The 72,089-nt window shown below is 45.8% G+C and overlaps 1 protein-coding gene across 1 annotated transcript; it reads right to left on the bottom strand.

Moving 5' to 3' along the window:
* Positions 1-640: 640 nt before the first annotated feature.
* On the bottom strand, positions 641-38,688 carry LOC143940506 (calcium release-activated calcium channel protein 1-like). The gene is made up of 2 exons (XM_077461974.1): positions 38,340-38,688; positions 641-6,061 (listed from the first exon to the last, which is right to left on the bottom strand). Exons 1-2 carry the CDS (start codon positions 38,565-38,567, stop codon positions 5,510-5,512), a joined length of 780 nt encoding a protein of 259 aa, XP_077318100.1. The 5' UTR covers positions 38,568-38,688; the 3' UTR covers positions 641-5,509.
* Between the last annotated feature and the right edge of the window lie 33,401 nt (positions 38,689-72,089).

Genomic DNA, 72,089 nt, shown 5'->3' on the forward strand with positions numbered 1-72,089 from the left:
TATTTCAAATGCAGAGGCTGGGCGTGACGTCCTAACATCGCGCCCTGCCTCCGAACGATCATAGAGACTCCAGGGACCATCTGATCCACCAGAAATCTCTATCGCCAGCATCCAGCGGTTCCCTTCTCCGATTCACCGATGGAAGGGGTGAGTCGGTAGAGGCATCGGAGGGGGTCCCCTCTCGCCACCTGCAAGAATGATCAAGTGGCTGAACAACCACTATGATCGTTCTTCTGGTGTAGGGAATTGCCGGCGCTTAAAGACTATATCTGCATGATCTCTAGCTGCAGGCATCAAATATCACCGCTCAAACCCAACGACGTCATATAACGTGCGGCAGGCAGGAAGAGGTTAAAGTTTGAGATATAGAAGATTGCTGTTAGAGACCACAATGGCCCATTCCCCAATTTTGAGGGAAAGAGTTTGTGTATTAATTCACTGAGAAATGGAGGTTATTTGACCACAGAGCCAGTTATTTCTATGTATACAATGATCAACAATTTTAAATCAGGGAAAAATGTACTTGCCACGGTACCACTGGAACACACTAAAGCTTGGCCATTTTAGGCATCTGATGAGTTGTTCAGCGCTGGTTTACCCTCTCTTGTGCCAAAGCAAATAAAAACACAAAAGACAGACATACCATTTTCATACTTTTCAGCTAACCTCCCTTTATTTAAAAAAAAAGTTCCACAGTCTGAATAACCCTTAAGTGCTAGAAATACATTCTGCAAAAGTTTTTTTTTTTTTTCCTTTATTTCTTACAGTGCTTCAACTCAAGTTTACAGGAAATAACCTTTGCATCATCATCATCATCATCATCATCATCATGTGCACTTTGTAAATACTGTATCCTGTTCCAGGTTAAAATTAAAGAAAAATATAGAAGTTGTCCATTAAAACATGATAAACCTGCGTGCGGAAGGTACAAATGTGTATCACTGTTCCCTTTTTCTGAGCATTTGTTTCACAATTACAGCGGGAAACAAAAAACATCCTGAATACAGCGTATACAAAACTAGCATATTATTGCTTGGAGTTTTGCAGTATTTAATGCACATATCACAGTTCACACCTTTAAGGATTTATTTTTACAAACTTTAACAATCATACATAAAATATATATATATATATATAATATAGCTGACCTTCGCATGTTTTAACAAGACCATTATACAAGGTATATTAAAAGGGCAAAACCATCTCTCAACATGAAGAACCATTTCCTTATGTTTTCTTTAAAAGGTCAGTCCATCCAAAAATGATGTTCTAAGAATGAGAAATGAGCAATCACCAATTGGCTTGTGACATGATTATGGATTACTGGACAATCTGGTTCTGCCAAACCGAATGAGGATATCGCAGTTCTCCTGCTGCAATCTCTAACAAAACAGGGGGAACAGTACATTTTTGACTAGACTGACCCTTTTTAGGAGCAGTCCAGGATCTTTTTATCATAACTTTTTTTTGTTTAAAAAGGAAAAATACAACCAAAGCTTGTTTGGCTGTACTTCTCCTGTGATCCGTTTTCAGCAGAGAGCAGGCTAAAGCCCGCTAACAGCTGATGTCACAGAGCGGGTCCAGGCTCAGGAAAGATTGTGACCATATGTTCAGGATCTGCCCACATGCCTGGACCGGGACCCGGCTCAGCCTCTCAGCACCCTCCAGTGACTGACAGTCACTAGTTCTCTGCTCACAGAGCTGTGAGAACCGAGCGAGCGGTGGTGTTTGATCGCTCAGTTCTCAGTGGTAGAGCTGGCAGGGGGACAGATGCAGCATCGGACAAATACTGCATCCAGCTAGGCAAGTATGTTTATAAAAAAACAAAACACCACATTTCCAAACTTTGCTAAAAAGGTGACCTTGCATCTGCCCTTCTCATAATCCACAATACCCAATTCTCGCCGTTTATATTTTTAGGACAGAATTCAGCTCCCAATTACACAATTGCTTAGAGAAGGACCTGGCAGGTATATTCTGAAATCAGAAATCCCAGTCTTAAAAAAAAAAAAAAAAAAATGCTGCTGTGTTATTATTGAATACGTTCATGCTCATAATTAGAGCCCATAACATAATTATAGATTATTATATTATAATCTATAATGTTGGCATCAGTGATTTGCCATATCTATTGCTGGTTCAATTACTTTCCTAGACAGCCTCTTTGAAGAGACATTTACTTTTTGCATTGCACCATTAGGATCATATTTTGCGGTGCAAAATGAAAGTTCTTCTGTTAGAACATGTTATTTCTCAGTCATTAAGGCTCGGTTCACACAGGGGCGACTTGTCCAGGCGACTTAGCCGCCTGACAAGTCGCGCTCCGTTCTGTACTATGGAACCGTTCTAATAGGAGCGACTCAAGTCGCTCCGACTTAGAAAAAAGGTTCCTGTACTACTTTTGGGGCGACTTCAGGCGACTTGCATTGACTTCTATACAGAAGTCGTTTTGCAAGTCGCCACTGAAGTCGTTTGCAGGTCGCATCTGTGAGTCGCGCTGCAAGTCGTGCCGCCCCTGTGTGAACCGAGCCTTAAGGGGTTTGTTTACATGAAATTCTTCTGAAAATTGTTTAAAAACAGACACAGGAGGAAACCATGGGGTTTATTTCTTAACATAAAAAAAATGAATAGCTGCATGCCATAAATCAATTGTAGCGCTAGTAGTTACATTACACCAAGTGCCACAATTACTTTATAAAACAAGACCTTGGTATACGTTTTTAAAAACGGCTTTAAACTTTTTTTGTAATACAAAAAAATATTTAAAAAAAAAAAAGGCTTTGTTTCACAGAATATCTTATTAAAGATCAGTAAAAGCACAGGCACGGAGGACAGGACACAAACAGTGAGGTCTGCATTTGTGCTATACTTTCCCTTCGTATGTGAAAACACACACAGCCAGTAGTGATGAACAGAACACACAGTGGCAATGTTTAACATTTTTATCATTTTAAGCTAGATTTCAGAAATATCTAAAAAACCCAGAGACTTTATATTTGTCCCCATTTACAGATTGATTCTTCACAAAGAAGAAGAGTAGCCTTTCTAGATAAAGGGACTCATTTCAAAAAGATTTCCTTCAAAAATTAAAAATACCAAATCTGACCAATCTCCGCCAGTGTAATATGGAGGGATCCCCACCACCTATACAGCAGCAGCACCCATTCCTACTGCTGCTCCTTTTACACAATATTTTGGAGGCCATGAGGAGTGTAAAGTTCTAATGTTCTAATACAGAACCACCATATTTAATGATCATGGTGCTATACCAGATTCTACAAGGTACACACACACACACACACACACACACACACACACACACAGGGTTCTGGTTGCCACAAGAAACCTGCTGTTTCAGATCTTTTAGATTCATAGAGCCAGGACAAGTTGGTAGAATGGGAGCTCTAGTTTTACTGGCAGATTGTTTCTTCTAGGTCTGGGACTCAATGGGGTTAATTTACTAAAACTGGAGGGTGCAAAATCTGGTGCAGCTCTGCAAAGGAAGCAAACAAAAAGATCAAGCGCACAGGCTCATAGTGCAGTTACCTTTACACTATGAGCCCGTGCTCTGTTTTTTTTTTTAATCTCCAGTACCCGCTGGTGTAGTGGGAGCAGCTAGGTTCTTGTAGGATTCAGTTACCCACGCTTTCTTTATTATATTATCCAATTGACTGTGGAATTGTACATGCAGGGTACTTTTGGCATTGGCGCAATCGCTAGCTGGTGGTGGTTGGCGCAATATGCTTCCAGGTTTCTTTGTCAAAGCTTAACCACTTGCCGACCAGCTACAATACATATACTGCAGCAGGTCGGCACCTGCAGGCAAAAATCACATACAAACATGTCATTTTGCCACAGCGGATTGGAGATCCAGTGATCATGTGATTGCTATGCGATCATGTCAACACAGCTATTATGAATTCTTTCATAACAGCTGTGTTGCCGATGCTGTGATTGATCCAGGTCTATGGGACAATCATAGTACCATGTGATTAGCTGTAGCCAATCACAGATTACTAGTGATCACAGCTGTCAAGAATGGTTAACCCATTCATAACAGTCAAAGACTTTGCTGTTGTAACAAAACACCCCCCCCCCCCCCCCCCAAGAGTAGTACAGAGTCATTATAGGGAAACAGAACTACTCTGATGAAATTATGAAAAATAGCATGAAATGCAAAAAATTTAATAAAATTGATGTTAAAAAATGTTTAGCCTTTTTTCATTTATAAAAACGCAAAAAAATAAAATAAAACCCAGTGATGATCAAATACCACCAAAAGAAAGCTCTATTTGTGTGCAAAAAAGAATACAGATGCAATTTGCGTAAAATATTGCATTACCGCGCAACTGCTAGTTAAAGTAGCACAGTGTTGAATAACAAAAAATGCCCTGGTCAAGAAAGAGGGTTAAAATCTTCCAGAGCTAAGGTGGTAATTGAACAGGCTGAAGTTAGAAGCCAATAGGACCAGATTTTGCACTTTCCAGATTTAGTAAATCAACCCCAAAGTGTTGAAAACTATGATGAGCCAGACATTTTGAGAAGCCTCTGCATTCCTCTCAGTACAGTTTCCTGTGGGGAAATACCTTTATTACTACACATTGGAATTTCCTATTTTTAAGAAAACCCCTTTGAAAAGTGACATCTCCACACAGGAGGTCTAGCAGTCCATTGCTTGTTCTGGCAATGGAAAGGTTAAAGGGATGTCCGTTCATATTCAGTACAGAATACAATATTTAGCAGATCAGAGATACATACAATGCATCCCTGAAGATACATTGGAGGCACTTAAAGCGGTATAAGTAAAAGACTAACTTTGAAATGCGTGATTTGCACATGTAAAAAATGTTGATCAAGGTCAACTATAAAGAGTCTTTGCATATATACATCCTCTGTTAAGCATTCAAAGCATTCCAGTGGCTCACACATAGGTAATTGTGGCATGCATTACAATACATTTCTGTCAGCTCCCTACATGCAACACATCTGTGACAAGCAAAGCAATCCAACACCCACTCCATACCCTGGGTAAGGCTGCAGTGTTCTTTGTGACAATCAAACAGCAAAGGACAAGCATGCTGCAGGATAAACCATGACGAGTGCACCCAACCAACCTGCTGAAAACAAAAACAAAAATCTAACCTGGACTGGTCCATAACCCATCTTACCCACAGTAAACCAATCATAAACGTTACATTTACAATGGGTAAAAGGTTCCCAGCAGCTTGTGTGTAGACAGAATCCTTCAGCACATATGTCATGCAAAGCCCTGCACAGATCTACATTCTGCTCTGACAGACGGTATCCTAGACAAACTGATAAAGACTTGCTTTCCTCTATGCAAATGCAGGATGATACTAGAAAGTACTCTAATTCATGTCTGCCTCTTGCCCGACTAGAGTGAAAGTGCATTCATAGTACAAAATTGCCTCTTCAAGAAAATGTCTCACTTGTGTATCAAAAATATTGTAAGACATGAGAATGTAGCCCTTTATTTAGGGAACAGGATTTATGCATAATGATCAGGGGATTGGATTGAGTGCCCTCTGTGGTCCAATTGTTCTTGAAGGTGAGCAAGTTCAACTAAATCCTCAAACTGTCTATCTGTTTTGTGGCTGACCAGTGACCTATAGAAATGAATGGCAAATACTATGAAGATTATTCCAAATGGAACCATGATGGAGGTTGAGGCAATAGCTGCTGCCTTGCCAGGACTGATAGAATAAGAAGTGTCGTTGACTGCCGACTTCGGACTGTTCACTGGAAGAAACTTCACCCAACAAAGCAAGACAACTTCAGCCAGGAATAGCAACGTCCCAATGACTGTAGAGAAAGCCCATGCTAGTTCGATGTGACGGTGCATCTTTTCATGAGGAGACTCTTTCACAGAGTTAAGATTATGGACATTGCTCACTGCTTCAATGTTGGGAAGGATGCAGGTGCTGATCATTAGTGCAAATAAATGTACAGCGACCAGAACAGTAGTACAGGCACTAAAAGCAATCAGGAGACCAGTGGGATAGATATGATCTGCTTCCAGTTGGACTTCTACCATTGCAACCTGAAAAAAAAAAAAAAAAAAGAAAACAGACTTAAAGGACCACTGATTTTCAAGCTCGTGGCACAAATCACAAAAAACAGTAGACAAAATCTGTTAAAAAAAATGTATGCAATGTGGGTCTATATGTCGTGTTCTACTTTTGCAAACATTTTGTGAATATCCAGTGCAATGAAGATGTTCTGGCACCATGACTCAAAATGGTCCTTTTAGGTGATAAAGCTCTAAAGTCAGCGATTTCCGAGAAACAGCCTATTCTTTCCTTTGTGATCAAATTCATTTTTACATGGGTCACTTTACATGTCACCTTGGCTTAATTTGCAAAGGTCATGGCACACTACACAACTAGTTTATGGCACAAGAAGCAGCAAGCGGTCAACCCAATGTCATTTTTGTGTAATGAACATTGCTCTAATTTGGGGTTTTCAGCAACCTTTGCCTGATCCATTCCTCAAATCTCACAATTGTCCTACCAGGAAGCAAAGGAAAATGCAATAATGGAAGTCTACAATGTGATGACAAAAAGGTGGGGGGGGGGGTGGTCCTCCCACAACAGGTTTGTGCCTAACAAACGTAGGGTCCAACGCCTAAAACAAGGGTGTTCAACCTGGAGCCCAAAACAATCGAAAACTTACTTAAAAATGATCTTTAGGAAATTTTTGTAAAAATGTACATTTAGACTGACTGCTGTGACGAGATCCGACTTGTGAGACCCCAAGTCGCAAGTCATATCAAATTCAATGTCTCCCTATGAAAGCCATCTTAACCAATACTACACAGGTTAGCAGTGTGAACCAAGCGTCACCCTTTGAAAAAGTCATGTGTCTGTGACGCAACACGTCAGGGAGGAGCCAGGTGTTACGATTGTCACTTCCGGTCGCGGCCGAGACCGGAAGTTCTTATGTTTACAAGTGCAAAATTCGAAATTACATTCCCCTTTCTTCCCTTATGATTACTGGCACTGGATTACCTTGTGAGACTACCCTGTGAGATTATCTTGTGAGGAATTACTGAGAAGGAGCCATATCATCTATTTCCCCTACATGTGTATTTGACCCTGCGGGGTCTAGCATTGAGGTGAGAGGCTGGGGGAAACGGGGGTGCACTGGTGGAGCACTGAAGGTGTTTTGTGGAGCATGTTTTCATCAGCACGTTTGGATATTGAATTTATTGAATAAGCACTGGAACATCAGTTTGAACATTTTATGGACACTTTTTTTTCTTCTTTTTTTCTGTCTTTAGATGTTTTTATAGCGATTTTGTTACACAGTATTCTGCGACTTTTGCACATGTTATGCGATTTGTATGTATCACATTGTTATAGGTGATTTTGCACTTTTCAGTCAGTATACACAATTGTGTTGTGCATGTGTATGTAAGCACAGTGTTTTACTATTTGCACATTTATTTTTGATCCTAGTTTGTTTTGTATTTCACATATTTTGGTATTTATTTTACACTCTTATATGCAATACATACACAAAAATTATTTTATTTTTTATTTTTATTTTTTTAGATATTACACACTTTTTTTTTTATTAAGTTTTATTGCTTAAAAGATGGATAAATGATCTAGATCAGTGACAGTTAAAGCGGAGGGCCGTTAAAAAAAAAAAAAAAAAAGTCAGCAGCTGCAAACACTGCAGCTGCTGACTTAATCAGCCCACTTACCTGTCCAGGGCGCCCCCGATGTCGGCCGCCCGAGGCCGACCCGTCCCTCGGCTCTCGGGTCCCGGCATCGCCATTCCTTGTAAGGGAAACAGGCAGTGGAGCCTTATGGCTTCACTGCCCGTTTCCTACTGCGCATGCACAAGTCACGCAGCGCTTTGTGAATGGGACGCACTGTGTTCTGGAACACATAGTTCCCAGAACACAGCGCGACCCATTACCCAGAAGACGCCGCAAGGAGGAGAGAAGACAGAAGATCTCCGCGGAGGAGGAAGAGGAAGATTAGGATTATGTGCCTAGCAACAGGCACTTCTGGTAAGTAAAAAAAAAAAATTTTTTTTTCATTTTTTTTTTTAGATTTTTTTGTAATGTTTAATTTTTTTTTTTTTTTCAGGGTGGCCCTCCACTTTAACTTTTGATCTGCCCGACTTTTTCTGCTCATCAGCTATCCTTATTGTTAGTGTATTTTATGTGTGGCCCAGTTCTTCTAATGTGGCTCAGGAAGGTCAAAAGGTTGGACACCCATCTTAAAGCTGGAGCAAACCCACTGAAGTTCTTTTTTGTTTTTTCTGACCTGCAAGGGAAAAGTCATAATGAGCCCTGACATCTCACCTGAACCACGCCGAGGGAGCTGACATGTTCCCTCAGCATGTCTTCCGGGTATCGTGGCTCCGGCGCTGTGAGTGGCCGGAGCTGCGATATCGTCACTCCCGCGCTTGTAACAGAATACAGGACAATAACCAGGGACAATTTAAGGAGTTCCATATTGACCAGTTGGAGACATATCTAGCATTAGAACCATCCCTGTAAGCCAATATTTTATCATATTCTGCCACCATATTGACTTTCATGATAATGTTCTGTCAAGCTGGGGATCTCGTTAGTTTTCCATTTGCTCATCATTAGAGATCTTGCAGCAAAGATTATGTGCATTGCTATGGATCTAACTGATATTGGGTATACCGCCATGTGAACACTTCGTATCAATAGCCGGGATGTATAAAGACCCTAGTGACTTTCGCAATCAGTTTGAACTAGGGATGCACCGAAATTTCGGCCGCCGAAACATATCGGCCGAAAATGCCCTTTTCGGCAATTTGCCGAAAGAGAAAAACGGCCGATAATGCAGCCGAAAATGGGGCGGGGCCAGGGTAGGGGGCGGGGCTCCGCCCCCCACCCCTGGTGCGCCCATCATGAAAAGCTATAACATTCCAAATAGTGCAGGAGAGCCGTCTCCACCACCTGTTTGATCACAGAGCGGGAACATCACAGCTTTTATTTCAATAGCTGTGTGTTCCCGGCCGTGCGCCGTCACGTACAGCCCCTCCCCCTTGTCCGGGCACTTTGATAGACAGATCACCCGTAGGATTGGACGGATGATCTGTCTATCAAAGTGCCCTGATAAGGGGGAGGGGCTGTACGTGACGGCGCGCGGCCGGGAACACACAGCTATTGAACTGAAAGCTGTGATGTTCCCCTGCTGTGATCAAACAGGCGACGGAGGCGACTCTCCTCTTCTCTTTACAGGTTAGCTGCTATGAGGGGAGACACTGGCTGCTCTGAGGGGGAGACACTGGCTGCTCTGAGGGGGAGACACTGGCTGCTCTGAGGGGGAGACACTGGCTGCTCTGAGGGGGAGACACTGGCTGCTCTGAGGGGGAGACACTGGCTGCTCTGAGGGGGAGACACTGGCTGCTCTGAGGGGGAGACACTGGCTGCTCTGAGGGGGAGACACTGGCTGCTCTGAGGGGGAGACACTGGCTGCTCTGAGGGGGAGACACTGGCTGCTCTGAGGGGGAGACACTGGCTGCTCTGAGGGGGAGACACTGGCTGCTCTGAGGGGGAGACACTGGCTGCTCTGAGGGGGAGACACTGGCTGCTCTGAGGGGGAGACACTGGCTGCTCTGAGGGGGAGACACTGGCTGCTCTGAGGGGGAGACACTGGCTGCTCTGAGGGGGAGACACTGGCTGCTCTGAGGGGGAGACACTGGCTGCTCTGAGGGGGAGACACTGGCTGCTCTGAGGGGGAGACACTGGCTGCTCTGAGGGGACACACTGGCTGCCTGCATTGTATCAATTGTATCATGTGTCATGTATCATGTGTGCAATTTCTGACCATCTCCTGTACCACGTCCCCAGTCTCTGACCATCTCCTGTACCACGTCCCCAGTCTCTGACCACCTCCTGTACCACGTCCCCAGTCTCTGACCACCTCCTGTACCACGTCCCCAGTCTCTGACCACCTCCTGTACCACGTCCCCAGTCTCTGACCACCTCCTGTACCACGTCCCCAGTCTCTGACCACCTCCTGTACCACGTCCCCAGTCTCTGGCCACCTCCTGTACCACGTCCCCAGTCTCTGGCCACCTCCTGTACCACGTCCCCAGTCTCTGGCCACCTCCTGTACCACGTCCCCAGTCTCTGGCCACCTCCTGTACCACGTCCCCAGTCTCTGGCCACCTCCTGTACCACGTCCCCAGTCTCTGGCCACCTCCTGTACCACGTCCCCAGTCTCTGGCCACCTCCTGTACCACGTCCCCAGTCTCTGGCCACCTCCTGTACCACGTCCCCAGTCTCTGGCCACCTCCTGTACCACGTCCCCAGTCTCTGACCACCTCCTGTACCACGTCCCCAGTCTCTGACCACCTCCTGTACCACGTCCCCAGTCTCTGACCACCTCCTGTACCACGTCCCCAGTCTCTGACCACCTCCTGTACCACGTCCCCAGTCTCTGACCACCTCCTGTACCACGTCCCCAGTCTCTGATCACCTCCTGTACCATGTCCCCAGTCTCTGACCACCTCCTGTATAAAAATATTTTTTAAAAACAGTCATTTTCGGTATCGGTGCTGTTTCGGTATCGGTTTCAGTTTTCAGCCTAGTGTATTTTTCATTTTCGGTATCGGTTTCGGCACCAAAAAACCCATTCGGTGCACCCCTAGTTAGAGGTGGGGACACGCCCACACCATATGAGTTAGTGTCCCCACCTGTCCGCATCCCCTGCAGTAAAGATTTGAGCTAGCGTCAGAAAATTTAGTGACTATGTATGGGGTAAAGTGCCATCTTGCAAGAAATTTTTGTGCTAGTTCTTCATAATTCAGAGCACCTTGAGAACTAGTGGTTGTTTCTAATCACTGAAAGCCATTGTTTTTCTGAAAAAACCTTACCTAGATCTTTTGCCCACCTAATTAGTGGGTTGGATATGATAAAAACTGACGGGGTGGAGTAGGTCGTATATCAGGCATATTCCTTTCACTTTTGGGTTAGTAGAGTTGAGGCGTTTCCAAATCCGTGTAGGGATTGGGGTATAGTTTGTATTTAGTTGTTGAAGTAGTGAGGAGATCTGGTTGTGCATCAAGAACTCTGAGGAAGAATGCGGTACTTAGTTTGAATGTCTGAAAAGGACATCAGTTTGTCATTCTTCATAAGATCTCAACCAGTGAGTCAGGGTTAGGTTCAGGATTAACCAGTGGAGGGGTGTCTAGTGGGATGGGGATGTTGTGAGAGGGCAACGTTGGGCATGTTACTTCTCTTAGGTATGACCATGCGTTAAATCGATGCTTGTATGGTGGGGTGGTCTTTTGGGATCTTTATACGTGGCAAGTTGTGCACAATGAGAATGGACAGCGGTGCTAATGTTTTTAAATAAAATTGATTTTCATTACATACTCATTCTCATTACAAACTGCAATGTTCTATGTAATTTAAAGTGGAAGTATAACTGCCACAAAAAAATAAAGATAAACAGGCCCCCTGCAGGTTTAGGTCTAAATGTACTAGTATGCCCTGCATACTAGTACATTACAGACTAACCTGCACACTATGCCCTCCAGCGCAGCTCTGTCATGGCTCCCCAGCGCTTCTATCTTCACCCAGTCAACCTTCCAGGTTTGCGGACACTGGCTGTATGAACAGCCTGAGCCACAATGATGTCACTCATACATACATGCGGGCGGCCCAGCCACGGCACGGCTCTCTGCATTTCACGACACACTTTAGGCCCTGAAAGCAGGACATCACTGTGCATTCACAAATGACATCATCGGCTATTGCCAATGTGAATATCTCCTAAATGGTATGCATTTAGGAGATATTGTACCTACAGGCAAATCTGATGGTACGCGTACCTGTAGGTACAAGTTAAAACAAAATAGCAGTTTACTACCGCTTTAAGCAAATCATGTTTTCTAAAAACAGCAGACAGCCCTAGCCAAGGTCCACACGTGATGCTGAGCTGTCACTATTGAGAGAACTGAAATCCAATGACTAAAAGAGGTGGGCTAGGGAGAGCTCGGTTGGGGAGGAAAGAGCTAGATGATGCTGGAAATCCTCTGGTCAGGAAACAAAACATGGTTCTGTCGCAACTTATAATGCACATTGTGAGATATTCAGTGTGCAGTGAAATCAGCATAAACTGTTTCAGAAGAGAAGCCTGTTCGACTGTGCCAAAATGAAGGTAAGGCAGGAGTTCAGTTTTACATAAAATCCTGCCAGGGTGGATATTTAATAACATAATCAGGAGATTATGTATATTAATATGGAATTTACAGGATTACCAGGGAGAACATATCCCTTAACACACAAAATTCCCTTCTTGGCAACCTGTTTAAAGTGGAGCCGCAGGAAAATAAAATATAAAGACGCCCTTTACAGTGCTGTTCTCTAATAATTCAGAACCAATGAATGGATATTTTTGTAAAAGTTTAATAATTTCTTTTTTTTTTACAGTGCTTTCCATATTTTCCTGCATAACAGAAATCAGGCCAAGTGTAGGTGTTAGAGGAGCAAGTACAGGAAGAAGAGCAGCGCCATCTAAGTGCAGAAATGTGGGTACTTTAATGTGGTCGTTTAATTCCAAGCAATAGAATAAAATCACAAGACAAAAGAGTGTACATGTGGACCAGAAAGCACTGGGAGCCACCAGCGCAACTGTGACCGGAAGTGCCTCTCCAAGCGCCGCAGCCGTCCTCCCCTAGAGCGGACAAACACATTACATCTTCTTACATGCGCTGACATCCCTTTTATCTTTTGAGTTTTATTCTATTGCTTGGAATTAAAGGAGTTCTATAGACAGAAGGTTTATCTTGAAGCATTACATGCATTAAGATGAAAAACCTGTGTGTGTAGCAGCCTAGAGCAGGTAGTCAGAGTAAAGCTGGCCATACACTGTTCAACTGGCCGAAAGGATTCTTTTTTTTTTCTGCACAAGCAAGATGGATGGAAGAATCCATCCACAACCCCGCTAGGTCACTGTATTCCATTAGCGGCACCCGCCGCTGTCAGAATATACTGATTAGTGGCTGCAGAACTTCTCCAATATGTCCCTTCTGTTGAGCAGGGATGGCCACACACTGATCTGAATTTGGTCGGTCCCTGCACAACTGGACCAATTTCAAACAGTGTATGGCCATCTCAAAGCTTTTTTTTTTTTTTGGGGGGGGGGGGGGGGTAACAAAGGACCCTGTTCCTGTAAAGCATGAACAACAGCACAGTGCTTGTGCTGTGTAATTTGGCCCCTTTTATCACTTGAAATACCTGGCTGATCCTGCCCTCCCCCCTGTAAACTGACCATGGTTTATCATGGCTGCTGAGCCCTGACATTGTGGTAAGTTTATGTGTCTAGTCATCTGCAGCTCACCTCTGTCCTCCTCTCCCTCCCTGTCAGCTCCTGTGTGTGAGCTGCTCCTCCCCTTCTAGCACCGTTCCGAGCAGTATAAAAATTACTGCTCACAATCACTGCCAGCCCCTCTGCTAGGATAACATGTACTATACAGTGTATGTCATTTAAAATTCTTCTTCCAAATGCCTTATTTCTCCTCCCTGATAAGCGGTCATGTGACCACCTGGCAGATGTCAGAGGGAGACCTCGTTCCCTCCCTCTGTAGTACATACACCGAAGAAAGAGCAGCGGGTGGTCACGTGACCGCTGATCGGCGAGGAGCAATAAGATATTTAGAAGAATAATTTTTAAAAACGATATACACTATATAATACATGTTATCCTAGCAGAGGGGCTGGCTGTGATTGTGAGCACTGCCTTTACAACCCCTTTAAGTAATACAGGTCAGGAATATGCAACACAGAATGCAGAGGTCAGAAGTAATTCACACACTTGTTTGCAGTTTCACGGGTGCACACAGTTTTAAGGCACAACACATTTGGTATCTATTTGGCTTAACACAACCTCGTCAGGGATCATATTGTGTCTGTGTGCACTAAAATAAATTTTAGGGTATTTTTTCCTGAAAATTTAGATTTGATAAACTGTTACACAAAAAACATGCAACATGAAAAATTTCAGTGACCATCTTTTTATTCTACAGGCCTTTCTGCTTTTAGATAATATAAAAATATTCTGGGGTTTTACATAATCTTCTAGCCAAAAATATAGATTTTTATGTGTGTGAAAAATGAAAAAGAAATGTACTAAAAAAAAAAAAGGGGGAAGTGATTAAGAAATAGGTTAAGATAAATAGGTTAAAAGTGATAAAAAAATAAAAATAAAAAAGTTTATACTTACCAGCTCTGTGCAAGGATAATACACAGACCGGTCCCTTGCCTCCTCTTCTGGGGTCCCCCACTGGCACTGTCCAATCCTCCTTTTGTGTGCCCCCATTGCAAGCTGTGTGCCATGGGAGCACATGTGCGGGCACGCTCCTAAACCAGGCTGTCCATAGACAAACACACATCATGACTCGGCCACGACCCCCAGACCCCCATCTGATTTGGTTGACAGCAGCAGGAGCCAATGACTGCCAATCCTGTTAACCTGTTTTGTGAGAAGAGGAAAAGAGACCAGCGCTGCTGCAGACAGGTACAGTGCTGGGGATTGATGTATGACTCAGGTATTTGGTGTGGGGGGGGTGAGAGGAAATCCCTGTAAATTAAGATAATCCCTTCAAGGCCCCCCATGTCACCAGAACTTGTGTCTCTATTGGAATCATTTACCCTCTATTACTTTTCTGGGGACAAACCAAAATTTGGGGAGTTTTTTTTTTTTTTTTTACTTTCACCAATGCCATATAGGACAAAGAGGGTGAATCTCCCTAATCAGGGCACTTGGACAGCAATTTAAACCTTATAGGTGTTCTAATTCATCTCCATTCTATGCAAAACAATTATAAAATCTTTTGATATTAGAACCACTTTAAACTATGGGGGTTATTTACTAAAAGGCAAATCCACTTTGCATTACAAGTGCACTTGGAAGTAAAGTCGCTGCAGATCCCAGGGGGACATGCAAGGAAAATAAACAGCATTTTAGCTTGCACATGATTGGATGATAAAATCAGCAGCGCTTCCCCTCATTTCAGATCTACCCCTTAGATTTAGGGCGACTGTACTTTCAAGTGCACTTTAAGCGCAAAGTGGATTTGCCTTTTCGTAAATAACCCCCAATATGTGTTCAACAATAGGTTAAACACAAAAAAATTGCAGAACTAAAAGCTAGGCAGATTGTATCAAATTGCCGTTACTTTATAAAAATGAGTAATGCATGCTAAATGCAGTTCATAAATGCTTAGCACAAAACAAATAGTTTAAGGATTTTCTTTTTATTAAGAAATTCCTGACTGCTACGGGGGATGTATTAGCTGAACATTTGCTACCAGCTCAGTGTTTGCAGCCAAGTAACGCCCCTGCTAGGACAACAATTGTCCGTTTATTACATACTTCATAAAAGTCTGCACAAACAAAATGTGACCGTTTGTAGTCCTGTTCTAGGACAGCACAGGTTAAAGAAAGGTATTGTACAGATTAGAACACAACAACAGCCAACATTTTGCATAAACAAGACCTTTAGGAAGCAGAGAGAAAACAAGTCACTTAGTTTTAGTCCATGACTTGTTCAGACTGCACACATGTTGTGGATGTTCAAAGACAGAGTCCCGGTCATCAACTTATAAAAGAATGCAGGTACAAAAAAGGTACAGAAAAAGTATTTTAAATGCTAACTTGCAGTATATTACATTTGCATGGATGTTTTTATTTGCAATGTTCCTCTGAAATTATTGGGAAATCAAGGAGAGTAAAGTCCCTAGAATAACCCCTTCCCTGCTTGTTTCATTGCCCTCTCCTCTTCCAGGAGTATTTACTCTGTGCTTGCCAAGCTTCTCCACCCATACCAACAGTACATAACTTATGCAGCTACCAGGTGAGGAGCAAAGTGAAATACTACAGAGCAGCCATTCTCAACCAGGGTTCCTCCAAAAGGGTTGCTAGAGGGTTCCTTGAGCTGTGGCCAATTGCCCCCTCATCCTATGGCACCTGCCACTTGACTGATAGCAGCATGACACCCAAAGCTCTTTTTAGCTGTCTGTAATGGTGACATTATTCCCAATAACCCCAAATTTTAGCTAGGGTTTCCCCAAGATCCAGCAGGGGTGCTGAATATAAACATGCAGGTTACCACACCCAATTGGTCACTCTGCAGCCTGGTTACATATTTGTGGTGTCTGAGGAAAGGGGGTGAGGGGCCCATCTGGAGAAGGAGAGGGCCCCCAGGGTGGTCGAGGGGAGAAGGAGAGGGCCCCCAGGGTGGTCGGGGGGAGAAGGAGAGGGCCCCCAGGGTGGTCGGGGGGAGAAGGAGAGGGCCCCCAGGGTGGTCGGGGGGAGAAGGAGAGGGCCCCCAGGGTGGTCGGGGGGAGAAGGAGAGGGCCCCCAGGGTGGTCGGGGGGAGAAGGAGAGGGCCCCCAGGGTGGTCGGGGGGAGAAGGAGAGGGCCCCCAGGGTGGTCGTATGTTCATAGTGTGCTAGCTGCTAACTAATCATACAGCGCTCACTTTATTTTGGTTTTTAATGCAGATATGACAGCATATTGCCTAGCTGGCTGTCAAACTGCCTGATGTCCTCCACAACCCATTGCTCCTCCCTCAATTCCCACTGTCTCTTTCCCAACCACCCTATATGTTTCAAAATGCTCCTGGTCACCAACTCCAGATCACTGAAACTCCACATCAGACAGACATGGCTCCTAGCCCATTCCTCATCCACCTCCCTAGTCAAACCAATGCCCACCCACCCTCAGGCTCCCACCTCCATTAAGTTTCCAACCCCATCCCATACAACCCTAAACAATCTGAGGTCCCATCCATTCTCATTTCTGGGCCCTTGCATCCTTCAGTTCTTATCACCACTCCCCCCAGACTCCTCTACTGAATAATATTCCTGGACTCTTCAATCCTTTTATTATTCATGGGTTCCTCCTTCCCTATCCCTAGACTCTCGTTATCTATCCATGGATTTCACAATCTTTCAATTATTATCCCTTGACCCCTCCAGCCTTTACTTCTTCTATCTGGCACTCTTCAATCCTTTAGTTCCTATCTCCAAACTCCTTCATCCTTCCTTTCCCAATAGTGGATTCCTCCTCCCCTATCTCCGGATTCCTCCTTCCTTATTCATGAATTCCTCCTTCCTTACCTATTCATGGATTTCTCCTTCCCTATCCCCAGACTTCTCCATCCTTCAGTTCTCACGACTGCTTGAATTTGTTGATGGAAAACTATCGGCAGTAATCGTGATGCATTGCGGAATCAAATCGAATTGTTCCCATGATAAATCATAATCGAATCGTGAGACCATTAAATATGCACACCTCTAGTAAAAAGGTTGAGAAAGCCTGCTATACAGCAGAGTGTGACTTAAGCTGAGCCTACTAACTACACCAAAGGTAGACAGAAACTAATTGTTCTGCTTCCAGACTGATGTGTGCTCACATGAACTAGCTAAAGTGGCCAGGCCTACCAGTAAAAAAATCTCACTCCCAAAAGATATCCAACAATGTTTTTGTTTACATCCATGATGGCAGCATCTAGCAGCAGTGCTCTTGTAAGAGAGAGTCTCTGAGTAAATAATGGGCATAAAATATCTTAATACACATTTAACCTTATTGGAAAATTAAAACGGGAGTTCCGCCGTTTAATTTTTTTTAAAAGCCAGCAGCTACAAATACTGCAGCTGCTGACTTTTAAAATAAGGACACTTACCCGCCCAGCGCGCCCGCGATGTCGGCACCCGAAGCCGATCTCTCGATCGTCTCTCGGGTGCTGCCGCCGCCATCTTGGGTATGGGAATCAGGAAGTGGAGCCTTGTGGCTTAATTTCCCGGTTCCCTACGGCGCATGCGCGAGTCGCCCTGAAAGGTGCCAATTTTGGCGCCGGATGGGGGGGGGGGAGGGTTCCAATGAGCGGAAGCTTCACTTTAGGGTGGAGCTCCGCTTCAAGATCAATAGTCTAGCGCAGTGTTTCTCTACTTTTTTTGGTCAAGGCACTCTTTAAAATACTGGAAAAGTAAAACTAAGCCCAAAGATACATGTACCCCTATCTATGTGGCAGATAATGGCTGAAGAAAACTCAGTCGCAGTTCATTAGTCCATAAATGGAGCATAGAACAAAGTAAAAAGGGATGGTCGTAGGCGGCAGCTGTCCTAAGAGAGAAGCCAGCTCTGTATAAGACTGACAAGGGAACAAAAGGAAGCACCACCTAAGTGCAATAAATTTAGTTTGGCTTAATGACAACAGGTAATGCACTTACTGGAGGGAGATTAAAAATAGGCTCATCTTTGTGCTGGTGGCACATGGTGCAGTCCAGTCTGGTCTCTAGTCCATCCTATTCCACAGAAAGGCAGTGATGGGAGACGAGGTGTCACCAGCACAAAGATGAGCCTGTTTTTAATCTCCTTCATGTAAGTGAATTACCTGTTGTGTCATTAAACCAAACTAAATTTATTGCACTTAGGTGGCGCTTCCTTTTATTCCCTTGTTTTACACAATTTGAAGCACCCCATTCAACAAGTTAAGAAAAAAAAACTGAATATTTTTTCACATCGCAGCAGAATCAACACATGACAACATTAGAGGCAATTTATTCTTACAAAGCAAATACCACATTGTACACCGGTACTGACTAATATTTCAGCATTTCTCTTCTCCTTCACTCAGCTAAGACCCCAGTGCTGACTGAGCGGCAGGGGATGAGCAAACAAGGATGTTGTAGAAAGCCCAGAAGTCCTCCTTTTAGCAACTGACGACATCATTGGTTGCTAGAACGCCGGCAGCTGGCTCATAGTGCCAAGGTTGTAATGCTGCATGATACTAACCTTTGTCTTGGTGTAACAAAAAGGCAGGCTTGATCCACCCACCAGCTTGACAATTTTTGGGCAATTTGTAGGAATTTTGCCATGGCACCCCTGAAGAACTCAGAAGGCACCCCAATTAAAGGCTGGTCTAGCGACAGGGTCTCCAAAATGTCACTAAACTGTTCGAGGATAGCTCTGCAAATTAAACAAGAAGCAGCTAAAAAAAAATTGTATATCATGTCTTTTTAGCAGTTTGCTTGGTGTTTCTTTAACAGGAAATTAGTCAGCTAGGTTTTTCTCATGCGAGTAAGATTACTATTGGCCATACAAATTCATGCAGAATTCAGGGGAAGTATGTACTTTAGTGAGCCTCAATTGTTAGGCAACAGATGTTTCCAGTCTTCTTATGAAGAATACCTGCATGCATGCACGTTAAGAACATTTCAATTTGAACCCCTATGTGACAACAATACAAATCTAAACCTTGCAGCAGAGAACTTAGAATGCACAACTGTGTATTTTACTAGTTCTTAGACCAGGGAGGGACATTTCCTGTGTGACTGAAATAGACTGACAAACAGGTCCTAAGCCACCGATAGTGGAGTGAAGGCAGGCCACCCATACGGGGCTCAGGCTCAATCGAGTCAGTTGGGGGGGCTGAGTCTATGGCTCACAGGGCTGTGAAGGCAGCATATGGCTGGCTGCTGTACACAATCTGCCTGGAGTGCCTGATAAACCAGAGCGCTGGATGGTACAAGCTTCTTCCCTGCTCTCCAAACCTGGGAGCAACCGCTTCTTACCTCTGCCCCCTGGCTTCTTGCATGGCTCCAACCAACATGTCTAGGGGCCAGGACATCACTGAAGTCTGACTGCATGAGTCGCTAGCAGCTGCTACTTTCTGGCAAGGCACTGGCTGAGTGCCATCATGGATCCAGTGAATGGCAGACTAGTAGGCCTAATAGAATGCCAGGTTGTAAAAAAATAAAAATAAAAAGTTAACTTCTTCTGGCATTGCTACTTGACAAGCTGTGAGAGTCAATGACCCAGAGCTAGCTAGTATGCAGCTAGTGAGGACAGAACTCTGTCTACATACCCGTTTTAGGTCAAAGTAATTGGATTTCAGAAGAAGGGGTTAACAATTTTTTCCATCACAAGTTTCCTTTAGACCCCTTTCACACTACACCGCCCATAGCGTTGGCGGTAAAACACCACTATTTTTAGCCCCTGCTAGCAGATGAGAAAGGGTTAAAACCGCCGGCAATAGCGGCGTTTTGACGGCGGTATTACAGCGCTGCCCCATTGATTTCAATGGGGAGCAGTGGTGGAGGAGCGGTAAACACATCGCTCTAAAGCTGCTGCTGGCAGGACTTTTCCCCAACGTCCTGCCAGCGCACCGCTGTAGTGTGAAAGTCCTCTGGCTTTCACACTACAGACAATGGTGCAGCTATAGGGCGGATTGCAGGCGCTATTTCTAACGCTATAGCGCCTGCAAAACGCCCTGGTGTGAAAGGGGTCTTAAAGTAAATTTGTAATGATGAAATATGGAGGCTGTTGTGATCCAATGTACCCTCTAAATTACATGGTTAGCTCCTAAATGTATCTTTAAAAATGAAAAAATAAAATATAAAAATTGGACAGTTTTCTAAAGAGGTACATTTAAAAAAAAAAAAAAAAAAAAAAAAAAAAAAAACACCACACACCACTTCTCTTTAACATCTCAGCTCTGTAATATACAGTATATGGGCTTGATAAATGCTTGTGTACATGGCAATTGTCTTTCTGCACCTGGCTTGGTCTTGAACCACATTTGAGACAGACTGCCCTTCTAAACCATGCATCGGTACTTCACATGTGTACACTTCGGGTTCCATGCAGCTGCTTTGAACAGGCTATCTGAACGGAATACCGTGCAGCCCATGCACATCAAATTGGACTTGTATGTCCATTCATTTTGAAAAATACAACATATTCAAATTTCGGGCAGTCTGCACTTTTTCACAGGAAAACCCACAGGACACCGTTACAAAGCACGTGCATTTTTGAGGTGTGTCAGGGTAGCAATCACAATCATTGGCATTGCAGAAATGTAAGGGCTTGTTCACATTTGCTCAAAATATTGACGCTTATCAAACAAGCCTATAGGTGCAAACAGGTGTGTTTGATAAGCAAGTGATAAAAATGCTCCCAAAGCCCTATGTTTGCAGCGTGGTTAACGTGCATTGCAATGATGATGTGAAAGATGTTGCACCGTGTAGACCCCAAACATGTTATGGTTTAAAAATTATGCACATTCGTGGAATGGCAACAAATTAAGGTACTTAAAAATCTCCACAGGCGAAAACAAAAAAATAAAAAATAAAATAAAACGATCCCTTTTACTGCGGTCACAAGCAGAGGTGAAACTAATCGATTGACTATGAACTTAATTGATTACTATTTTCATAATTGATTAATTGGCCAGTAAAATAATGAGGTTAAAAAAACTAAAATGTGCCCTTTATAGTACAAAAAGAGCAAATAATCGCTACTGTAAATGTTACTCACAGTTCTACAGTAAAAAAAGCGAAAACACTTACAGTAGTGATTATTTGTTTTTGTACTATAAAAAGGGCTCATTTTAGTTTTTTGTAACCCCGTTACGTTACTAAACGTCTTAGACCTGGTTCACATCTATGTGTTTTTTTGGTGCCATTTGCAGAAACTCACTACAGTTCATTTACATTGTTTCCTATGGGACACGTTCACGTCAGTTTTTTTCAGCCGCTGCGTATTTGGAAAGGGTCAGTGACTTTTTTTAACGTAGAAGCTGCAGAAAAACAACCATTTCTTTTTTGCAGCAATTTGCGTTTTTTTAATCTGCCAACAAATTGGTTAAAAAAAAAAAAAAAAAAAAAAAAAAATAACACAGATCGCAGCAAAATCACATGCACAAACAGATCAAAAGCAAACTGCATAGGTGTATACTGAGCCTTATTATGCTGGCTACACAGATCAATTTTCAGATGAAAAATCTTTGTACATTCGCTAAATGAAAGAATGTTGTTTGAAATTTTCACTTGTTTTTAAAACGAACGCGACTTCTGAACGAAAACCACATACACTGGGGGTTATTTACTAAAGGCAAATCCACTTTGCACTACAAGTGCACTTGAAAAAGTACACTCGCCGTAGATCTGAGATGGACATGCAAGGAAAATAAATAAAAAAATAAAAAAAAAAACAGCATTTTTGCTTGCACATGATTGGATGATGAAATCTGCAGAGCGTCCCCTCAGATCTACAGCGATTGCACTTTCAAGTGCACTTGCCTTTAGTAAATAACCGCCCCCACTGTCTGAAAATTTCTTTGACCAAAAAGTTTTCTATCATTTCAGAATTTTCCTGTCACTGTGGTTGAAAATAAAATTTGATTTGACCCCCACTAACAATTAGAAAATTAAACGAAGCTTCTTAAAATTAAATTTTTTTGAAGGAAGATTTTTTTGTTTTTATAAAAAAAAAAAAAAAAAAAAAAAAAAAAAAGTCTGACGATATTTACCAGATTCACCCTTTAATATATACAGTATCCCTGTCCTCCAATAGTATATACAGTATAGCTCTTCTGCCTATCAGTCTTATTCTCAGAGTGGATTAGATATTTACATTTACCACTGAATAGAGATATTTAAGAATACATTTTTTTTGTTTTTGTTTTTGTACTAACCGATCAAAACAATCAGCTAATCGATTATGAAAATAGTTAGTTGCAGCCCTAGTCACAAGGAATGTAAACATCCCTTGTGACATTACCAAGCAGTGACAGGTACTCTTGTGATAACGACCGAGTGGCTGTTGAGCCGCATCGGTTATCAGTTAGCCGACCGCCAGCTCTAAAAAACGGTACTGGCTCACCCCGGTACAACCAATTCCTCAAAATAACGTACATCAGGGCTCGACAAAACCCGGGCGCCCGGTCGCATTTGCGACTAGAATTCCAGACCTGGCGCCTGGGGCAGCACAGCTGGGGGTATGCTGTCTCCGCGGCCCCCCCGGTGCGATCGCGTCGGGCCGCGCCGCCGCCGGCCGGTAATTTAGCCCCCGGCTTTGAGGCCTTCTACAATCCTTTGGTTCCTTCTGTAATCTGGCGCCGTCTTGTGGTGGCCGTTGGAATTACAACCAGCAATGCTAATGGATGCAATGCTAATTTTCCCTGTCTGCCAGCCTATTTTCCTTCCCTTTACTCAGAACCCCTAAAAATTATATATATATTTTATTCTAACACCCTAGAGAATAAAATGGTGGTCGTTGCAATACTGTCTGTCACACCGTATTTGCACAGCGGACTTACAAGCGCACTTTTTTGGGGAAAATGTATTTAATAAAAAAATAAAAATAAGACAACAGTAAAGTTAGCCCAATTTTTTTTAATATTGTGAAAGATAATGTTGCGTAGAGTAAATCGATACCAAACATGTCATGCTTCAAAATTGCGCCCGCTCATCGAATGGCGACAAACTTTTACCCTTTAAAATCTCCATAGGCGACATTTAAAAAATTCTACAGGTTGCACTTTTTAAGTTACAGAGGAGGTCTCTATTTTTTTTTATTTTAACTTTTATTTTTATTTTTTTCACTGTTCTTTAAAAAAAAAAAAAATGTGTCACTTTTGTTCCTATTACAAGGAATGTAAAAATCCCTTGTAATAGAAAAAAGCATGACAGGTCCTCTTGTATATGAGATCTGGGGTCAGAGAGACCTCACATCTCAATTTACACTAAAATGCAATTTAAAAAAAAAATTGTCATTTGAAAAAAAAAAAATAAAATGTCCCTCTAAGAGCTATGGGGGGCAATGACTTGGAGACAGGTGAGGGGCTTGGGGCTATCTTCCCCTCACTTGTCTCCATGTCAGGCCAGGGACAGGTCCAGATCGCCGTCACGGACCCGGCTCCTAACTTTTTTAGCTGGCTCCTAGATTCCAAGCAAATTTGTCAACCCCTGACGTACATATACATAGTTTTGCATGAAGTGGTTAAATGTACTAGTGCACCATAACCGAGGCACAAACGTATGCGACGCGTTACCATAGACTTGAGATGCTTCAACTCCTTTGGAGCTCAACAAGAAGCATACATTTTGAAGTGAAGCAATGTGAACGCTGCACGTTTTAATAACATGCACCCAGCAGCCCTTTGAAGAGATATTAAAAAGGTCATTTTTTTTTTATAATAAACGTGTTATGCATACCTGCAACGTTTTTTCACAAAGGAACCCCGATCCTCCTCATCGCAGGTCCCCTGCTGGCGCTTTTGGCTCCTCCTCTTCTCTGAGTGCCCCCCATAGGAAGCTGCTTGCTATGGCGGCACTCGTACATGCTCTCTCCCAAGCCCTGCTCTGTGTGTCCATAAGACAAAACAGAAAGGGGCTCCGACCTGCCCCCACTCGCTCCTCACTGGCTGTCTGTTAACAAGTAGGTAAAGACCTGGGAGAGCAGCTGCTCTCATGCACATCGCTGGATTGCGATTGGGCAGCTGCATACTGAAGGTTTTTTACCTTCATGCAGAGAATTAGTAAAAAAAAACTTTAGCCTTTACAACCACTTTAAGCTGCCCATCGATAGATCAAAACACAGCAGGTTCCGCAGAGACAGACCAAATTTTGATTTATGCATGGCCACTGCGGTTAAACAGAAGTTGATCCACCGGTGGACTTTTGTGCAACCATCCTGCTGCTCGATCGAAGGAAGACCAATGGTGCACACTGTATATTATTTTAAAAAACTTGCACTTCCTCCTACTTAGGAAGCCCTATTGGGGGAGTAACGCATATAGGAGTGGAAGCTGTTGATGTTGCCATCACTGTATACCTAGGAATTGGAGGTGAGCTGAAGTATCTATATGATATAGGAGTTTTTTTATTTTAGGGGTGTGTGTGTGTGTGTGTTTAACCTTTTTCTTATATTACATGGTGAGCACTAATCTTCCTTTTTATATATACTTTCCCTACTGCTGTGATTTGTGGAGGATGTATGCTGGAGGAGCAATTACCCAAAGAAGATTAGATTACAATAGTGGACCCATGCATGGATAAAGTTGTTTTGAACTTTGAGGTCTAATACAGAGGTGAGCGGACCTACATATCACTGGGTGGACTGTGCGTGATTACACATACAGCTTGGCTCTGCTCCACTGCCCTGCCACAAGATTTGATTGAAAGCAACGGGAGTCGCTAACTGTCCTGGGGGGAGAGAGAGAGAGAGAGCAGAGAGTTACAGCTCTCTCATGGATAGAGATCAGGCTCAGGTAAATATAAGGGAGGCTGGAAGGATCCTAATAAAACAGAAGATTGTATTAAAGTGGCTGTAAAGGCTGAAGATTTTTAACCTTCATGCATTCAATGCATAAAGGTAAAAAGACCTTCAGTGGGCAGCTCCCTCTTCAGTCCCCCCTTCTACTTACCTAAGCCCAATCTCAATTCAGCTATGTGCACAAGATCCGAGGCTCTCCTGGGTCCATCCCTCCCGATTGGCTGAGATGCAGAAGCGGGAGCCACTGGCTACTGCTGCTGTTAACCACAGTCAGTGAGGCATGAGTGGGGCCGAGCCATGCTCTGTGTCTTATGGACGCAGAGAGCAGGCTTGGGAGCGAGCATGCACGAGCGCCCCCACAGCAAGCAGCTTGCTATGGGGGCACACGGCAAGTGGAAGGACCCGAAAAAAGGAGAATGTTTGGGGCTGCTTTATGCAAAACCACTGCACAGAGCAGGCAAGTATAATAGGTTTGTTATTTTTATTTCCTTTACAATCACTTTAAAAAGGTAATACAACTTAAGCATTTAAATCCCAATAGAGGGTGGGAACTAGGAACACTGCCCTGAAGAGCCCTAGAAAAAAAAAACATTACCAGTAAGACTAGCAGGGAATTCCCTCAAGTAAACAAAAACAGGGTTGGAAGACACGTTGCAGAACAGAGTGCATGCAGAAAGTATTCACATCGCTTCACTTTTTCTGCATTTTGTTTTGTTACAGCCTTATTCTAAAATGGATTCAATTATTTTCCTCAAAATTCTACAAACAATACCCCAATGACAACGTGAAAGAGGTTTGCTTGAAATCTATGCAAATTTATTTTGCCAGGCGAAGAAGTCCTGGTGGTTCCAAACTTCTTCCATTTACGGATGATGGAGGCCACTGTGCTCATTGGGACCTTCAATGATATAGAACTTTTTCTGTACCCTTCCCCAGATCTGTGCCTTGATACAATACTGTCTCTGAGGTCTACAGACAATTCCTGGGACTTCATGGCTTGGTTTCTGTGCTGACATGCAGGGTTAACTGTGGAACTTTATATAGACAGGTGTGTGCCTTTCCAAATCGTGCCAAATCAACTGAATTTACTACAGGTGGGAACATAGTTCTGAGCCAATGTCACTTGAAGAAGCCAGTGGTTTGACAACAAAGACCTTTATAGCGCTCTGTAAAGGGACCATTCTTACCACCACTGTAAAAAAGTGCATTCTTCTCACTGACCACCAAAGTAAGGGGCATTGTTCCCACTGACGACCAATGAATGAATTTTATCAGGGGGTTTCCCCGATACCTGAAAAATTATTTTAAGGGTTCCCCTGGGGTAAAAAGGTTGAGAAAGGCTGCTGAAACATAACAAAATGTGGAAAAAGTAAAGTACTGTGAATACTTTCTGGATGCACTGTATTTTGGCCGAAGGATGGCTCTTCCTCTAAAAGAACCTCCACTCGAACGTTTGATGAAGCTGTTCTGCTTAGACCATGTAGCATGTCCGCAGATTTGGTCCACTGATGCTATTGCTCAATCTGCCCACGAGGTTGCCAAGAACAAGTGGGCTGTGCCTTAAGGCCAAGCTTTTTCTTTTTTTTTTTTTTTTTTTTTTTATTGCAGAAGAGACATGCAATATCTGTTCTGCAATAAAATACATTCACATGCCAACCTGCAGTGACCACTGTCATGTAAATGGAGCTGCACATGTGCTGACCCAACCGCTATCTAGTCAAGGAAGAAAAACAACAAACGTTTCAGTATATGCTTAGACGTCCAAAACCGTAAAAGAAGCAGATAAGCAGGGTGTGAGTGGGTTTTAACCACTCGACTTGCATTTCCTGTAGAGGGAAGGACCAATCAATTCTCATGTTGCGGTCCTGGAGGGCGACTGGGGTGAAATAATAAGATTAGTGAGCAAGTTGATCAGAGAATATATTCCCCAATAAATATTTGACCAGTTGGGTACTGGAATTTAAACCTGTGAATAGTGTACTGGAGCTAGAGCTGCATGATTCTGGGCAAAATGAGAAATCACTTTTTTTTCTAAGAATAAAAAAGGTCACGATTCTCACGACCTAAAATCGTTCACATTATACAAATAAAATCAGACTAACTTTACTGGTTAAACTGGGAAAATATATAATCTAGATAGATAAACTCGCATTGATGGTGTGAAAAAATTGGGTGATAAAAAAATAAAAAATAAATTGAATGAAGCTGCTATACACAAAGTGCTAGACACCTGGACATAGTAATAAAATATAAATACAGCGCTCACAAAAACACATAAGTGATGACAAAAACACTGAATGTGCACCACAAAAAAAAAAAAAAATGCAGGGAATGCTTCACATGTGGTGTGCAGAAAGTGCAGAGAAAATGTTGCAGACACCCCCATGTGCCCCCACTCACCACATCACAATGACAACCAGCTTTGCAATCTGGGAGTCAAAATAGGCTTATAGCGATATCCAGAGGATGTTGCAGGATGGCAGGTTCACTGATGAGATGATAAACAATCCTTTAACGTTAATGCTCAGCCATACAAAAACGGGTACCCAAAAAAGGAAGAAAAAATAAATAAATAAATAAAAAGGGGGGGGGGGGGGGAACGACCAATAGTGATGTATGTTTTTGTGAAGCATCCCCTGCATTTTTTTATTTGTGAAGCACATTCAGTTTTATATGGACTTTATGTTTATGTTATCACTTATTATGGGGTTTTTTTTGTGAGCGCTGTATTTATATTTTATAACTTTAATGAATAAAAAAAAAAAAAAAACAGTAAAGTAATTTTTTTTCACAAAAAATTGCATTTGAAAGACCGCTGAGCAAATACAGCGTGACATAAAATATTGTAACAACCACCATTTTATTCTCTAGGGAGAAATTCTATATATATTATATATATTTTTTTTTTATTTTGTGACGCAAAAAAGTATTTAGTCAGCCAATTCTCCCACTTAAAAAAAAAAAAAAAAAAGATAAGAGAGGCGTGTAATTATCATAGGTATACCTCAACTATGAGAGACGAAACGTGGAAACAAATCCAGACAATCACATTGTCTGATTTGTGCAAGAATTTATTTGCAAATTATGGTGGAAAATAAGTATTTTGTCAATATCAAAAGTTCATCTCAATACTTTGTTATATATCCATTGTTGGCAATGACAGACGTCAAACGTTTTCTGTAAGTCTTCACAAGGTTGTCACACACTGTTGCTGGTATGTTGGCCCATTCCTCCATGCAGATCTCCTCTAGAGCAGTGATGTTTTGGGGCTGTCGCTGGGCAACACGGACTTTCAACTCCCTCTAAAGGTTTTCTATGGGGTTGAGATCTAGAGACTGGCTAGGCCACTCCAGGACCTTGAAATGCTTCTTACGAAGCCACAATACATGGCCCGTTCATTCTTTCATGTACACGGATCAGTCATCCTGTTCCCTTTGCAGAGAAACAGCCCCAAAGAATGATGTTGCCATCCCCATGCTTCACAGTAGGTATGGTGTTCTTTGGTTGCAACTCAGCAGTTGTGTTTCCACCAAACAGTTCTACTTTGGTTTCATCTGACCATAGGACATTCTCCCAATCCTCTTCTGGATCATCCAAATGCTCTCTAGCAAACCTCAGACAGGCCCGGACATGTACTGGCTTAAGCAGGGGGACACTTCTGGCACTGCACGATCTGAGTCCCTGGCGGCGTAGTGTGTTACTGATGGTAGCCTTTGTTACGTTGGTCCCAGCTCTCTGCAGGTCATTCACTAGGTCCCCCGAGTGGTTCTGGGATTTTTGCTCACCGTTCTTGTAATCATTTTGACCCCATGGGGCGAGATCTTGCGTGGAGGCCCAGATCGAGGGAGATTATCAGTGGTCTTGTATGTCTTCCATTTTCTAATTATTGCTCCCACAGTTGATTTCTTCACACCAAGCTGCTTGCCTATTGCAGATTCAGTCTTCCCAGCCTGGTGCAGGTCTACAATTTTGTTTCTGGTGTCCTTCGACAGCTCTTTGGTCTTCACCATAGTGGAGTTTGGAGTGTGACTGTGAGGTTGTGGACAGGTGTCTATACTGATAACAAGTTCAAACAGGTGTCATTAATAGAGGTAATGAGTGGAGGACAGAGGAGCCTCTTGAAGAAGATACAGATCTGTGAGAGCCAGAAATCTTGCTTGTTTGTAGGTGACCAAATACTTATCACCATAAATTTGCAAATAATATCTTTCAAAAATCAGACAGACAATGTGATTGTCTGTATTTGTTTCCACATTTTGTCTCTCATAGTTGAGGTATACCTATGATGACAATTACAGGCCTCTCATCTTTTTAAGTAGAACTTGCACAATTGGTGGCTGACTAATATATATATATATATATATATATATATATATATATATATATATATATATATATATATATATATATATATACACATATATATACACACACACACACACACACATACACATACATACATATATATATATACACACACACACACACACACACACACACACACACATATACATACACACACACACAAAAAAAGTATTTAAAAGCGGAGGTCCACCCTAAAGTGGACCTTTCCGCTCATCGGAACCCTCCCCCCCTCCGGTGCCACAATCGGCACCTTTCAGGGGGGAGGGGGGTGCAGTTACCTGGATAATCCAGGTAACTGCACCCACTTCCGGGACAGCTCTCTGCGGAAAGGGGCGTAACTTACGCCCCTTTCCGCAAGTGCCCGCCCCTTCCTGCAAGTGCCCCGCTGCCTGCTGGGAAACACACAGCTCCCAGAGGCAGCGGGGAGCGTCCTTATTGCACAGCGCAATTCGCGCATGCGCAGTAGGGAACCGGGAAATGAAGCCGAAAGGCTCCACTTCCTGATTCCCATACCCAAGATGGCGGCGGCAGGACCCGACAGACGACCTAGCGATCGGCTTCGGGTGCCGACATCGCGGGCGCGCTGGACAGGTAAGTGTCACTATTTTAAAAGTCAGCAGCTGCAGTATTTGTAGCTGCTGGCTTTTAAAAAAAAAAAAAAAAAAAAAAAAAAAAAAAAAAAAAAAAAAAACGCGGAGTCCCGGTGGACTCCCGCTTTAATCAGCCACCAATTGTACAAGTTCTCCTTGGGTATTCTAAGTAATTTTCTAGCAAAAAAAAAAAATGTAACTAGAAACCAACAAATGACAGAAAAAGGTTGTGTTTAAACTTTCTTCAGTTACACACAAAGTCTATTCCACTGACAAATTGTTACAATGTTTATACTTAAGTTAAACTGCTAAAGAATGTTGCAATTCTTGGCAGACTGCCGGGTTTTTTTTCTTCCTTTCTCTTGAGGGCTGTGGCTTCAGAAGAGCAGAAAGAATTCTTTGCATAAAATAGAATCGTGAAACACTTGTCAAGATCGCAACGGAGAAGAAAAAAAAATAAATAAATAAATAAAAAATCACGATAACGATTCTTGACGATTCATCGCACAACTGGCGCTATACAGTATATAATCTTGCTAGAATTCTTCAGTGCAATATCCGAGTTCCTATATCCCTTCCTAATCTAAACAGTCTGGAAAGTAACTGCACTTCTGACGGGCTGTAGGAATGCTTTTTAGCACATGATATTTCTAGGAAGAAGTCGCTCTTTTTCACATGCCTTTCTCAACAGAAAAATGTCACCTTCTCTTGAGATCCTTATCTTGCAATGAAAATCATGTCCCAAGCAGCAGTGCAGAAATGTCCTAATCTATTAATACTTGCATTTCATAATCCTAAACTATGCACAGGCTTAACTGCTAAACCTGGGGCTAGAACGCTTATCAGAGGAAAAAAACTCGAAATACATTTACAAGGGAATACTTGTTTGCAAAAAGTGCTTTGACAAAAATAGTTGACAGGAAAACCAGCTGTAACAGTGCAGATAATTTACACTGAACATAAAGAGAAAATGCTGCATTAGGGACCCCTTCACAGTAATGAATCTCTTAAAGTGGTTGTAATGCTCAGACATGAAATATGAACCAAGCCTAGCCTTCTATAGTGTGTACTTATCTCAATTAAGAGCTCTAAGTGTCACTTCTATCTGCTGCTTCGTTTTTCCATCAGCATGAATCGCTTCTGGAAAGTTTTCCTGACACCAATAGACAAAAGGTTAAAGGGGAGGCACCTCCAGCTGATTGACAGACTAAGCCATGTGCCTGTGTGAAGGGGGCATGTCCCTTTCCTCCAATCAGCTCTTAGAGTTCTCCTCACTGAGATCTGCAGAGTGTAACTTCAGCTCTCTGACCACTTTTTCCTAAACTCTCACACATGCTATAAATTCAGCACTTTTAACATCTCCAGGGACGAGAGCTACAAATACACAGTTACAACTTATGTAGGAGGATTTATTTAATCTCTGTGTATCACCTGGGGCCAGTTACTTTACTGGGCATATGTAAGAGTTTACAACCACTTTAAGGCATGCAGGTAACACTTTTTTGCATTAAAGGCATACTGTGTTAAAGCAACCCATTAGTCCTCAATACCACAACAGTGACTACATCGGATAGGATACAATTACTGTTTGATCAATACTTTTCCGCTCGGCATAGTCAAACTTTAAAGCGGAGGGCCACCCTAAAAAATAAATAAAAATATATTGCATTAAAATGCTCCTAGAAGAAATGGTTGTTGTAGGCAGATTGTCCTAATATGCCGCTTCCTGCACTGCGGAGATCTTCAGTCTTCTCTTCGCATTGTCTTCTGCGCGATTCGCAGTAGGCAATGGGCAGTGAAGCCGCAAGGCTCCACTGCCAGTTTCCCTTACTACGAATGGCGGCGCCAGGACCCGATCCGATGGACGAATCTGTCTCGGGCGGGCACCCTGGACAGGTAAGTGTGCTTATTAAAAGTCAGCAGCTACACCGTTTGTAGCTGCTGACTTAATTTTTTTTTTTTTTTTTTTTTTTTTTTAACCGGACCTCCTCTTTAAAGTCAAAGTCAACTTTTGTTGAACAAATAGGGCCACCCACTCCTCTAATTTTGTCACATTCAGCAGTATAGCCAAGATTCAAGATGTGAATGGCCAGCTTAAAATTCACTTGGTGTGACTCTTCATGGCTGAACCTGTAGTGTAGTTTCTCATACTTATGGACTTTCCATGTGTTCATGGCTAAACCCCTCATCCTTCATTTAGGTTTATTGTTGCCATTTTCCTATATACTGCTTATGACGACCATTCCATTTTGGACTTGAATTTGCCATTTTATAGTGTTTTTTTTTTTTTTTATTACATGAAATTTTTACAAAAAGATTGTAACAGAAAATCCAATTGCTGCAAATCACATAAAAAAAAAAATGTAGTAAACAGGATTTTTACAGTATGCATTACACTAAATACAGAGCTGTGAACTATGCCTAATAGTTTTTACCTACACCTAGAGGCTGGGTGACACACAGACACTATGGGAAATTCCTAAACTATGTGCTACAAGAGTGGAGCCTCTTAAAAGAGAAGTATGTTTTTTTTTTGGCTATTCATACTTACCTAGGTGAATATAGCATCAGACTGATGCTGCATCTGTCCCCCGCCACCTCATCACCGAGAACTGAGCCATCGAACATCGCTGATGGCTCGGTTCTCTCACCTCCCCTAGCAGAGATGCTGCCCGTCAGTCAGCATCTCTCCCGCTCTGCTCCACCACCCTCATTGGAGCGCTGAGCTGTGGAGGGGACATCTCAGCGGCTCGCTGAGAGGCCAAGACTGCCATCAGTCAAGGCAGCTGGCGGATCCATAATTCCAAAGTCAGGATGACACAGTGCCTGGTCTGATACTGGTAACTTCAGCGGAGAGCGGACCTCAGACTGCTCTCTGCTGAAAACGGGTCACAGGAGTGCAAAACGAATTGTACTCCTGTGACCCAGAGAAGAAGCCCAACCTAAAAATCTCAGGCTGGATTAATCCTTTACAAAACCAACCAGGTTTTACATTTTAAATGAAATAAATACGGACACATGTTTATGTTGAAAATTGCACAGCTTTCCATTGCTTTCATAACAATGCCAATGTTAGGCCTCATTCCCACGAGGCAGATCCGCTTCCACGGAGTCCGCCGGCTCAGCGACAGGTCACTCTCTGCTCACTGAACGGGGGAGGGACTTGTCAAGCGCCGCTGGTTTCTATGGAGAGATCGGATGAAAACGGACAGCATGTCCGTTTTCATCAGATCTCACCCGATCCTGACATAGGGCAATCTGCCTGCTTTTGGCGGATCGGAACGGGTCGGAGTCAGCGGACATGTCCCCGCTGAAATCACTCTATAGACCAGCATGGAGCACCCGTTCATGTCCGCTATCAAAACTGACAGGTGGACCAGAACGGTCCGACAGTGTGAAAGGGGCCCTAGGGTTAATGAAATAAAGCCAACAAGGACAATTATATATACCATCCTGAACCCCAAAAACACGCAAGACATAATGCGTATACATCTCTCAATGACAACCTAGGGATCTACCCTTCCCTAAGATGTGTTAGGCATTCAAAAGTGACACACAACCATCAAAGTATCTTTATTTCTCAAACTGACCCCCCACCCACAATGCTTCAATTTCAAGATCTCCTTGATTTTGGGGGCTAGTGAAAAGAAGTCAAAGCATGACTTGGCTGTGAAATAATCAGACATGATAGTTCAGCATGGAAAATGAGTAGGTTCACACAAAGAACTCTTCTCTTCTAGAAGAACAAAGAACAATCTGAAAGGTCAGCAGTAAATGGAAAATGTAGGTGACAGGTTTAAGGAACACAAGTAATTTGTATGTGGGATGATGGGGGTGGTGCGGAAAGTTGTGGAACCTAATCTAACAGCACAGCAGTGTGTACGCCGGTTATGTGACTTCCCATTAAGCAGTGTAAGCAGCCAGTATTGCGTGACATGATGAACGGCATAACATAGCTGCCACAGAAAAGCAAATGGAGGCAGTTGTAGGGGGGCCAAATCCCAATTACCACTGACCTTCAAAAAATAAAAAAAATAATAAGTCAACTATTATTTCCCAAAGATGCTATATGACCCTGGGCTTACGGACCATCACAAAGTCGTGACAGAAATAGTTTTTTCTTGATTTGAAGGCTTCCTTGGTCTCATACATGACTGCTCCTGTTACAAAGAATGGTTGACAACACAGAAATGCATCGTTCTACTGAGGATCTATAAAAAGCTTGAGCAGCCAGCGGCCGTTACAAGGAAGTCAACAATTCTGAAATGTTTCAGATACAGAGCTCTACCCTAAAGGCATGCATAGACTGTATATGACTTTCTTGAATTGACTAAAAACAATTTAATATAGCAACAAAAACAAAGGTTGTCACTGTTCCAGAGTAATGTCAATCCTGCGCAAACAGATCACAAGACTTTTCTGGTGACTACAGATCTCTATCGCCTGATGTATTGCTGTCCTTGGTTACCATCATAAGCCTGACTATATGGAAGTCTTGTGAACGCAAACATTTTCACATTTGAATTTTCTAAAAGGTGATCAATCACATTTGCTACACTAGTAGGTCCCTGATGTTGCATCCTTTTTTTTTTTTTAGAAAAAAAAAAAAAAAAAAAGTGATGTCTAGAGCAATGGTGGATAGGATCACCACGGGACCCTATGCGATATCATTTTCAGGCTCTCCATGGAGTTAGACTGAGGGGATTCACGATCCGATTATCGGAGGAATGATCATCTGTTTTTTTTGCATTTTCTCACGTCAAATCCGATGAGTTTACTAAAGCCACGAAAATTCTCGTACGACAGAGTAAATAAAAAAAAATTGGAAGCGATGTCATGCTGTTGTAATGCATTGCATTTTCGAACGACAGCTGTTCTGATTTAAACAAAAATTGTACGATCTGGCATCGTACAAAAAAGATTTCTGTGCATGTCCGATAGAATATTATAGGATGAACTGTCCTGATCAGCTCTCAAAAGCTCTGTACTAACGATCCAACTATCGTACGATCGATTTGAAAGCGGCATTCTTCTTGCGATTTTCGGATCGTGTGTCCGGGGCTTAAATATCTCCTAAAACGCGCACCGTTTAGGAGATATTTATTATAGTTACAGCCAGCGAAATCAATGGCGCAGGTGCACTTCGCTCTCAATGGATGGTATGGTGTTCATTCAGAGAGGCATAACATCATTGCGGCTTGACCATTCAAACAGCCGGGGCCTACAAACCGACAAGGAGGACCAGGTGAAGATGGAAGCCCTGTCAGCGATGACAGCGCACTGCTGGATGGCTTCGTTCCAAGGTCTTTTATAATGTGCATACGTTACACATACTAGCCCAATATGCTATTAACCTGCAGGAGATTTTTTTTATTTTTTTTGGGGGGGGGGGGGGGGGGGGGAGGTTGTGGTTTACTACTGCTTTAAAGGGGGTTGTAAAGGTAAATATTTTTTCACCTTAATGCATTCTATGCATTAAGGTGAAAAAACATCTCACAGTGCCGCCCCCCAGTCCCCCCGTTTTACTTACCTGACCCCTCAAAAGTCCCGCACTTGCCCCCAACATCCTCTTCGTCGCTCAGCCTGGCCGCTGATTGGCTGGAGCGGATGGATTGAAAGCAGAGCAGCCCTTGGCTCTTGCTGCTGTCAATCACATCCAATGACGAGGCGCACCGGGGGGCGGGGCCGAGTGCTACAGAGAGTGCCTGTAGCCACCGGCTGCATCACGGGAGCGTGCTTGAAAGTGCTTCTCAGCATGCGAGGGAGCTCGCATGAACGTGAGAAGTACTTGCGGGGGGAAACCGAGACAGCCGCCGAGGGACCCCAGAAGACAAGGTTCGGAGCCACTCTGTGCAAAAACGAGCTGCACAGTGGAGGCAAGTATAACATTTTTTTTTATTTTTTAATAACAAACAACTTTACAACCCCTTTAACCACTTCCTGCCCGCAATATGCAGAATGATAGCCACAGGGTGGTTGTGTTATTCTGACTGGGCATCATATAATGTCCAGCAGGATAAGCCACTCGCGAGGGTATGCAGAGATAAATTCGGTAATGTAGTGTGTAGCTCTGACACACCGCATCTGCGATCCAGGTAAAGAGCCTATGACGTACATTGTGTCATGAGTGGCAGAAGATGATAATCAAAGGAGCAATGTGCATTGATGACCAGAGGATGTTGGGGGGGGGGGGGGGGGGTGCTATGAGTTAGTTCCCCTTTTTATCCTGAAAAGATGACTCAACCCTTTAACTCAGCGTTTCTCAACCAGGGCTCCTCGAGCTCCACTGATCACACTAATGTATCATGAGCTGTAGATATAGTATTTATCAGGGGTTCCCGAGACCAGAAAGGTATTTCAAGGGTTCCTCTGTGTTGAAAAGGTTGAGAAAGTCTGCTCTACCGAACACACTGATATAAAGTTGATTGGTTACCATGCACAACGACTCCAGATTCTATCTGCTCCACTTTTAGTAAATTCCCCCTAGTGTATGGACTGAATGCTGGATAGAAGTAAGCAAAATCCTAGTCCATGTGACAGGGTCCCAGCACTGACAACTAGTAGAATGAACTATCAACAGATCCCAGAGGGACATGTCCATCCCTGGTCAATGGGACATGAGCTGAGGCTTGTCTGGGGAAAAGCAATCGGTTGCAAAGCCTTGCCCTGCTGCTGTTTGAAGAGATCTGCAACACACATCCCAGGGACTCTTTTAAACAAATTGGCTGCTGTGCCTATGCAAATGGGAGCTGCACCACACACTGCCGTAGATGATCAAGGCTTTGTTCAGACTTGCAGTTAGGGAACAGTAAAAACGTAAGGTTGAGTCGCGTTTTTGCCATCCACCAACTGCCGCACCCTACTTAAGCTGCACTGGCAGTGGACAGGGAGGTTCAGGTGTCATGGCACTTCTCACCCTCAAAGTTCACCTGACACCCAGCAACCAGTGGGCGCAAATTGCTACAAAGTCAAGCAAATGGGGAAGCACTGCAAACACGTGCACTGTAGAGTTACAATGTGTTTGTCTGCAAAAATAGGGGTTAAAAACAGGCAGTAAGGAGGCGTTGCCTCCCGGCTGCCTGTCAGTAACCTCTGAAATGGAATCTGAAAACAGATCAGACTTCAGAGGCAAGGGAGATTTAGACAAATGTCCAACTATACCATGAGTGGTGAAAAAAGTGCCATTATTGGTGTTGAGAGGCCTGGCAGCCAACAGAGGAGCTGGATGGGGGGCAGTGTTAGCAGGATGTCGGAGCCCTGTGCCTGGCACTCATCAGAAGAGATGGATGGTGGGCAGTGTTAGCAGGATGTCGGAGCCCTGTGCCTGGCACTCATCAGAAGAAATGGATGGTGGCCAGTGCCGGGGTGTAGGAGCCCTGCGTGCCCGGTGGTGGGCAGTGTCGGGGTGTAGGAGCCCTGCGTGCCCGGTGGTGGGCAGTGTCGGGGTGTAGGAGCCCTGCGTGCCCGGTGGTGGGCAGCGTCGGGGTGTAGGAGCCCTGCGTGCCCGGTGGTGGGCAGTGTCGGGGTGTAGGAGCCCTGCGTGCACGGTGGTGGGCAGTGTCGGGGTGTAGGAGCCCTGCGTGCACGGTGGTGGGCAGCGTCGAGGTGTAGGAGCCCTGCGTGCCCGGTGGTGGGCAGTGTCGGGGTGTAGGAGCCCTGCTTGCCCGGTGGTGGGCAGCGTCGGGGTGTAGGAGCCCTGCGTGCCCGGTGGTGGGCAGTGTCGGGGTGTAGGAGCCCTGCGTGCCCGGTGGTGGGTAGCGTCGGGGTGTAGGAGCCCTGCGTGCCCGGTGGTGGGTAGCGTCGGGATGTAGGAGCCCTGTGGTGGGCAGCGTTACAATGTAGGAGCCCTGTGCCCGATCGTGGGCAGCGTTACAATGTAGGAGCCCTGTGCCCGATCGTGGGCAGCGTTACAATGTAGGAGCCCTGTGCCCGATCGCGGGCAGTGTTACAATGTAGGAGCCCTGTGCCCGATCGCGGGCAGTGTTACAATGTAGGAGCCCTGTGCCCGATGCTGAGCAGTGTTAGAATGTAGGAGCCCTGTGCCTGGCACTCATCACACTCCGGATGTCACCAACTTCTTTATGTGGAATCTCAATGTACGCCTCACATCCTGTCATCACACATCCTTCCCCTCCATATACAGAGACATTTCTATCCCTCCTCATTATCTATATAGAGCATGTGGTGTGCATTGAGATGAATGCATGAAGTTTCAGTCTAGCAGAGGACAGACCACCCCCCCTCCCCCAAAATGACAGCTGTAACCTTGAGGCGGCACAGCCCGGCTGCCCTCTTACCATGGCGAAGCCGGAGAGCAGAGCCGAGGTCCGGCTGGAGGCTTTGAGCTTGGCCCGGCTCAGGTAGAGCTTCCTCCAGGACAGCGCCTGCATCGAGTGCTCGTCCAGACTCATGAGCTCCACGTAACTCCGGCTAATCCACTCCGTATAGCACAGCTCCTCCTCCTTCACCTCCTGCTGGGGGCGCGGGCGGGATTTCTGTGGCACCGCACTGCGCTCCGGGACCATTTGCCCGTCACCTACAACTGCGTGACCCCCCTCCTCATCCTACTGCCAGACACCCGTCACAGGTACTGGAGCAACACGGACTCCGAGCGCAAGAGGGCGTCACCTGCCAATTCCCCACACTACTACAGCTCCGCCTATTCCAACAACCGCCAACCAAAAGTTGCCTGTGTTTCATCAGATTAGGCGACCCGTCAAGAATGTGTAACGGAAGTGACGTTCCGTTTCTGCCATCTTGCTACACCCCGCACTCGTCCATAGTAAGGTTACACTGAGAAGGGGGAAAGCGGATATCTTGTTACACCCACTAGAGTTTTGCATTTTACGCTTATTTTTAACAGTAAACAGAGGTTATATCGTGAAATACAGTACTTAAGGTTTGCTAATCTGACAGATGTTCTCTGCTTTTACAATTCAACATCTAAAACATTCACAAAGAGTTCTAAGTACTGTATTTCACGATATAACCTCAGTTTACTGTTAAAAATAAGTGTAAAATGAGAAACTCTTGTGGGTGTAACAAGATGTCCACTTTCCCCCTTCTCAGTGTATCCTTGCTATGAAGGAGTGCAGGGTGTAGCAAGATGGCGGTGACGAAATGTCACTTCCGTAACACATTCTGAAGGGTCGACAAATCTGATTAAACACTGTCAAATACGGCGACCTGTCAGAATTGGTAACAGGAGTGACGTTCCGTTGCCACCATCTTGCTACACCCCGCACTTCTCTACAGTAACGATACACCAAGAAGGGGGCAAGCGGACATCTTGTTACACCCTCCGGAGTTTTGCATTTCACAGTTATTTTTAACAGTGAATGGAGCATATATGGTGAAATACAGTATCAGGCTGTTTACATGTTGAATTATAAAAGCAGCGGTGTTCTGTCACATTAGCAAACCTGCTTTTAAAATGCTATGTCTAAACAGTCCGTCAGATTTCTATATACTGTATTTAACCTTATGTAGCACTGTCCCCCGAAGGAGCGGCTGGTTTTGTTGGGCTTACCGTTACCTTCTTGACCTCGTGTGCGTCTAGGAGTTTCCCGAGGTAGGTGGCCCAAAGAACTGCAGAGACTGACACTGGATCCACTTTTAGGATATTTATTTAGCAACAATTAGACAGAACAGTCTCTCAATGAAGGGTAAAGGGTTAGGTAGAAAATTCAGGTACTCTTGGCACTGTAAAAGATAGGAAGTCTCTCACCATAGAAATCCAGAGAATTGCCACTCAGAACTGGATTCTCACAGCTACCAGATAGATCTCTTCTCACTAGGCCTAGCAGCCGATAGAGTGTTTGAATAAAGCAAAGTCTCTGCCACCGACTTGATGTAGAACACTTGTGAAGAAAGTCTCTGCCACCGACTTGATGTAGAACACTTGTGAAGAAAGTCTCTGCCACAGACTTGATGTAGAACACTTGTGAATAAAGTCTCTGCCACCGACTTGATGTAGAACACTTGTGAATAAAGTCTCTGCCACCGACTTGATGTAGAACACTTGTGAATAAAGTCTCTGCCACCGACTTGATGTAGAACACTTGTGAAGAAAGTCTCTGCCACAGACTTGATGTAGAACACTTGTGAAGAAAGTCTCTGCCACAGACTTGATGTAGAACACTTGTGAAGAAAGTCTCTGCCACAGACTTGATGTAGAACACTTGTGAAGAAAGTCTCTGCCACAGACTTGATGTAGAACACTTGTGAATAAAGTCTCTGCCACAGACTTGATGTAGAACACTTGTGAAGAAAGTCTCTGCCACAGACTTGATGTAGAACACTTGTGAATAAAGTCTCTGCCACAGACTTGATGTAGAACACTTGTGAAGAAAGTCTCTGCCACAGACTTGATGTAGAACACTTGTGAATAAAGTCTCTGCCACAGACTTGGATATAGAACACTTGTCAATAAAGTCTCTGCCACAGACTTGGATATAACTGAAGGATGTAGATACATTTAGAGAGCCATCATACGGTACCAGTATCTCGCAGTTGGTCCGGCAATACCGTATGAGTGTAGATTCGCTTGTTGTCTTTTAACTAAGCCTCCAGGCTCTTTCTGAGAAGCCAGCCTTCAGCGTGGCCTTCTCCTGTAGAGTCCTCCCCTGGTTGCTGGGCCTCTCCACAGATGAGACGGCACCGGACCACCTTTGAATCCTCCTTCCAGTTACTCTACCTCGTGCTAGCCAGCCCCGGGACTTGGAATTGGCTGGATCCGCACCTCAGGCCATGAAGGCCATGGGGGCTGGTCAGGAGGACCAGGACCAAACAGACAGAAAGATCTTCTGGTCCAGAACCCAGAAAAACATGATGTCAGTGCCTTAAGTACCCTCTCCCAGAATGCACAGCAAGATGACACTCCCACTGGGCTGGTTCTGAGAAAGAATGGCACTCAATGCACCTAGCTAAACTGCGTTCTCACGCTTGCCAGTGATGACAGCGCCACCTGTGGCCAAGCAGAACACAGTGCAATACAGCTAGACTGGTACTGAAACCATAATTTGGTATAATTGACCCTAAAACCCTTTGTGTTTTAGGTCTTCTTACACCCAGGCAAGTCTTCAATTTCTCACAAATTTTAGCAGTAAACTCACCTTATATACTGAAATATAGTATTTTTAAATCTGTGACATTGTTTTGATGTTGAATTTGAAAAACAGCAACAAGCCTGCAGGCAGGAGGTGGCAAAGGCAATCTTAGTACACCCCACACTACTCTGCGACAAACTAATTATTTACTAAAATAGACTATTTCAATCGGGCGCAGTGAAATAGCATTTTTGTACTCACCGTAAAATCCTTTTCTCTGAAGTTCAAGTTTGGAATATCTGATATCTATATTCAGACTGGAGGAAGCAGTATATAACGAAAGCACACAAGCGGAGTGTGGGGCGTTTTGTTACAGGCGCTATGCATTTTCAGTAGGTTTCCTAATTTGACAGGACATGAAGGAGGCAGCGGACATCTTGCTACACCCAGCCAAGTCTTGAATTTGACACTTATTTTAGCAGTTAACTCACCTTATTGTGAGGGGTTAGCTGGGCAGCGGGTGTGTGTGACCCCCTGGATGGGTTCACAACACAAAATCAGGCACAGCAGACAGCGCTGTAGGTGGAAAAAGCAAAAGGTGCGGTTTATTTATGCTACATGCAGTGAAAAATATAACAGCCAAACAAAAAAAAACATGAAAATAAATCCTGGTCAGCTTTGACCTCTAATTACACACATAGATTCCCTGTCTAACAAATGAGTGCAGCTTTGTGCTGCACCAGTCCCTGTCTCTGTTGTAGAGGTTTGCCACACAGGCGTTAACTCACCGCACAGAACAGGTGTCACACTCCCAAGTCTATACAAACACAAAACTGGTTCCAGGATGGAGCATCTCCCTAAGCATGCTGGGGTTTTTTGTAGAGGTCTTAATGAGCCCACTTACTTCAGCTAGGCTCATTAACTCTTCCCCTATAGGACTCCCAGCACTCCCCTCTAGTTGTACAAGTCTGCATAAAGCCTGAATCTAGGGCATACATATTTTCCATCCTGGATACAACCAGTTGATTTTACCTGCCTGCTGCCACATACCCGCCCCCCCCCCTTGTTTCAACCTTGGGGTTGTAACACAAGCAGTCAGACACGCATGTATCCGAGACAAAGCATCCACATTCCCCATTTTAACACCAGGGTGATGCTTAACTGTAAAGTTAAATTCCTGTAGGGCCAGGAACCACCTATTTACCCTTCTATTGGTGTCCTTGTTTTGAGCCATCCACTTTAAAGGAGCGTGATCAGTCACCAGGTCAAAGTGCCTACCTAGCAGATAGTACCGAAGGGAATCTAGAGCCCACTTCACTGCTAAACATTCCTTCTCAATTGAGGCGTAATTTACCTCATGGGACTTCAACTTCCTGCTGAGGTAAATGACTGGGTGCTCTTCCCCGTTCCAGACCTGGGATAACACTGCTCCTAACCCAACGTCTGATGCATCAGTTTGTACAACGGAGTCCTTAAAGAAGTCTGCTGAGTACAACAATGGCTGGCTACATAAAGCTGTTTTTAAGGACTGAAATGCTTCTTCAGCCTCTGGGGACCATTTAACCATGACAGACTCTTTCCCTTTTGTCAGGTTGGTGAGGGGCACAGCCTGAGAAGCAAAATGGGGAATGAATCGTCGATAATAGCCAGCGATTTCCAGAAAGGCTCGTACCTGTTTCTTGCTGTTGGGACGTGGCCAACTCTGTATGGCCTCGACTTTATTGACTTGGGGTTTTATCACCCCCCTCCCAATAGTGTACCCAAGATATTTGGCCTCCTCCTGTCCAATGGTACACTTCTTTGGATTGGCCGTAAACCCAGCTTCCCGGATAGAGTCTAGGACTGCTTGTACTTTTGGCAAATGTGAGACCCAGTCTATGCTATGGATAATCACATCATCCAGGTAAGCTGCAGCATATTTCTGATGGGGCCTCAGAATCTTATCCATTTTCTGCTGTAATGTTGCCGGTGCATTCTGTAACCCAAACGGCATTCTCTTATATTGGAATTCCCCATCTGGGGTTACAAATGCAGTTTTCTCCTTGGCCGACTCGGATCAAGAGTTGTCATATATCCGGCTGTTCCCAGCCGGTCAATCAACTCATCTATACGCGGCATGGGGTAGGTGTCAAATTTTGTAACTTTATTCAATTGTCGAAAATCATTACAAAACCGCCAACTCCCATCAGGTTTGGGCACTAGTACGATAAGACTGGACCAGTCACTCTGGGACTCCTCTATCACACCCAATTCCAGCATCCTTTGAACTTCCCCACGTATTGCCTCCCGTCGGGCCTCTGGTATTCTATAAGGTTTTAGTTTTACCCTTTCTCCTGGCGGAGTGATAATGTCATGCTCTACGCCAGATGTTTGTCCCGGCAGATCAGAGGAAATCTTTTTGTTACGAAGTACAAACTCTTTAACCTCCTGTTGTTGGGGTTTCGATAAGGTGACTGCTATTCCAACCTCAGGAACTAAGCAATCAGACTGGGCTTGTGACAAAGTCTCTGCGACTAGAGATTCCCTATCCCTCCAGGCTTTCAGCAGATTGACGTGATAGATCTGTTCCGGCTTTCGCCTTCCTGGCTATCTAACCCTGTAGTTCACCTCACTAATTTTTTCAATTACTTCGTATGGACCTTGCCATTTGGACAGAAATTTGCTTTCAACCGTAGGGACTAGCACCAAGACCCTATCCCCCGGGGAAAAAGTACGGGTCTTGGCCCCATGGTTGTACACTCTCTGCTGTGCTAACTGCGCTTGGGTCAAATGTTCCTTTACTATTGGCATTACCTGTGCAATTCTATCTTGCATCAGGGCAACATGCTCAAACACACTCCTGTGAGAACTCTCATTTTCCCAAGTTTCCTTGGCGATATCTGTTTTGGATCCCAGACAAATCTCTGGCCGAGTTATCTGCACCTGGTCTAATTCAAATGTCCATGCATGCATGTTTAGAAGGAGTACGCTGACACACACTGTTCAGTGAAAAAGCTTCCTTTATTGCTCTGGGCATATAGCCCCTTTATAGTAGAAGATGACTCATTGTTTGCAAAGCATCATCTCAGGTGTATTCTGTGGTGTCAAGCAGAAATTGGAGGACCCTTATCTAAGGGGTCCTGGCCAGTTTCATCCAGGTTTTCTGCTGATGGCTTGTGGACTCCTGGACTCTCTCCGATGGGAGGGGGGTCTCTAGGTGAAGCATTTTGAGTAAGGAGATTCAGCATATATCTTGACATAATAGAAAATAGTCATTTAATCAAAGTATTAAACAATCCATAACAGTCCCCCCTTGAAATGTCTATTTCCTATTCTGTCCCTAGTAGGTGGTCTAACTCATCTGTCCTCATGTGCCTTGGAACTTTTTTTCTTGCTGTACGTTAGCCCATCACCCCCCTTGCCACAGTCTTTGCACATGTGGAAGTCAGATGCTATCCCTATGGTTGAATGATCTTATAATTTATAGATATGGGGAGGGACTGTAATGGGGCATAGGGCTTTTCATAGTCCTCATCTTCTGTGTCCTGCTGTATCATCACTGGGGTCGCTTGGTCAACTGTTTTGCCTAGGAATTTCTTTACACATGGAATAACATACTATAGTAGCTAGAAAGACCATAATAACTAGTATTACAGTACCTATCCGAGCCAAGGTCTTCTGCCAACCACCCAAACCACTGGTCTCTTGGCTGATCTATACCCAAATTCTTCTTCAGCTCTACTGATAGGCTTTCCAACATTTTATGGCCAGGGTGACCTTACCATTTGGACCGGTGTTGTCAGGTATGTATGTATAGCATGTCCCTGGACCTTCTCTTATTTTACAAACAACCTCCCTTCTCCGCTAAAATCATGTCCAAGGCTATCCTATTCTGAAATGTCCGGTAAGATGTGGGTGCTAATTGGTCAGCAATCCCCTGTAGGGCGTCTCTAGTGTAATTTACAAACCGCTGCTGGTTGTAATATATGTAATTTATACAGTCTACATTTTTGTTGACAGTGATTATGGGAATCAAAGACTCAAAACCTGCCTTTACTTGGTCTCGGGCTTTAAATTCATTCAGGACCCCTATGGCATCTATATATACATGTGGGTCAAAACTTCCCTCGGGAGCACTCCTCTTAGTGATAGCCACCTGTTGGGCCCTCACCAGATTTAACAGAAAAAGGATGTACAATGTAGACATCATGGTGCAGTCAATGTCTTGTCCTCCGGACTTGGGACTTTCTTACAGTGGAAGGGGTGGATTCAAGTGTTTTTCCCAGCCAACTTTACAGATTTGCTTGTGGTCAGCAGCACCCGGAAGGGACCATCATATCTGGGTTCAAGAGAACTTTTTCTCACAAATGTCTTTACCAGCATCCAATCTCCAGGTAGTAGTTGGTGTGTTCCTGTATCTAATTCAGGATCTGGAATGGAAGAAAACACCTGGGCACGTATTCGGGTTAATTCTCGTGATAATACGGTTACATAATTAGTCAACACATCATACTGCAGTTATAACTGTGGAAAATAACAACCAAGTCTAGGGGCTAAATCAAACAAAATCTCATAAGGGGGTAGGGGAGTGTTGTCCCCTTGGTGTGTATCTGATGCTGAACAGGGCAATGGGCAGGCTGTCCAGCCAATGCATACCAGTCTCTTGGGCCATTTTTAACATTCAAGTCTTTAATGTGTCATTCATTCTTTCTACCTTCCCGGTACTCTGGGGGTGGTAGGCTGTGTGAAACTACTAAGGTGTACTCAAATCAACCAATCTTTGGCATTTGGATGTGGTCAATTTGTATCTGCTGGAAAGGGTACAAGGGCTTTGACAGGTGTTTCTGTGGCATCTTCTCTGTGCATCCCGGGTTAGACTTTAGCAACTTCTGTAAGTCATGCACCATTTGTGCAGTCAGTGGAGTGATTCCTGAAGTTACATTCATAAGAGTCTTTGACAGATGGGCAGCTCCATGTGCCCATTGTACCACACCCGAGTACATATTCCTGGGTAAGCAAGGCTTCTTGTTGCACTCGAATAATCCATCCTTGAGGGTTGCTCCCCTCTGCTTCCAGCTTTCCTTCTCATCCGAACTTGCTGTTTCCTGTAGTTTTTTCAGATAAACTCTGTCCACTGGAAGAGTCTGTAGGGTAAGCACGGGGTGGTCTTCTTTTTCCACTCTACTTTCCACTTCTCGTAGACCGCTGGCTGCCTGTTTGGCAGTTGAATCTGCTAGATGATTGCCTCTGGCTTCCTTCGAGTTCAGTTTGCCGTGTGCTTTTACTTTCAAAATAGCCACTTGGGTTGGGAGAAGTAAGGCATCCATCAGGTCATTGATAGCTGGACTGTGTTTCACAAGTGCTCCTGCAGCTGTCAGGAATCCTCTGGCCTTCCAGATAACACCAAAGTTATGGGCAACACTAAAAGCATATCTTGAGTCTGTATGAATGTTGGCTTTTTCCCTCTGCCAGTTTATATGCTGTAGTGAGTGCTTGCAGCTCTGTCTCCTGTGCAGACATCCCCGGTGGTAAGGCTTCAGCTTGTAGAACCGTGTTAGGTCTGAATTATGCAGGGGTATTTCACTCACATTGGGAATATGTGTGGTTTCCAGCCGCATTAATTGAAAACAGTCATGGGGTGGACTCGGCTCCTCCTCTATTCCCCCCTCGGGAAGTGGAAAAAGGGTTGAAGGGTTCAGTGTTTGACAACGTAATTATGTTGTCTGGTAGAAGGAGGGAACATTGGAGTCTCAAATGTCTGGCAGTGGACAGATTTTTCGGCTGGATCTGGTTGAGTATGGCAGCAATGTCCCAGACGTTCGGATACAAATAGCTTGAATGTTTTTTCGTAGTCTGGAAGCGCTAAAACCGGAGATAATGAAATGGCTTGTTTGAGGGCCTCGACGTTGGATATTGCCTCTGAGGACATTTGGAAGGACTCAGACTTCAGGACATCATAAATGGGTTGCATCAGTAAGGAGGCTTCCGGACCATAGCTTCATTATCTGCTCGGAGGTCCTGGACCATTCTGTACATGTCTGGTTCTGCCCTGGGGGTTCTCTTCTTCACAGGGAACAGAAGTGGGCTGTATGGAGATGTACAGGGTATCAGGGCGCCATTTGACATAAGGGATTTGACATGCTGTGAAATAGATTTGTAGATTGGGATAACTTTAGAGGGTTTCCAGGGCAGGGGAGCTCCAAGTTTCAACTGCACCATGACTGGTGGCACCTTTAAATGTCCTACATCCTCAGCTCCTGTGGACCATAGCAGAAGTGTCCTTAATGTCCAGTGGAGAAGAGACAGTAATAGATCCATCTTCAAAGAAGCCAATAGAAGCCTGAAGTCTGGACAGTACATCTGCTCCCAAGAGATTGAGTGGACAGGTGGAAGAGACAAAAAAAAAAAAAATCGAGCCAGAAGGTCTGGGTACTTTCCAACTTGTAGGGGGCGGGTCAATGGGTTAGTTCTGGGAGTTCCATCTATGCCCACACAAGATATGTCAATATCGGAAAGGTAGGAGTGGTCAGGTAAATCCTCTTCTCTAATCGCGCTTCTGTCTGCACCTGTGCCGCTTAGGAAAGTGGTTGGATGTCCCTCAATGGGTAGGGTAACCCTCACTAATAGGCCTTCTGAGTTCTTTGAAGAGGTTGCCCTCACATGGGTTAGTGACACAGGCTTGCCCAATTCCTAGCATAGGAGATCCAGGTGTTCCAAGGTGGGATGTCCAGGGTTTTAATTCAATCTTATTTTATTCAGAAAAAAAGGGTGAGAAAGAGAAGGTAAAGAACACAAGCAGTAACAAGATACACCAACAGTATGCTTCGTATATGCCTGAACAAAAACATGTCTATGTTACATATAAATGGATTGACAGCACGTAAATAAGGCCTTCCAGGAAACCGTCAATGAGGGATGCAGGGGCGGATCCAGGGGGGGGGCAACGGGACAATTGCTCCCCCCGAGAAAATATTGCTGACTGTGAGGCTGAGAGCGCCCCGAGAATTCAGAGCCACGGTCGGGATAACTCACAGCCATTCTGAACATTAGGATTTACTGCTTACCTACGCTGGGGACTGCACTCTCCGCCCCCTGTACCTCCCCCAGCAGTTTTCCAAACTCTCTCCTGTAAGCTGTTGCTTGAGTGGGAGGGAAGGGGATGTGCCTGACCCCTGAGACCGCGCCCGCTGGAAGAGGGAGGTGTGAAGCCGAGCAGAGGGAGCCGAGTGACTGAACTTCCTGGAAAGGTGAGCTCAGCTAGAAGCATATCGTGGATTTGTTTACAGACACCTCTATGATGATTCTGCCGAGTTACTGCAGCTTAGCATAGAGGATCTGTTAGCTGACAAATGGGATTGCATCTTTTCATGTGGCACAGTCAGAAATTGTGCCCTCCTGATCCCCTCATTGTGTGCCCTTCTGATCCCCTCATTGTGTGCCCTTCTGATCCCCTCATTGTGTGCCCTCCTGATCCCTTCAGTATGTGCCCTCCTGATCCCTTCAGTGTGTGCCCTCCTGATCCCTTCAGTGTGTGCCCTCCTGATCCCTTCAGTGTGTGCCCTTCTGATCCTTTCAGTGTGTGCCCTTCTGATCCCCTCATTGTGTGCCCTTCTGATCCCCTCATTGTGTGCCCTCCTGATCCCTTCAGTGTGTGCCCTCCTGATCCCTTCAGTGTGTGCCCTCCTGATCCCTTCAGTGTGTGCCCTCCTGATCCCTTCAGTGTGTGCCCTCCTGATCCCTTCAGTGTGTGCCCTCCTGATCCCTTCAGTATGTGCCCTCCTGATCCCTTCAGTGTGTGCCTCCTGATCCCTTCAGTGTGTGCCTCCTGATCCCTTCAGTGTGTGCCTCCTGATCCCTTCAGTGTGTGCCTCCTGATCCCTTCAGTGTGTGCCCTCCTGATCCCTTCAGTGTGTGCCCTCCTGATCCCTTCAGTATGTGCCCTCCTGATCCCTTCAGTATGTGCCCTCCTGATCCCTTCAGTGTGTGCCCTCCTGATCCTTTCAGTATGTGCCCTCCTGATCCCTTCAGTGTGTGCCCTCCTGATCCCTTCAGTGTGTGCCCCCTGATCCCTTCAGTATGTGCCCTCCTGATCCCCTTGGCGTGTGCCCTCCTGATCCCTTCAGTGTGTGCCCTCCTGATCCCCTTGGTGTGTGCCCTCCTGATCCCTTCAGTATGTGCCCTCCTGATCCTTTCAGTGTGTGCCCTCCTGATCCCTTCAGTATGTGCCCTCCTGATCCCTTCAGTGTGTGCCCTCCTGATCCCTTCAGTATGTGCCCTCCTGATACCCTTCAGTGTGTGCCCTCCTGATACCCTTCGGTGTGTGCCCTCCTTGATACCCCTTGGTGTGTGCCCTCCTGATACCCTCAGTGTGTGCCCCCATGATACCCTTCAGTGTGTGCCCTCCTGATACCCCTTGGTGTGTGCCCTCCTGATCCCCTCAGTGTGTGCCCTCCTGATCCCCTTGGTGTGTGCCCTCCTGATCCCCTTGGTGTGTGCCCTCCTGATCCCCTTGGTGTGTGCCCTCCTGATCCCCTCAGTGTGTGCCCTCCTGATCCCTTCAGTGTGTGCCTCCTGATCCCTTCAGTGTGTGCCTCCTGATCCCTTCAGTGTGTGCCCTCCTGATCCCTTCAGTGTGTGCCCTCCTGATCCCTTCAGTGTGTGCCCTCCTGATCCCTTCAGTGTGTGCCCTCCTGATCCCTTCAGTGTGTGCCCTCCTGATCCCTTCAGTGTGTGCCCTCCTGATCCCTTCAGTGTGTGCCCTCCTGATCCCTTCAGTGTGTGCCCTCCTGATCCCTTCAGTGTGTGCCCTCCTGATCCCTTCAGTGTGTGCCCTCCTGATCCCTTCAGTGTGTGCCCCCTGATCCCTTCAGTATGTGCCCTCCTGATCCCCTTGGTGTGTGCCCTCCTGATCCCTTCAGTGTGTGCCCTCCTGATCCCCTTGGTGTGTGCCCTCCTGATCCCTTCAGTATGTGCCCTCCTGATCCTTTCAGTGTGTGCCCTCCTGATCCCTTCAGTATGTGCCCTCCTGATCCCTTCAGTGTGTGCCTTCCTGATCCCTTCAGTGTGTGCCTTCCTGATCCCTTCAGTATGTGCCCTCCTGATCCCTTCAGTGTGTGCCCTCCTGATCCCTTCAGTGTGTGCCCTCCTGATCCCTTCAGTGTGTGCCCTCCTGATCCCTTCAGTGTGTGCCCTCCTGATCCCTTCAGTGTGTGCCCTCCTGATCCCTTCAGTATGTGCCCTCCTGATACCCTTCAGTGTGTGCCCTCCTGATACCCTTCGGTGTGTGCCCTCCTTGATACCCCTTGGTGTGTGCCCTCCTGATACCCTCAGTGTGTGCCCCCATGATACCCTTCAGTGTGTGCCCTCCTGATACCCCTTGGTGTGTGCCCTCCTGATCCCCTCAGTGTGTGCCCTCCTGATCCCCTTGGTGTGTGCCCTCCTGATCCCCTTGGTGTGTGCCCTCCTGATCCCCTTGGTGTGTGCCCTCCTGATCCCCTTGGTGTGTGCCCTCCTGATCCCCTCAGTGTGTGCCCTCCTGATCCCCTCAGTGTGTGCCCTCCTGATCCCTTCAGTGTGTGCCTCCTGATCCCTTCAGTGTGTGCCTCCTGATCCCTTCAGTGTGTGCCTCCTGATCCCTTCAGTGTGTGCCTCCTGATCCCTTCAGTGTGTGCCCTCCTGATCCCTTCAGTGTGTGCCCTCCTGATCCCTTCAGTGTGTGCCCTCCTGATCCCTTCAGTATGTGCCCTCCTGATCCCTTCAGTATGTGCCCTCCTGATCCTTTCAGTATGTGCCCTCCTGATCCCTTCAGTGTGTGCCCTCCTGATCCCTTCAGTGTGTGCCCTCCTGATCCCTTCAGTATGTGCCCTCCTGATCCCTTCAGTGTGTGCCCTCCTGATCCCTTCAGTGTGTGCCCTCCTGATCCCTTCAGTGTGTGCCCTCCTGATCCCTTCAGTGTGTGCCCTCCTGATCCCTTCAGTGTGTGCCCTCCTGATCCCTTCAGTGTGTGCCCCCTGATCCCTTCAGTGTGTGCCCCCTGATCCCTTCAGTATGTGCCCTCCTGATCCCCTTGGTGTGTGCCCTCCTGATCCCTTCAGTGTGTGCCCTCCTGATCCCCTTGGTGTGTGCCCTCCTGATCCCTTCAGTATGTGCCCTCCTGATCCTTTCAGTGTGTGCCCTCCTGATCCCTTCAGTATGTGCCCTCCTGATCCCTTCAGTGTGTGCCTTCCTGATCCCTTCAGTATGTGCCCTCCTGATACCCTTCGGTGTGTGCCCTCCTTGATACCCCTTGGTGTGTGCCCTCCTGATACCCTCAGTGTGTGCCCCCATGATACCCTTCAGTGTGTGCCCTCCTGATCCCCTCGGTGTGTGCCCTCCTGATCCCCTTGGTGTGTGCCCTCCTGATCCCCTTGGTGTGTGCCCTCCTGATCCCCTTGGTGTGTGCCCTCCTGATCCCCTCAGTGTGTGCCCTCCTGATCCCCTCGGTGTGTGCCCTCCTGATCCCTTCAGTGTGTGCCCTCCTGATCCCTTCAGTGTGTGCCCTCCTGATTCCCCCCCCCCCCCCAGTGTGTGCCCTCCTGATTCCTCCCCCCCCAGTGTATGCCCTCCCGATATTCCCCCCCCCCAGTGTGTTCCCTCCTGATTTCCCCCCCAGTGTGTGCCCTCCTGACCCCCCCCCCCCCCCCCAGTGTGTTCCCTCCTGATTTCCCTCCCAGTGTGTGCACTCCTGACCCCATACTGTGCCATCCTGACCTCCCACCCTTGTGTGCTCTCCTGACCCCTCCACCCAGTTATGTAAGCAACACCTTATTTTTGGGCAGTGCCCCTCCCGAGACTGGACTCTGGATCCGCCCCTGGAGGGATGTCCAGGGTTTTGATATTGTTGCTGCTGCACACGGTACTCCGGCTGGGCCATGGTGAGGCCTTTTCAGATTGACTCCTTGAGGCCTGCCACAAAGGCTGAAGATCGCATCTGGCTGTGTGCCATATTATGGGTGATGAATACCAAATCTGAAAAAAACTTGTGACAGTCCGGTGTGAAACTTTCCTACTGACTCCGTTGTCTTTTTTTGTCTTGAGTAACATCTTGGATACTTGTAGCTTGATCAGCCAGTCTGCCCTCCGCCCTCTCGCACAGCTACTCACAGAATTCCACACCAGAATTAAAGGTATTGTCATTGACAATCCTTGTATCACAGCGACTTTTCTCTATGATGGGCAATTGAGCGTCTCCAGCTTTAATTTCACATAAACTGACTAGATTTCTTCTTAGGCCGCGTACACACGCGGGGACTGTTCGCCCAACTTTGTTCGTCAAACAGTTTGAGCGGACAGTCCGCTCAAAATTAGCATGGACGGACTTGGCCACACACGACGAACGAACAGTCCGCTGAAACTTGCGCGATGACGTGAACGGCACGTACGACGGGACTAGAAATACGACGTCCTATACACTGCAATGCAACCTTCGCCGTGTAAATCCTTTCTGAGCATGCGCGGAACTTAGTTTGACGAACAAGCCTACACACGGGCGGACTGTCCGCTCAAACCAAGTTTCAGCGGACAGTTTTACGGAATTTCCGAAAAACTTTGTTCGTCAGACTGTCCGCTGAAACTGTCCGCTGAAGCCCACACACGAGCGGACTGTCCGCCGAAACACTGTTCAGCGGACAAAGTTGGGCGAACAGTCCCCGCGTGTGTACGCGGCCTTACTGTTAAGTAGGGTTTTTTCCACTGCCTATTACTCTGCAACTTTCATCAGGAGACTCGTTTTCCTGCAAAAAAAACTCTCCATCTCTTCTATTGTTTCCTGTGAGTGGTCTTTTCCACATTTAAAGTAATCAAAACATTCTCAGCCTTTTCTTTCATTAACATTTGCATATTTCTTCATAACATCCATTCTAAACATATATTCTCTTTTGTACGGTTTCATTGTCTAACTACTGTTTTTCTCAACTTGCACAATTCCTTTAATATTCTAGCCTGCTAGAATAATAACTAAATCAACCAGGTCCTGTATATCCCACACATGCAAACATCACATGTTATACCAGTAATCTCACAGCCTTTCAACCGTTAACATCCCTACACACAGTCCCTCACACAGGGATCTGAAGGGAGGGGTCACCTCACTCCTTGCAGTGAAGCGTAAGGATGGGGGTGAGGAGCACAGCTGCAGAATGCTTCTGTCATGCTCAAAAATGAGTCTTCAGGCTTATTTTTCTTAACTCAGCGATACTTCTAACATATGCATTGCCTGATATAATTCTATTTTGCTAGACCCATCAGTGATATGCATTATAAAAATGTTGACAGCCTCATAACTAAAGCTTCATCATGTTTCATACTTTCAAATACATTCCAATATTGCACACATTATACTAGGCTTCTGCAGTTTTCAGTAAACCATTGTCAGGTAACACCCCTCGTTTTTCCTTCAGTATTTTCCACCATTCCTCCGGCTGCAATCTACCCCCTGGTGGAATGGTGATGCTACAAATCTTCGCTAATTTTTTTGCTTTCTTAACATAATTCCTCCCTCTCTCTCGAGTTTCCCTTTCTCTGGCTTAACCAATTTCTGCCCCATTATTTTCTGTCTTGATGACTGAGATATTTATGTGTCTGCTCAGGATTTTAGACGGGTCACGAGGTTGCCTTGGATTCTGAAAGAGTCTGGCAATTCCTCTATTCGTCACCTGGTACCGGTTCAGACTATATCCCAATCTCAAGTTAACGAGGACAAAACAGATAGTAAGACAGAGAGAGGTTTTGTCTACAATGCTCGACTGCCACCTGGGTCGCCCCTAATGCGTCTTCCCAAAACGTAGACTCAGTCACGGTTCTGCCCGTCCAAGACGGCCACAGAATAGGGGTCGGGTAGTGCCTGACCACTCTCTTCCCTCAACAAGACATTTAACAGACAGATAAGTACAGCAGTTAATATTCAACAATGAGATCCTCAAATGTTCACTTCCCTCTAATTCTTCTAAATCTCCCACTTGTTCAGTTATCGGTTCCTTATCGGTTCCTGTCCACTCTTTCTACATTCAAATTGACCTTCCAACCTCCTTCAAAAATGCTGAACATCAATCCACAAACACAATTATAACATGACATTTGTATGATTTGTAATAGATGTGTATGCTTGAATTATAACAACCACACAGCCACGCTACCTGCGTCCCTGACGCCCCCTTCTGGGTGACGTGCTATACCACACCATCACCTTTACCAAAGGAGTTTATCCACGTCCCTGACGCCCCCTTTTGGGTGAAATGCTACACCGCACTAACACCTTTACCAAAGGAGTTTGTCCACGTCAGCTGGGACCCAGCTGTGTGTCAATCTCTTTCAACATCATTTATCACAGACCCATACAACACAATCACAGACTCATACAACACAACAACACAGACTCGTACAATACAACAACACAATGTTCTTACAGGCTGCAGATAATCGGAATATAGGTTCATATAATGGACCTCGGGCAAGTATTACCTGTCTTTTGGCGACCTTCGGCAGCCGACGCGGACACAGAGACGGACCCACACGGGAACGGGATATACTAGCAAGATATGAATGTGATATCTTACCGTATTTTCAGAGTTGATCAGTCTCTGTCCCTCCCGTGGCGATTCCTCCTCAGTGGCCTCTTGGTCGGCTGTTCCTCCAGTTCGCAACCCGAGAGCCGCACGTTGAGCTGCCAAGCTGTTTTGGATCCCAGACAAATCTCTGGGCGAGTTATCTACACCTGGTCTAATTTAAATGTCCATGCATGCATGTTTAGAAGGAGTACGCTGACACACACTGTTCAGTGAAAAAGCTTCCTTTATTGCTCTGGGCATATAGCCCCTTTATAGTAGAAGATGACTCATTGTTTGCAAAGCATCATCTCAGGTGTATTCTGTGGTGTCAAGCAGAGATTGGAGGACCCTTATCTAAGGGGTCCTGGCCAGTTTCATCCAGGTTTTCTGCTGATGGCTTGTGGACTCCTGGACTCTCTCCGATGGGAGGGGGGTCTCTAGGTGAAGCATTTTGAGTAAGGAGATTCATATCTTGACATAATAGAAAATAGTCATTTAATCAAAGTATTAAACAATCCATAGCATATCCAGCTGCCCTCTTGGGTGTCTCCCATAGAGCAACTCGAAGGGTGAGAAACCCGTAGAGGATTGGGGTACCTCCCTAATGGCAAACATCAGATAGGGTATTAGACAGTCCCAATTCTTTCCATCTCTATCCACCACCTTCTTTAACATTTGTTTTAGGGTTTTGTTGAATCTTTCAATCAACCCATCTGTTTGGGGGTGATACATAGATGTACGCAATTGTGTCACTTTGAACAACTTGCATAGTTCTTTCATAACCCGGGACATAAAGGGTGTACCTTGGTCCGTAAGCAGTTCCTTACAAATATCCACGCGGCTAAAAACAAGAGATAGCTCTTTGGCTATGGTTTTGGCTGAGGTATTTTGAAGAGGAATTGCTTCCGGATAACGGGTGGCATAGTCCAGTATAACCAAAATGTACTGATGCCCCCTAGCAGACTTCATTATCGGACCTACCAAATCCATTGCGATCCTCTCAAAGGGGACCTCAATGACAGGAAGAGGTACCAGCGGGTTACGGAAATGTGGCATAGGTGCCGACTTCTGACACACAGGGCAGGAGGAACAATAATTTTCTGTTTCCTTTATGACCCCAGGCCAATAGAATCTCTGCAATACCCTCTCTCTGGTTTTCTAGGTCCCCAGATGACCTCCCAGAATGTGCCCATGGGCCAATTCTAACACCAACTTCCTGTAAGGTTTGGGCACCACAAGTTGCTCAATGGTTTCTTCTGCCCTTTGAGCCACTCGATACAGCAGGTCACTTTCCATAGTGAAGTACGGGTAAGTGCAAGTCTTATCTGGGTTCACTAACTCGCCATCTATTTTCACCACATTTTCCCGTGCCTTTATTAGGGTGGGTTCTTTTAACTGTTCTGTGGCAAAATTTTCCCTGTGAACCTCAAGATCCGAAAACTCCACAGACGGCATGTTTTCACCTGAGGATGTTGGCTCCTCCCCAGTTTCTCGAGTTTCCCCTACCAATACCGACAAGGGAAATTCAGGAGAGTCCTCACCACTCCCAGAGGAATTCTGGTCATCTTCCTGGTCTATAGGGGCACCAGTGGGGGGCTCAGGACAATCCCAGAGTTCCCAGAACTTTGGAAAATCCCTTCCCACAATAGCATCATGTGATAAGTGAGACACTAACCCCACCTGATGAGAGAGGTTACCTTTGGGGGTCTCAAAAAACACTGAAGTTACAGGATATTCTCGGGTGTCCCCATGCACACAAATAACAGCCACCTTGTTCTTCCCAGAGACCTCTGTAGTAATTAATTCAGCTTTTATCAATGTTACCAGGCTACCTGAATCCAGCAACACATCAACATTTCTACCATTAATACACATTTTACATAAATGTTTCTCAGGTCCCCGAATGGCAGTGCATGCAACTGTCGCAAACAGCGACTGACGTCTCTCCCTTATAAAGTCACATTGCATAGGCTCATCCACAACTGGGCAATTGGCTGCAATATGTCCCTCTTTCCGGTAGCGGTAGCAAATAATCTTTTTCGCTGCCTCTTGCAGCCTGGGCTTCCTGGGCTGCTCCCGCCAGACCTTAGGTAGAACTCCCACCCTCTCACTCTCTCCACCCTCACCCCTTGGAGTCATCTTACCCACCACTGGGGATGATCTGGTCTTATGGTGGAAAGTCCGTGAGTCCCTGGAAGAGGTGGTCAGGTTCTCTGTAGCCAAGTACCTCTCAACCAGATCCACAAGTTTATCTGCATTTTCTGGGTCTCCATGGCTTACCCATTTTTGGATGGCAGTAGGAAGAGCTCTAAGGAAACGATCCATAACAACACGTTCCACAATGTTTGGTGCGGTAAAAGTCTCTGGCTGCAGCCACTTCCTGCTCAGGTGAATAAGATCATACATTTGAGACCTTGGGGGTTTTCCAACCTGAAAAGTCCAATTATGCACACGCTGAGCCCGGGCGGCCAGGGTGACACCCAGCCGTGCCAATATTTCTGTTTTTAGCACCACATAGTCTTTTGCTTGGTCAGGCTCTAGGTCATAATACGCTTTCTGCGATTCCCCAGTTAACAGAGGGGCCACCAGTCCAGCCCACTGCTCCTTAGGCCACTTTTCCCTTTCAGCAGTCCTTTCAAATGTGGTCAAAAACACCTCCGGATCATCCTCTCCAGTCATTTTTGTCAGTAAACGGCTCACACCAAAGGATGCGGTATTAGTGTAACCACTTGCCTCATTGGTCTGCGGACGTTGCTGTATTAACCACTTCAATACAGGGCACTTTCGCCCCCTTCCTTCCCAGCCCAATTTTCAGCTTTCATCGCTCTAGCGCTTTCAGTGACAATTGCGCGGTCATGCTACACTGTACCCAAATGACATTTTTATAATTTTGTTCGCACAAATAGAGCTTTATTTTGGTGGTACTTATTCACGACTCAGTTTTTTATTTTTTGCGATATAAGCGCAAAAAAGCGGAAATTTGTAAAAAAAACAATATTTTCTTTTTTCTATTTTAAAAGAAATCCAATAAAATCAAATTTTGTCATAAATTTAAGCCAAAATGTATTCTGCTACATGTTTTTGGTTAAAAAAAATCCGTTAAGTGTATAATAATTGGTTTGTGTGATCACGGACATATGCACGCAAATGATCATGTACATATGTGTGCAGGTGATCACGTATATACATGTGCAGATAATCATTGGAACATGTGATTTTAGTGGGACATATGTGGGGGACATGTTTTTATTATTAGGGACATGTGTTTTTATTATTTGGGGACATGTATGTTTTGGGGACATATGTGGGGACTGTGTTTATACTGGGTGGTGTGTTGTGTATTACACTAGACTGGTGATCAGTGAGTAAAAAGCTGTAAAAAACAGCTCATACTCACTGATCATCAGCCGGCTGCAGCGATCTGCTCTCCTCTCCTCAGCGATGACTTTTGTGTGAGGAGAGGAGGAGCTGATTGCCTAGCAACCGGCTGTTTGTTTGCATCACATGACGGCCGTGATTGGACACGGGCGTCATGTGATCAGGAGGGCCAATCAGAGAGCCCTCCTGCCGATCTGAGATGCGCCGTGTCCAGGTGACACGGGCGCATCGGGATCGCGCCGCTGCACGGGCACGCGCGATCCCCCTTCTTCTGATGGACGTTACTGAACGTCCTATCAGAAGTAGACGGCTCCCACCCGGCCGTATATGTGCATTGGCCGGGTGGGAAGTGGTTAATGTCTCTATTTGCTGGTGAAAACTCTGCTCTTGCTTCTGCAACAGGTCTATGAAGCGGGCTTCAGATTGCTGCTGGGCTTGTTGCTGAGCTTCCAGACTCTGCAGGTGAGCTTTCTGCTGAGCTTACAGACTCTTTTGTAAACCCGCATTTGTTTTCTGCTGATTAGCGTTTGCTAGAGCCAGCTGTCTCAGTATCTCCTCCATGCTGGCCTTAAAAAAAAAACTGCCCGAATTCTCCACCAACTGTGAGGGGTTAGCTCGGCAGCGGGTGTGTGTGACCCCCTGGATGGGTTCACAACACAAAATCAGGCACAGCAGACAGCGTTGTAGGTGGAAAAAACAAAAGGTGCAGTTTATTTATGCTACATGCAGTGAAAAATATAACAGCCAAACAAAAAACATGAAAATAAATCCTGGTCAGCTTGACCTCCAAATTACACACACATAGATTCCCTGTCTAACAACTGAGTGCAGCCTTGTGCTGCACCAGTCCCTGTCTCTGTTGTAGAGGTTTGCCACACAGGCGTTAACTCACCGCACAGAACAGGTGTCACACTCCCCAGTCTATACAAACACAAAACTGGTTCCATGATGGAGCATCTCCCTAAGCATGCTGGGGTTTTTTGTAGAGGTCTTAATGAGCCCACTTACTTCAGCTGGGCTCATTAACTCTTCCCCTATAGGACTCCCAGCACTTCCCTCTAGTTGTACAAGTCCGCATAAAGCCTGAATCTAGGGCATACATATTTTCCATCCTGGATACAACCAGATGATTTTACCTGCCTGCTGCCACATTATATACTGAAAAAGACTTTATCGTTAATTGACGGACACTGCAGCTCTTCTTGACCTTAGAGTTACATCGCCCCTTTAGGAGAGGACTAGGCACAAAGTGTTAAAAACAGCAACACTTGCACCCAGTAGCTCAGTTCGTCATAAGCAGTACAAACAGAAATAGGAGGGGTGGGTGCTGTGTCCATCAATGAACTTCAGAGAAAGGGATTTTACAGCGAGTACAAAAATCCTATTTTCTCTATCATTCATTGACGGACACAGCAGCTCTTCTTGACCTTAGGGTGTCCCCAAGCAGTGTCAAAGAAACGAGGGGTGGGAACAGCAAACAATAACTCCACCCAAAACAGCCAGAGCTCCTCAACGAAGGAGTTGCAACCTTAAACAGCCGCCTGCAAAACCTTGCGGCCGAAGCAAACATCCGAAGATGCACTCACATCAACCTTGTAAAATTTAGTAAAAGTGTGGATGACCAGGTCGCCACCTTACACACCTGAGACACAGACGCTTGATTTTGGGAAGCCCAAGAGGCACCAATTTCCTTGGTAGAAAGGGAAAGGGAGGCACCCGTCCCCTTATGGCATAAGCTTGAACTACAGTCTGTCTTATTCACCGAGAGATGGTGGCTGATGAGACCGCCAGTCCCTTCTTTGGACCAGCCACCGATACAAACAGTGAGTCCGAGTTATGAAAAGGAGCAGACAGATACACCCGCAGAGCCCGGACCACATCCAGGGAATGCAAAGCCGCCTCTTTGGGGTGTGACGACCGAGGACATAAGGATGGAAGCACAATGTCCTAATTTAGATGTAAGGCCGAAAACAACCTTTGGAAGAAATGAAGGCTGCGGACGCAGCACTGCCTTATCCTTGTGAAGGATCAAGTAGGGAGACTTGCAAGACAAGGCTGCCAACTCAGAAACCCTCCTGGCAGATGTAATAGCCACTAGAAAGACCACCTTCTGAGAGAGTGTCAATAAGGGAATCTCCCTAATGTTTCAAATGGCGGTTTCTGAAGTATTGAGAGCACCAGATTCAAATCCCACGGAGGTAGTGGTGGCCGAATCGTAGGGGCCACATGTCTAACCCCCTGAACAAACGTACTCACCAATGAGTGAGCCGCTAAGGGTCCCTGAAAAAAGACAGCCATAGCTGATATCTGCCCCTTAATGGTGTTTAATGCAAGTTTCTGATTCGCTCCTCGCTGCAACAACAGCAGGATCCTGGAAAGTGAATATGTACGCGGATGCCACCCCATCTTCTCACACATGGAGATGTAGACCTTCCACGTACAATGATAAATCTTCCGAGAAGATGACTTCCGTGCCCTCAACATGGTGGATATTACCGAATCTGACAGACCTCGGTCCCTTAGCACCTGGCTTTCACTAGTCACGCCATTAAAGCCAGTGACGGTAAAGCAGGATGAAGTATTGGATCTTGCAACAGAAGGTCCTCTCGCATCAGCAGTCGCCAAGGAACATCCGCCACCATTCGTACTATGTCGGCGTACCACGGACGCCAAGGCCAATCTGGGGCAATCAGAATCACTGGAATCCCCTCTGCGATAATGCCCCCATGGAGCCACCAGCACGTCTGCCATGACTGCCCTGGGACCCTTTGACCTGGCCACAAACCTTTGTACCTGCCGATTGAGTCGAGAAGCCAGGAGATCCATATCTGGCGTTCCTCACCTTAGGCAAAGATGGCGAAATACATCCGGATGTAGCGACCATTCCCCTTGGTCCAACATCTGATGATTTAGGTAGTCCGCTTGCCAGTTTTCTACTCCCGGAATGTACACGGCTGACAGAGCCAGCACATGCCACTCTGCCCACCGCAGGATGTGAGCGACCTCCAGTGCTGCAGCCAAGCTCCTTGTTCCTCCTTGATGGTTGACATATTCCACCGCCGTGGCGTTGTCTGACTGGATCCTGATCGGATGCCCCTGCAGCCTCTGTGACCACGTGGAGAGGCACCGCCTGATTGACCGAAGCTCCAGTACATTTATCGGCAGGCGGAAATCCTGGGTTCACCGACCCTTGGCTGACTGTACTCCCCAAACTCCCCCCCCAAATTGGTCAGGCTGGCACCCATAGTGATTACCGTCCAATGAAGAGGAAGGAACGACTTCCCGGACCGAAGAGCCGGTGACCTCAGCCAGCAGAGCAGGGAATCCCTGTCTAGCTGGCTTATCTGAATTTGACAATCCAGGGACAATGGAGATTTTTCCCATTTGAACAGGATCTCCTTTTGCAAGACTTGAGTGTGGAATTCAGCATATCACCAGCGTACCACCTCGAAAGTGGCTACCATGAGACCCAGGACTCTCATGCAAAAATGCAGCGAGGACCACCTGCGGTACACCAACAACTTTACTGCAGCTTGATGAGTCTGCAACTTGTCTGAAGGGAGAAAGACTCTCGCCTCTGAGAAGTCCAGAAGCAAGCCCAGGTACTCCAGGCGTTGAGTCGGCACCAACTCCGACTTCTGTAGGTTCAGTACCCAACTCCCAAAGAGTTTGCATGGCGATTGCCACATCCTCCCTTAATTCTGGAAGCGGAAGCTGCCCTCAGAAGGAGGTTGTCCAGGTAACCCACTATTGCAATCCCTTGCGGTCTCAGCAAAGCCAAAATTGGGGCTAGCACTTTGGTAAAGACCCTCGCTGCCGACACCAGACCAAAAGGGATAGCTGCAAATTGGTAGTGCTCGTCACTGACCACAAATCTCAGAAACCTCTGATGCTTGATGCATATGGGGACATGCAAATATGCGTCCTTGATGTCCAGGGATGCCAGAAAAAATCCCTGATGAAGTGCAGCGACCACTGAGCGAACTGATTCCATCCTGAACCTTTGTACTTCCACAAAGCTGTTGAGGGCCTTAAGGTTCAGGACTGGACAGACCCCTTCCTTCTTTGGGACAACAGATTGGAGTAGAACCCTTGAAACCTTTCCGGTGTCAGAACAGGTACTATCACCCCGCGCAGCAGCAGGTCCTGTACTGCCCCAAACAGGGCCTCCCGATGAGCCGGAAGAAGATGAAGGTTGGAGGGAAAAAAATCTGTTTGGCAGACAAGAAAGAAACTATCTTGTACCCTGAGGAAACCAGTTCACAGACCCACTGGTTGGAAAGCAGGGAGGCCCATTTCAGCCAAATCAGGCAACGTAGCACTACTGCTGATACTGAGTCTCTAGAGAGCAAGGGGGGGCGTATCTAAGGCCGCATCACAGACATATTTAAGGCCCTGCACCAACTGGTCTGCCAGCTCCATGGAGACTGGGGACGCCTGTTGCTTCTCCAATTCACGGTGCAACAATTTAGCCCATTCAGTCAGCATCTGCGATACCAGGGCGTGGCTAACCCTGGCCACAATGCTGACCCCACCACGGTAAACATGGCCTGGGCAACCGCCTCAGCCTTTCTGTCGGCAGGGTCTTTGAAAACAGGAGTCCTTTCCACCGGAATCGTTGTCGCTTTATTTAACCTGGATACCGGGGGGGTCAACAAATTGGAGATGTCCATTTCTTCAGGAAATTCTCCTCAAAGAGGTAACACACCACCATGCGTTTTGGGACTGAAAAGCCCTTCTGCGGTTTACCCCATTCCTTGTAAATAAACTTATCAAAATAAGTTAGGTAAGGAAACACCTTAGGCGTACGAGCCCGCTTGTGGGACCTGAAAGGGACCAACACCTCTGTAGATGCCCCGCTGTATCCTCCATTTTTAGGGTATCCCGCACTGCTGTAATAAGTGCTCCTACAGGTGCCTTTTTCTGTGCTGACCCGGACATGGAGTCATCCTCACTGTCTGAACGGTCCTGGTCAGCAGCCTCTGATACATCAGAACAGGGTCCGCCGGTCACAGCGGGGCCCGAGTCTGAATCAGAGCTTTTCCCAGAAGACGGTGGGGGCATTTTTTACCCCCCTTCCGCTCCCGCACTCCACTTACACCCTGGCAACAAAGGCCTCCAGGACCACCCACAGAGCATCCATAGGCACTGCAGGTGCAGGGGAATCAGCTGCAATCACAGGGATGTCTGGGGAAGAAGCGCCAGCTTCTGACGCCATGCTGACCCACACTCGCCTGTCACCACTTAGGGACCTAAGGCAAGTCACACAAAAGTCCACCCTCCTAGCTGCACAGACTGAGGGGCCCCCCCCGCAGGACTCACCAACCTGACCCAGGTACTGCACTGAGCTACTGCTGCTGTCCACTCTCCCCTGTGCCATCAACGATGTGTCTGTGTGAAAGCGCGCTGTTCTAAAAGGAAACAAGCGCCCAGTGCTAGAGGTAAAACCAACTGAGGCTACTAGAAAATGATCGCCGGCCGCCTCAGCAAAAAACATCTGAGAGCGCCAAGAAAATGGCTGAAGACAAAAAACTAGCGGTGGCTGCCACAATATTGCCGTGGCCCCAGGAAAATGGCTGCAGAGCATGCGGCAGCCTCCCCACATGGCTCACACAGCCCAGACACCCACCGTGGCCCAGAAAAAAGGGAAGAGGATGAGCGGACCCCCAACGCGCAGCCCCCTGCCAGGACCCAGAGGACCCCAGCCAGGTACGTGCACCACACCTCCATATGCCCAGTCAAACAGCAGCCCATAGCATGGGGAGGAGGGAAAGGACAGGAGGAGAAGAAAGGGAGTCGACCTCCCAGGGAATGCCCAGCTGCTCCATGCTGCCGAGACAGGTGGAACCATACTTCTCTCTCCTGCAGGAACTGCTGGACGCATGCCACAGACAGACCCATCACCCGAGCAGTACAGGGTGGCTGCCGGCCACGGCACACTGTGACACAGGATACAGACAGCAGTAGCCTGGTCATATGTGTGCCCCGGAGCATATAGCTCACCGGCCGCCCCTGGAATAGATGGGGTATGTTGTGGCTGAGGCCGACAACTAGCTAGGCCTGCTCACGCTCGATGGCCAGGTTAGGGAGACTACAAGGATCTATATTATCCAGCCTGTCACCCAGCCCAGCTGTTGATTGAAGATCACAAGAATTAAAAATTCAGAAAAAAAAAGAAAACAAAATCGAGAGCCAGGTCCTTCTATACCAGGCAGAAAAAACTGAGCTGCTGGATGCAGTGTGAGGGGTTATAGCCAGTAGGACCGCCCCCTGGGCGGTACTGTGCAAGTGTTGCTGTTTTTAACATTTTCTGCCTAGTCCTCTCCTAAAGGGCGATGTAACCCTAAGGTCAAAAAGAGCTGCGGTGTCCGTCAATGAACGATAGAGAAAGTCTTTTTCAGTATATAAGGTGAGTTAACTGCTAAAAGTGTCAAATTCAAGACTTGCCTGGGTGTAGCAAGATGTCCTGTCAAATTAGGAAACCTATTGAAAATGAAAAGCGGCTGTAACAAAACGCCCCACACTCTGCTTGTGTGCTTTCGTTATATACTGCTTCCTCCAGGCTGAATATAGATATCAGATATTCCAACCGCTGACAACCAAGAACTAGGCAATACTCATTTTGGCCGATGAACATGAACTGTTTTTTCGAAACACAGGTAGATAGAGGTAACACTCAGGACACTCCCCCCTCCCTTTGCAGTCAGGGCAGGGTAGACTGTTGAATCAGCAGGGAGAGCTGTTGGAAGAATTCCCCCCTTCCTCCTCACAGCAAATTAACATACATATCCCATAATACTTTTCTCCCAAGGCAGACAGACACAATAGAACAATGGAATACAGCCATGCCCCAACCCAAACGACCCACCAGACAGCATACCATAGTATAAGACAATATACAATAGTGAATATATATATACACACACACACACACACACACACACACACACAGTGTGGTTGTACAGTCGGTCCGATTAGTACAGATCAAACTGGGGTTCACGTTCACCCTGTGCCCCTAATTTATATAGGGGACATGGGAGGTGCATGGGGAACTGAAACAAAGGTTTCTCAACCTCTCCAAGGAATTCTGGGTTCCACGGGCTCCATGCCCATCTCCCCTTTTGACAGGGGACTAACACAGGAGGAGACCTGAGACGTGTTGACTCCAAAGTTAGCAGTTTCAGTTCCCCAAAGCTGGTATCCACATAATACCCCAAATAAATTGTCCCAAACGTAGCATTACTCAACCAGCCAACCTCTACCTCTCCCAGAGAAAATTCCCACCACTGAGAAGTGTGGACTGGCCCTTCTCCCTGGAGTCATTTTAGCTGCTGGAAAGAAGAAGACAAGGTGGCTGGGCTCACTTAATCATGCTGTTGGGGATCTGGGCCAGCATCTCTGGAGTATACAGGTGGATACTGCATCTATTGTTAGTTGAGGGCAGAGGCCAGCAGCTCTCTGCTTTGTTGCTAGCTCTTCTACTGGGTTGGTGGCATAATTCTGGGATTCTGTCTGCTGCTGGGAAGGGGAGCCGGCTGCTCAATCTTCCTTACCCTCATCTGGCTGCTGGGACAACATGTCTCTGGTACTGTCTCCAAGGTGCACTGATCATTGCTAGGTAGGAAAGATCTCTTCCTCCACCCTAGCCAACTGTTAGGAAGGGAGGACAAACACCTTCCCCCCAGATCTTAATCTGCTGCTGAGAAGTTACCATCTCCTTCTCACCTTGGGCCTCCGGAACTGCCCCAGGTGTGGGGCAGATGTCTTGGACCCTCTGTCCAGCTGTCAGCGCTTCAGCTGGAGATGTTTCTGGTAACTCCACAGATGCTGGTACTGGGCAGAGCTCAGTGATGCCAGCTCTTCTGCTGGAGGCTCACCAGGTTGTCCTACTGGACCAATGCTCTGGGGTTGCAAAGCACTTTCCCTGTTGCATACCAGCAACCTGGAGGCTCCAATCCAGAGTCCTACCCAAATCTGTTGCCTGAGCTCTAGGTATTCATCTGCAGACACAGTCCTGGAGTATGCTGAAAGGAAGATGCGCAGCAGCCTCTGATGCCAGATCCATATCTCTGCTGGGGTGACCGAAGTCTGCTATCCTAATCTGAAATCCAGGAGGAGGTCTGGATGTCCCAAACAGGAAGCACCCCACTGCTTGCCACCAATGTAACAAAACATCCCAGGCTCCTGAATCAATGATAGCGGTGACCTGGGTATTCCCTTCTGGGAGTTGTAACAGAATGGAAACAGCCAGGTGAGAAGCATTATTAGGCAGAGCAGGTGGAAGAGTGGAGGATGTGGCGAAGCACTTATGGAGCTTGGCAGGACAGGTCCTCACATAATGTCCTGATTCTCCGCAGTAAAGGCAAAGGTTGTTAGCTCGCCTGCATTGCCGTTCTTCTGGTGTAAGAGAAGGGTGCAGTAAGCCTAACTGCATAGGCTCGGAGACATCAGGAGTTGAGGTCACTGGGGCTGGAGAGGCGGACTGAGGGAAACTGGGTACAAGAGGGAGCATCCAGACTGGATAGGGTGGACCGGCAGAGCATTCAGATCTTTGTTCCCTTAGTCGCCTATCTGAATGGGTAGGTTAAGGAGAGCATCTAGAGTCTCGGAATGCCCACTTGGGCTAGTTCATCCTTCAAAGATTCCGAAAGACCCATGCGGAACTGATATACATAGTCCTCCACTGGTCTGCGGCCTTGCTGTAGGGAGTGCAGGGCCAGTGGCTGTCAGTTGCAGGTCTTCGTAGCGCTGGGTGTCAGGGAAGTCGCCCACAGAATACAACTGACATCCTCAGGCGCACACTTGTGCGCAGGTGGCAAAAAAAAGTTTACCCAGATCTGCCACAGGCGCATCAGTGGGTGCACGTTTTCGTGTGCGCATTAGCATGCGTGCATGCGCACGCACCTGTTACCAGAACTGGCACCAGATGGCCTATTTAAACACAGAACTCAGCACTGTCTGGTTGCTGCTTGATCTACAGTGTCACCTGAAATTCTGTTACCTTGTGTTGTTTCCTGAACACTGTTCCGGCCTGTTACCTGACTACGCTACTGCCTGCTGTTATACCTGATCCGCCTACCTGTTGCCAGACCTGCCTGTGACCTGACCACGCTTCTGCCTGCTGTTATATCTGATCTGCCTACCCATTGCCGAATCTGCCTGTGATCTGACTACACTTCTGTCTGCTGCATACCTGATCTGCCTACCTATTGCCGTTCCTCCCTGTGTCCTGACTACGCTTCTACCTGCTGTTGTACCCGGTCTGCTCGTCTGCTGGCAAGACCTGCCTGTGATCCAGCTATGTTCCAGCCCGCTAGCAGCCAAGTTGAGCTTCCCACCTGTGTGTTCCTGGCTCCTACCTGCATAGATTTCAGGACTTATTCCAGGCACTCTTACTCCACCGTGCCCCAGTGCCAGCTGTCCCACTACCAGAGGCTCTTGGGCCGGAGTTGTACGGGAGGCCTTCTTCTACACATCAGGCTCACCACCAGGTACGTGACACTGGGACATGGCTCGGAAGAAAGAGTTCAGATCATCAAGAGAGGTGTCCTTCTGCTCCAGAGAACAATGGTCCCATGACTGTGGTTCCCCCAGCAGGGAGAGGTCTTGTGCTAGAATTATTGCTCTCGCTCTAGCAAGCGAGGCGATACCTCACGTGTATGAAAAAAGGAGAAATAGCTGCGCTAACAGTGGAACCACCAGTGGTGAAGTAAATTGAAATATATTATATATATATATACATATATATATATATATACACACACACACACACACACACACACACACACACACAAATGTGGCAAAAAAAAAAATAATTATTCATGACAACACAAAATAATTAATAGGAAAAAATCCAAAAATAACGATAACAAAGTCTTAAAGTGAATGTGAGACAATGTCCAAATAAACACTTGAACACTTAATCTAGTTGATTAAACGAACAACTAGAATAATGTGACGAATAAATGCAATCTTCCGTCACCAATGAGTGCTGAACACAATAAGAAATACACGCTTACCAGAAGGCAAGCATCTATTTACTTCAATGTCCGTGTGGACTCCAATACGTTGCAAGAACTAAACAACCCCTCTCTGTCGGCTTAACTGAGCATATCACTAATATAAAAAACTGATTCCTCATACATTCCGTATCCACGCATTATCTTTTGTTCCATAGCAAGGACCCCACCAAAACAATATTTTTGGGTATTGACAAGTACCGCCTACAGTGGAGAGGTAGTTCCTTTGTTAGGAGCATATCGAGGCTTGAAATGTCATGTATCCATAGGTTGAAATGTTATGCCCCCTTTGGCCTTAACATCAACGTAGATGTAAACTCCTTTATAAACAACTGGCCATGTTAAATCTATCTATGTCCCGATCCTCACCTCAGATCGAGGCTTGGTTAACACTGTTGTGTATTTAAACGTGATGCGTCAGTGCGTCGCCTTTGCGCCAGGCGACGTCATCTTATGACGAAATGCGTGGCAGGTGGACAGGACGTGCTGACATCATCGCATTTGATTGTCTGAGCGAACGGGCATTCGCAAGCCGGTCAGCTACTCATGCTACTTTTATTTCTACGTCTCTAAGTGTATTTTTTACCTTTTATTAAACATTCATATCAGTATTACACCATGGGAAGTTCCCTCTTTTCTGTTTCTGATTGATACCTGGCATACATTCGAGAGTCCCTGTAACATCTTATTATTGGTCTATTGGTTGCATTGTGTTCCTGTGTTGGACACCCTCTGAGCTTCTTGCCTCGGATATCCTAGTATAAAGGCCCTGGCTGGGTGTTTAGCCGCAAGCTATTAATGCTTGCTTCCTGGGTAAGTGTGTATTTCTTATGGTGTTCAGCACTCATTGGTGACGGAAGACTGGACTTATTCACCACATTATTCTAGTTGTTAGTTTAATCAACAAGTGTATATTTGGACATTGTCTCAAATTTACTTTTAGCCCTTGTACACACGGTCGGAAAATCCGATGGAAAATGTCCGATTGGACCGTGTTGTCGGATAATCCGACAGTGTGTGGGCTCCATCGGACTGTTTCCGTCGGAATATCCGACGGACAAAGTTGGAGAGCTTGGCTATAAAATTTTCCGACAACATGATCCGATGCGCGTTAGTTCCGATCGTGTGTAGCCTAGTCTGACGGACAAGGTGCCACGCATGCTCAGAATAAATTCTGAGATGGAAGCGCTCGGTCAGGTAAAACTACCGCTCGTAATCGATATAGCACATTCGTCACGCTGCAATGTTAAAAATTCTTTAATGCAGCGCATTCTCTTTTTCTTTACAATGCTACAAGAATGAAGTTGTTTTGCTGCTCATATTCACACACACACACGTCTCCAAAACGTATTTCTTTATTCTTTTTCCTTATTTCATTAATACAATATTTTAATTCGTAACATCTCCCCAATCATTTTTTTGTTTTTAAATTTTGTGTTTTTTTTTTTAATCAAGATCTCGTTTGACAGTTTGCTCATCTTCAGAATTTTTTTGGTGTGTTTTGTGTGTCAATTTACCACAACACCATTATTATCTTTTTATTTTATTGTTTTTCAATCTCTAGGAGGTTGTTTGGTGTTGGTGCCCCTTGTTATTAATTTGACTTTGTATTTTTGAAATGTACTTGCCTACTCACAAATAAACTGTCCTTTTTTTTTTTAAGTAAAACACACAGGCAAGTATTTCTTGAACCAAAAAAAACTTTATTTAGGTGTCAGTAACAAATAAAGAGGGAGGCAGCGCTGGAGAAACTGGGGAGATTAGCGAAGCCTTTGGCCCCCAGGGCACACATCAACTATTTAAATGCAAAAAATTGGTGGCTTGAGGAGTACATATCTGAGGGAGAGCAGTCTGGTCCTGAAGTCCAAGAAACCCGGAACAGCAGCAGATGACATCTATGTTCCCAGGCTGTGGTCCTACAAGAGGCTGCAACTTCTGTCAGACCAGACTGAACCCAGGTCATCACTCTCTGGTCTTCCTTCCACGCTTTCTTCCAGGCTGTGGCTGTGGTGCTGGAGGTGTGGCAGAAGGAGGAGGAGGAGCACGGTCCAAATCAACAAGTGTGTTGTTTGGGTGATTTGGCCCAACAACCCCTTGTTGAGGGTGTGGATGATGAGCTCCTCACACAAGAGGTGTTGCCCCTCCTCCATTTGCTGGAGTTTGCAGGCAGGCAAGGCTGCAAAGGCCTCTTGATATGTGGGGGTGGCTTTGAGGGCTGCTGAAGCCTCCCTGATGAGCTTCAGACCCGACTCCTTCACATTCCCCCGCTTTCTGGCCCTTTTGGGTGGAAGGCGGAGGGGAGGGACTTGTGATTCAGTCAGGCTCCTAGGCCTGCCCACCTCTTGGCTGCCGCTTACTCCTGCCTCCTCCTGGCTGCCACTTTCCACAGCCACCTCCTGGCTGCTGAATTTCACACCCTCCTCCTGGCTGAGGTCTTCCTGTGTATGAAAAAGGGACATCGTTTTAGTTTTTGGTTCATCAAACACACACAATTTTCACGTGGAAGGAAGGGTAGAGAGGGACATCAGCCTGGTCTGACAGAACATGCAGTCTCTCATAATACCACAGCCTGGAGACATAAACTTCATCTGCTGCAGCTCCAGTTTGCATGGACTTCAGCACCTTCTTGCGCTCCCTCAGATATGTACTCCTCAGGCCACCAATTTTATTTTTTAAATAGGTGGGGTCTGCCCTGGGGACCACCGGCTTCACAAACTCCAGCAGTTTCTCCATCGCTGCCTGCCTCTTTAATTTGTTACTGTAGTGTGGATGTGTAGCTTGCCACAGACAGGGAAGCTCACTGTACTTATCAATGAACAGAGGGAGGAAACTATGGTCGTTAAACCCATCCATATTCTCTGCAAGACATAACACAAGACAAACCATAATGTCAAGCTAAACTCTATTAAATCTTGTCCCAATACTGGCCTCAATCTAGAAATCAATGGGGCAGCGCTGCAATATCGCCGGCAAAACGCCGCTATTGCGGCGTATTGCCGCCGGTTTTAACTCTCTCGGCCGCTAGCAGGGGGTAAAAGCGGCGAAATGCTCCGCAAATCCGCAGCAAATTTGGCGGTAAAACGCTGCTAAAAATAGCGTCGTTTTACCGCCCACTCTATGGGCGGTGTGGTGTGAAAGGGGGTCTAAGGATTTTTGCATCAGCCTGCATCCAAGCTTTAAGGTGAACCTGTCATGAAAGACAAATGTAAGTAAGCTCTTAGTAAAATATAAAACTTATCAGTACATAAAATTATTAAAAGTGCAAAGGTCCATGTGCAATATAAATCAAAGTGCAAAGAAAACGTGCAATCCACTTGTGTTATAATTCTTGCAAATAAAAGTGACTTGTGCTTTCATTCAACACCACCAGTGTCCCCTCCAGGGACTGAACTCCCCGACAGTTGTTGACCCCACTATGCATATATCTGGGAAGGTCACTATAGCCTTATATCAAAGACTCTCTGTACAAGGTATCCCATCTAACTAGGACCAATAATTGACTGGTTTCTTCCTCAATTGAAAGGAAGCCAGAGAATCGCATACATAGCATAAAAACGTTTATTTAAAATCTCCACATTAAATGTAAACTTTGCCACTCACAAATATAGTGCCTCGCCCCCGGCACCAGCAACGATCTGCCAAAATGTGTACGTAACGCTGCCACTCTGGTTCATAAGCAGGCATTGCTGACTTCTCTTCAGAAAATGCTAGGTACCTGACCAGACATCCCAACCTGCAAAAACTAATTTCAGGTAAGAGGCGCTTCCATGTTTGGGTGGAACTCCACTTTAAGATCAAGCTTACCCCTATGCTTTGTGTAACTCACATGTTACTGCAATGCAAAGTAGTACACCAAGCACACCCAATAGGTTTCCTTTTTTTTTTAAATGACACCCAAATGCAGATCACCACAATAGTTGGTTGTTGTGCTTTGGCAGGCTATTTAAATAACTTGTCTGCCTTAATGTGCATGTATTACCATAGGCCGAGGGCTCTGCATGCCTGCTGGGAATTGAGCCCTCGACCAGAGCCCCCCGCAC

Source organism: Lithobates pipiens, unplaced genomic scaffold (assembly GCF_037356315.1).
Source record: "Lithobates pipiens isolate NorthernLeopardFrog02 unplaced genomic scaffold, aLitPip1_a1.2 Scaffold_3, whole genome shotgun sequence".
In the NCBI taxonomy this organism is placed as follows: Eukaryota; Metazoa; Chordata; class Amphibia; order Anura; family Ranidae; genus Lithobates; species Lithobates pipiens.

Bases quoted from the DNA above. Each gene is read 5' to 3' on its own strand.
- LOC143940506 (XM_077461974.1), bottom strand. From the start codon at position 38,567: ATGGTCCCGGAGCGCAGTGCGGTGCCACAGAAATCCCGCCCGCGCCCC. The intron at 6,062-38,339 runs GTAAGAGGGCAG...TTTTTTTTTCAG, and splicing joins TGCTCTCCGGCTTCGCCATG to GTTGCAATGGTAGAAGTCCA.